Below are 72089 nucleotides of genomic sequence, written 5' to 3'. Positions count from 1 at the left end.
CTGAATTTATGGAAAACAGATCAATTAGTTACCATCATAGCTGTGACTCCAAATGATATGTCATACTCAAAAAAATCTATTATGATAAATCATGAATTATAATTAGATTTTTTTTCCAGTTTCTATTTGAGCAGCTATTTTCCTAGTGCAAGAATGCATATGTTCAATACAAACATTTAACCATGAGCAAATACATACATAGTCCTGTGTAACAACCCATGCATGACTGATGTATAAATAAACTGCAGTTTTAACTTTTAAACCACCTAATAACTGCAGTAGTTTAGAACTTAGTGTCCAAGCCATGTAACAATTACACAGGTCAACAAAAAAAAAAAATTTTCTGGTGTCCAAAATATTTTAATGAATTTTGGGTATTTTTGGGGTGCTGATTCTGAATATGCTATCAGTTTTGCCAGATTGGCTCAAGTTTTTGACATTTTTGGTATCTTATTTATAGCACTTGTTGGTAAATGCGACGCATCATCTCATTAATTTCTTTGGATTAGTACTTGAACTGAGCAGTTCTCAATATAGTTTTGTGTTAATTAGTGTTCTAAAAGTTTGTTCATAGCTTGATTTTTGCACTAACTTTATGTTGTTGTCTGTTTTCCAGTGAAAAGCATGAACTCATCAAGAAGAAGTTGTCTTAACGATCCAGACTCATTCTGTTACATTTGTGGTGAATACACACTGCCAAAACATAGAAGAAACATAACAGACTTCGTAAAAAAAAGTGTATTTTGCCTATTTTGGGGTTATGCTTGGGGACCAAGACAAGTTTTGGGCACCACACATAGTGTGCAAAGCATGTATCGAATTATTGCGAAAATGGAGCAAAGGACAAAGAAAAAGCTTCAAATTTGGTGTTCCAATGGTGTGGAGAGAGCCAAAAAATCATCATGATGACTGTTATTTCTGTGCAGTGCAAGTGCAAGGATTCAATAAGCATAAGAAACGAAAATGGGAGTAACATGGAATCTGCAAGAAGGCCTGTCCTTCATTGTGAAGATGTGCCTGTACCTGTGTTTACCATAAATAACAGTCATCATGATGATTTTTTGGCTCTCTCCACACCATTGGAACACCAAATTTGAAGCTTTTTCTTTGTCCTTTGCTACATTTTCGTAATAATTCGATACATGCTTTGCACACTATGTGTGGTGCCCAAAACTTGTCTTGGTCCCCAAGCATAACCCCAAAATAGGCAAAATACACTTTTTTTACGAAGTCTGTTATGTTTCTTCTATGTTTTGGCAGTGTGTATTCTCCACAAATGTAACAGAATGAGTCTGGATCGTTAAGACAACTTCTTCTTGATGAGTTCATGCTTTTCACTGGAAAACAGACAGCAACATAAAGTTAGTGCAAAAATCAAGCTATGAACAAACTTTTAGAACACTAATTAACACAAAACTATATTGAGAACTGCTCAGTTCAAGTACTAATCCAAAGAAATTAATGAGATGATGCGTCGCATTTACCAACAAGTGCTATAAATAAGATACCAAAAATCTCAAAAACTTGAGCCAATCTGGCAAAACTGATGACATATTCAGAATCAGCACCCCAAAAATACCCTAAATTCGATGAAATATCTTTGGCACCAAAAATGCTGTTGACCAGTGTTATTGATTTAATGCTTAAAATGTTTTTCAACAGATTAGCGATGAGTCTTGGACTAGTCAGAATCCTTTCGGGGCAAATATTTGAAGTGTCAGCTGAAAATTCAATATAACCATTTCTCAAAAGCAAGACGTATAAGCAAGAGTCCCTCAAGCACTGCCTTACATCATACTTATATTTATTAAATCTTACATCTTCTCTGATAATTTGTGGCAATACTTAAAAAGCACAAACATTTAGTACCCAAAGAGTGCACAAGTATATAAAATAGGCCACACTGGGTATCTGGCTGAGTGAATTAGTACACCACCAACGCAGTTCCTCACTTATCCTGTCAAATTATGAATACGTCCCTCATCATCAATAATTCAGAGTTACAATTTGGTTGTCAAAGAAATCAAGTTCCTGATACACAACTTATGATCAGGTGACTGACTTTGGTTGTGTGAGTATGTGCCTGACCCTTTAGATTTAGTGAAATTTAATTAACCATTTGAAATCCATAATGATGGTTGAAAATGTATAAGCATTAGGTTCTAGTGAACAGAATTTAAACATTATAGAGAAAATAGAGGCATATACTTTTTGAGCTATTGGATATGCACTTTAAGAATCATTCAACAATGTAGTCTTTACTATATATGACGGTAAGAAGTTTAATGGTGGTGTTTCTAGAGTATTGGTCTCCATGTGTTATGGAAAGCATTGCTTGCCACAACTGGAGGGGTGCCGCCTCCCATAACATACTTACCCCGGCATACTTAAATGAAGTGTCTGAAAATAAAATGTATTTTAATCCTAAATCTCTATTTAATATCACAATCTATTTTTTTCTAATATACTTTTGATTAAAAAGTCCCACCACTCCATCTAACAGCTTTGTTTTTATTACTTCTTATGTAATGATGCTTTGTATGAGAATCCCAGTGCATGCTAGGATACGCAAACAAGCCATCATCTGGGAGCAGAGGCTGCGGTCACTGACACAACCTCTGCCCCACCCTGAAACAAATCAGTGACATCCATTTCAGGGACTGGGATAGTCCCTGCTCCACTGGGCATGCGTCAGCCATCAATTTCAACAGAGGCTCAGTAGGATCATGTCACTGTTTGCTATACTTCTTAGTGCACAGTGACAGTGTGCTCCCTAACCAGCTCTGATGAGAAGTGATGAGAGAGTGCATGGTCAGTGTGCATGGTAATAAGAGAACATGCAAGTAAAACCATTGCTGCCTCCAAAAGTGACTTAACTTGCGGAGACAGTGTTGGTCTCTGCTCGCTTAAACAAACCATCATCACACAGGAAGAAGTAAAAAATAAAGCAGTTAGAGTAGTGAGGGAATGATAGGGACTTTTTAGTTACAGTATATTAGAAAAAAGATTAGACTAAGGGTACTGTCACACAGTGCCATTTTGATCGCTACGACGGCACGATCCGTGACGTCGCAGCGATCATATGATTATCGCTCCAGCGTCGTAGACTGCGGTCACACGTTGCAATCACGGCGCTGGAGCGATGCCGAAGTCCCCGGGTAACCAGGGTAAACATCGGGTTACTAAGCGCAGGGCCGCGCTTAGTAACCCGATGTTTACCCTGGTTACCAGCGTAAAAGTAAAAAAAACAAACAGTACATACTCACATTCCGGTGTCTGTCCCCGGCGTTCTGCTTCTCTCCACTGTGTAAGCACCATAGCCGGAAAGCACAGCGGTGACGTCAGACGTCACCGCTGTGCTCGCTTTCTGGCTGGCCGGCGCTCACAGTGCAGAGAAGCTGAGACGCCGGAGGACAGACACCGGAATGTGAGTATGTACTGTTTGTTTTTTTTACTTTTACGCTGGTAACCAGGGTAAACATCGGGTTACTAAGCGCGGCCCTGCGCTTAGTTACCCGATGTTTACCCTGGTTACAAGCGAACACATCGCTGGATCGCTGTCACACACAACGATCCAGCGATGTCAGCAGGAGATCCAGCGACGAAAGAAAGTTCCAAACGATCTGCTACGACGTACGATTCTCAGCAGGATCCCTGATCGCTGCTGCGTGTCAGACACTGCGATATCGTAACGATATCGCTAGAACGTCACGAATCGTACCATCGTAGCGATCAAAATGGCACTGTGTGACAGTACCCTTAGATATTAAATAGATAGGCATTTAGGATTAAAATATTTTTTTCTTTTTGACCGCCCCTTTAACAGTATATCCAATTGTTCAATAAATGTTTGATTAAGAGCCCAAAATATCACATATTGTGTTGTGTTAAAAAATATTAAGTTTCAGCAATAAAAACAGAGGTGGTTCTGTCCATATAGCCATCAGGAAATGTTATTACTTGGAGAGTATGGCTACATAGATTGTTAATTGCCAATTCATAGTTAAAGATCCGAAAAGATCATTAGACATGGTATATCTCTGTAAGGTTCACTGACACATTTGTACATATTAGTTGCATCATCTTTCTTTCTACTTAGGCTATTATCAGAGTTGCTCCATTCACCATTTTGAAGGGCTGTAGATATTTCCATTTTTCTGGCACAAATCAATTAATAAAACAGTAACTTGGATTTTGGTGTTAAAGATGTGTATTATCCCCAGGCTAAATTATTTTCCACATAATCTTTAGCTTTTTTTATTACTTTATAATAGGAAGATTTCACTAACAATTAAAATCACTAGGCAGTAGGTCAATGAAGAACCTGATCTTTGATCTCTAACTTTGCAAAGTTTGTTTAAAGTAAAACAAGAGCTGTGTCTCAAATGTAAAAGAATCCTGAAAATAATAAGATGAAACTTTTTTCTCTTCTGTGTTCTAGTCTAGACAGCTTGCAGCATTTTTTGGAGGTTTACAACAGCACATACAGTTTTGTTGTATGCCAGTCAGGTCTACGACTTGCTAACATTACAGAATAACAGCTACTAGTTACTGCACACAATACAAATATGAAGAATAACTTCACAAAAGTCACTAAAACATTGGCATTATCAACATCTTTTGTTCAGTGAAACCAGCAGCATTGTACGTTGTGTCGAGAAGTCATATATCATATTCAGTATTTTCAATCATATCGGTTAGATGATTTTGTTGTTGTTTTATTCATTTTGCTGAATCTGCTCAATCTGACACAAATATATTGCATGTGTTCAGGACTGCGGTAATGTATTCAAAGAACTATTTACCCTGAATCCTTAAAAGTGTTGTTTTTTTTCCTACAACTAAAATGCCTTTAAACTCACATCTAAAAGGAGACGGAATGGTGCTCGGAAAGTGGCAGATCAAGGTATAACTATAGACAGTTCTGCAGCTTTCTCAGAATTCTGATGTGTGGGAATTCACTAAATGCAGAAAGAAAGCCAAGCAGAAAGTATATCTCTTTATATGTGTCACCTGCATCGCTTGAAAATAATCCCACATTGCCATACCCGGTAATTTTATGTGTACTCACTATATTATTACTCTGTATGCACAGTACTTAGAAAAAACTTGAATTAAAGATTTTTTTTTTGTTTTAAAAATATAAAATATTTACTGAAACTGGTAAATTAAATATTTACCAGGGAAATACACACAATTAGTCAATCATACCATCATTATAATTTAATTATTTTGCATGGGGGTGTAGTTTATACACTATTACAATTTTCTAATAATATGACATTATGAAAATGCCTTAACAAAATTGCAAAATCTCCGTTAGGTAACGGGAAATATGCTCTAGTAAAAAGAGGTTAATTTTGAAACATTAGACAGGATTTTCTTGAAGATTTTACAAAGTATAATAACAACTACAATAGGCAGGTTACCAGATATATTTGTCATTAGTACAGTATATGCAAAATATTCATGATACTGAGGCAACATGCAATACAAAGTAGGGTTTTAGATTGAATAGGACTTTTTAACCATCAGCCAATTAAAGCATCATATACATACTCAAGGTTCATGAAGCATAAATACTAGAGATGAGCTGATTAATTCCCGGAACCCCAGTCCAGCATCTATATCAGTGGCACCAGGCCGCTAGACGAGAGGCTCGCAAATCTCTTATCTTCCGGAGTCCTCAGAGCTGCTATTGATTATCCGCGGCTGGCAAGACGTCATCTGTGCATCACATCACACAGTCTACATTGCACCAGCCCCCACAAATCAAATTCAGGAGACCACAGAAGCTAAGGTGTCACTGTCCTGAATACTGGGCTGGAGTCCTACAAATCGATCTTCTAGTCTCTAAAAAATTCCAAAAAAGCATACATAGATATCTTTGGGTACACACTGCAACCTCCATATGTCTCCAATTCTTTACAGGGGGCCTTTATAAGTTAAATATTTCATATAGCAATAAACAGAATGTCTACAGTTTCTGTATTTGTCACTAGAATTGATATGTTAAGTGAAGTCTTATAACAACCTAAACACAATGTAATCATTAGATATGAACATGGTTCTTATTGTTCACTAGTCTACATCAGATTTACGTGATCATTTTTAATTACTATAGTATCTGTTTATAGTACTGGAAAACTTATTGTACATGTAACCAGCATGTCCTCTAGGTACTGCTCTTAGGTCACATAGACACCTTTGTAGTGCATAAGAACCTGAACTTCTCCTGACTCAAATAGTAGCTTCTTTACTCCTCCACCTCTACCCTCTAACCAACTGTCACGTCTCCCGCATCCCCCTCTGGCTCTTCTCATACTTACCTGTCCCGGCGCGCCGCTGCTGCCACTTCTGCTGGGTCTTCTTCCGGCTCCCGGCATGCGCGTTCGTCTCTGCGCGCTCCCAGGCTGTCCGTGCACCGCCTGGTCTCCTCTCTTCTTCCTTCCTTGCTGGATCCTGGTTCTCAGCACCGGCGCGTTGCGCACTTCACCTTCCTGCTCTGTCGGCGCACACGCACTCCCTGAGGCTGGTCTTCGCTCTCTCCGCTCCTCCCCTTCCTGATCCTGGAGGGATCCTGACCCGGCAGTGCTGCGCAACTCCTGCTATATCAGGTTGCCTCTCCCCCTTCTCTTTGCCTGATTGTCATTTGTCCTCATTTGACCCAGGTCCCGCCATACCTTGCTCTGTCCTGTGCGTCCGCCATACCTTGCTCTGTCCTGTGTGTCCGCCGTACCTTGCTCTGTCCTGTGCGTCCGCCATACCTTGCTCTGTCCTGTGCATCCGCCATACCTTGTTCTGTCCTGTGTGTTTGCCATACCTTGCTCTGTCTTGTGCATCTTTCATACCCTGCCTGTTCTGTGTTACCGCCATACCCTGTCTGCCCTGTGTCTCCATTATAGCCGGTTCAGCGTCTTCTCCGCTCCTACTTTCTGTCCCCGAGTATCAGCTTCCGTGGCAATAGTCTCCCTCGGGCCTGCCCCTAATGCTCCCTGTATTGGGGTGGTCCACCTGGTTATCTCACCCTTGGGAGGTTCGTTGTCGTGGTATTGTGGGTTCACTCTAGTAGGTTCGGAAGATCTGACAGCAACTTCTTAGTAATGCTGCTTTCACCCAAATGTGAAACAGAATAAGATAACAAGACACAGATTGACCACTGTTTCTCTTGACCTGAGCCAATTGCTACAAATATGCCTGTGAAGAAGCTGGTTCTGGTTGATAGACCTGACTATCAAGTGGAGTCTTCTGCTTCAAGTACGGACCCTGTTTCACGAATGTGTGAAAACCGATGAAGTGTCAACTTTGGTAGATTAAGACAAAACTGAACTACTGTATGTCTATGGTTCTTCCTGTATACAGTTAATTTATGCTCTGAGCTTTTCTTTGCCTTAACATTACCTTTATGGTAGATGTCCATCTTTTGATGACCTCAGAAGTCAAACTGAAGTTTCTGTAACAATGTGCTGCCTATAATGATGTCAGGTGGGTATAGACATCTTGCAATCACCATTTACCAACTACACTTTAACTGTGTTGAGAAACAAATTTAAAGGATCCAAACAACCTTGGGGTATAATTACACATGTCAAATTTGTTGCAGAAGTTTCTGTCATGGTCCAATTCATCTGAATGTGCTTACCACAAAATAATCTCATTTAGGTTTGTGGAACTGATTTGTAGTTTGGGAGTAAATATAATCAGATGGTTACATGTAACTTGAAATTGTGGAAATCCATGAACAGACTAAAAAAACTCCATTCAGTTGCATAGAACATATTTTCAGCTAAATCTACAGTGGCATGTAAAAGTTTGGGCACCCCTGGTCACAATTATTGTTATTGTGAACAGTTGAGCAAGTTGAAAATGCCATACAGTAATCTCTAAAAGGCCTACAGTTAAAGATGACACATTTCCTTCTTATTTTATGCAAAAAAATACATTTTAATCTTTTACATTTTAAAAATTACAAAAAGAAAAATGGGCCTATGCAAAGTATTTGGCACCCTGCATGGTTAGTACCTACTAGCACCCCCTTCTGAAAGTATCACAGCTTGTAAATGCTTTTTATAGCCAGGCAAGAATCTTTCAATGTGTCATCTTTAATGTTAGGCTCATTAGAGATCATTTCATCTTTTACCTGCTTAACTGTCACAATAACAGCAATTTTGACCTAGGTTGCCCAAATTTTTACATGACACTGTATCATATGTGTCAGAGTTTTCTTTTTCTTTGCTAATACTATATAATTAAAATAGATAAATGCACGCATAGTGTTAATTATAAAAGATATCAGAATGGAAAATATTTGAACACAAGAACTATGTGATAAGTGACTACTAGGACTGCTGCTAGGTAAATATCATTAGACCATCAACTGTAAGCAAGGAGAAGTTTCAGGAGTTTCACTGTATAATTTTATCAAAGATGAAATGTATCAAATACTATGTACTAAGAATTTTAGCAAATTAATTGGCATCATTAAGGCTGCGTTCACATGCTGTGTTCATGTTGCATTGTTTGCCGCAATTGAGACAAATAAAAACAGAATGAATGTATATATGTGAACACAACCAAAGCCACTGCGGATAGGCAATAAATGTATGTGATGGAACAAAGTTTTAACAGTTGTTTTATAATAATTTTAAATATACAGTGAAATTCAAAACTATTTTATGCTGGTCGAAAGGATTTAAAGTAGTAATACCCAGTTACCCAAATATTATTGCTCCAATTGTTTTATAAGACTAAATACATTGTAACATCATGTGACAAAAATGAAAACTCAGAGAGAAAAATAATAAACAAAGAAAGAATAATCCAATTTCCTGAACTGAGCTCATTAACCTTTGTTTTCAAGATTCATTAATTCACAAGGAACGTTTGACTATAACAAGCCATAATTTGGGAGAACAAAGATAATAAGTGTTAGTTTTTTTCTCCACCTACAAATAATTTGTAGTTAATGAGTTGTTATTTTTGTGTTTAATTAATTGTCTTAAAAGTTGACATTTTCTATTTTTTTGCTCACGTATGCATTAGAGATTCTTAAACTTTTTTTCACTTCTTGATGAAGTCTTGTGTTTACCAGCAGGAATAAAGAAAATATATACAGTGCCTTGCGAAAGTATTCAGCCCCCTGGAGCTTTTCAACCTTTTCCCACATATCATGTTTCAAACATAAAGATACCAAATGTAAATTTTTGGTGAAGAATCAACAACAAGTGGAACACAATTGTGAAGTTGAATGAAAATTATTGGTTATTTAAAATTTTTGTGGAAATTAAAAAACTGAAAAGTGGGGCGTGCAATATTATTCAGCCCCTTTAACTTAATACTTTGTTGTGCCACCTTTTGCTGTGATTACAGCTGCAAGTCACTTGGAGTATGTCTCTATCAGTTTTCTACATCGAGAGACTGAAATTCTTGCCCATTCTTCCTTGACAAACAGCTCGAGCTCAGTGAGGTTTGATGGAGATCGTTTGTGAACAGCAGTTTTCAGCTCTTTCCACAGATTCTCAATTGGATTGAGGTCTGCACTTCGACTTGGCCATTCTAACACCTGGATACGTTTATTTGTGAGCCATTCCATTGTTGATTTTGCTTTCTGCTTGGGATCATTGTCTTGTTGGAAGACAAATCTCTGTCCCAGTCCCAGAATGGTCCTGTATTTGGCTCCATCCATCTTCCCATCAATTTTAATCATTTTCCCTGTCCCTGCGGAAGAAAAGCAGGCTCAAACCATGATGCTGCCACCACCATGTTTGACAGTAGGGATGGTGTGTTCAGGGTGATGAGCTGGTTGCCTTTACGCCAAACATATCGTTTGGCATTGTTGCCAAAAAGTTCGATTTTGGTTTCATCTGACCAGAGCACCTTCTTCCACATGTTTGGTGTGTCTCCCAGGTGGCTTGTTGCAAACTTTAAACAACACTTTTTATGGCTTTCTGGCAAACTCTTTTATAAAGGCCAGATTTGTGCAGTGTACGACTGATTGTTGTCCTATGGACACACTGTCCCACCTCAGCTGTAGATCTCTGCAGTTCATCCAGAGTGATCATGGGCCTCTTGGCTGCATCTCTGATCAGTCTTCTCCTTGTTTGAGATGAAAGTTTAGAGGGACGGCCGGGTCTTGGTAGATTTTCAGTGGTATGATACTCCTTTCATTTCAATATGATTGCTTGCACAGTGCTGTTATGATCTGGTGGCCTAGGAGCAGCATGAGACGTACTCTGGAGAAGGTGGTACCTGTACTGACCGCAGACCCTGAACTTAACACCACAACTAGAAGTAGCTGTGGAATGTACCTAACACTCCCTAGACATCTCGACACAGCCGGAGGACTAATTATTCCTAAAGATAGAAAAGGGAAAACTATCTTGCCTCAGAGAAAATCCCCAAAGGATAGACAGCCCCCCACAAATATTGACTGTGAGAGGAGAGGGAAATAACATACGCAGACTGAAAACAGGATTTAGCAAAGGAGGCTGTTGTGAATTTGGTTTTTGGGCTCCCCCGGTGGTCACTGGTGGTACTGGACTTGTGTGCTTCACTTTCTCTGTTCACCTATTTCCATCAGGATATGGGAGTATCCTATTTAGCCTTGCTGCTCAGTTATTCTAGTGCCGGCCATCAATGTAACCAGAGCCTTTCTGTTGCATGTTCCTGCTTCTAGACTACTATCAGCTAAGTTGGACTCTTAGTCCTAAGTTTGTTTGCATTTTTGTTCCAGTTCACAGTTATGTTATGTTTCTGTAGCTGGAAGCTCTTGTGGGCCAAAATTACCACTCCGGTGTCATGAGTTGACACATGAGTCTTAAAGTAATTTCGGGATGGTATTTTAATAGGGTTTTCAGCTGACCGTGAAGTTCCCTATTGTATCTTCTTACTATCTAGTAAGCGGACCTCGCTTTGCTGAACCTACCTTCATACTGCGTATGTCTTTTCCTCTGAACTCACCGTCAATATATGTGGGGGTTTCTGTCTCCTTTTTGGGGGAATTTCCCTAGAGGTAAGCCAGGTCTGTTTTTTCCTCTATTAGGGTTAGTTAGTTCTCCGGCTGGCGCTGGGCGTCTAGGGATAAAACGTAGGTACGTCACCCGGCCACTGTTAGTTGTGTGGTAGGTTTAGCTCACGGTCAGCTCGAGATTCCATCACCCAAGAGCTAGTCTGTTATTTAAGTTCTCTGACGTTCCCTTGCCATTGGGAACCATGACAGTATGGCCGGCCAAGGGTTAAAACCGTTGGCAGAAGAAAGGAGAGAAAAAGAAGTCTGCAGATTTTTTTTTTTTTTTTTTTTTTTTCTTCTGAGCTTGCTCTATAGTTGACTCAGTTGCATTTCTGCTCTAATTGCAGCCTTTGCCTCTCTCTCTCCTTCTAATCCTTGAATGGCTCTGATCTCACCTGATTAAAATGGATCCTCAGAGTTTGGCTACAGGTTTGAATAATCTTGCTACGAAGGTTCAAAATTTACAGGATTTTGTTATTCATGCTCCTATATCTGAACCTAGAATTCCTATACCAGAATTTTTCTCCGGGGATAGATCTCGTTTCCTGAATTTCAAAAATAATTGTAAATTATTTCTTTCCCTGAGATCTCGCTCCGCTGGAGATCCCGCACAGCAGGTTAGGATAGTAATTTCCTTGCTGCGGGGTGACCCTCAAGACTGGGCATTTGCATTGGCACCCGGGGATCCTGCGTTGCTCAATGTGGATGCGTTTTTTCTGGCTTTGGGGTTGCTTTATGAGGAACCTAATTTAGAGATTCAGGCTGAAAAAACCTTGATGGCCCTATCTCAAGGGCAAGATGAAGCTGAAATATACTGCCAAAAATTTCGTAAATGGTCTGTGCTTACTCAGTGGAATGAGTGCGCCCTGGCGGCGAATTTCAGAGAGGGTCTCTCTGATGCCATTAAAGATGTTATGGTGGGGTTCCCTGCACCTACAGGTCTGAATGAGTCCATGACAATGGTGTCACGATATGGTATGAAATATCATAAGTTAGTTTTCTTGCTAGCATGCGGGGGCTAAACCCCCCCCCCCTCTCTCTGGTTCTCTTTCCTTTCCTGTGTTTCTATCTGTCTGTGTAGAAGAGCTTGCCTTGTGGGGGGAGTTTTATTGACGAAAGGTATTTACGACTAGCATAGCTGCAAGAGAAATTTGTGTTAGCAGGAACTGTTAGAGAAACTTCTAGAACGCATAGAAGGTCTTTGTTCTGTTTTTGGAAGATATTATGCAAACCGTTTAAGTTACGAACACCAAAATATATCGTCATAATCACACTCGGAGGATCTACGCATCACTCTAATCACAGGCTTGTAGCTCCATCTGGTACAGAGGTAGGGATTTCTCTGTCAGTGTGCGTGACAAATAGGACATATTTGATCTCATCGGAATGCCCACGATACTATGAGATGAACGATGGGTATGGTGCGATTATTTTATGTTCGGTGGCGAAGTTACGGGCATCAGATATATTTAATGCCCAGTTAGTGAAACCGAAGAGGTAGGAGGAGTTGGAAAACCAAGCCCTTTCTGTGAGGTCACAGACTGTAGGTTTTAAGTGCTGGCAGGCATCCAAGAGAGGAGAGTTGGGAGTTTTTACCTGAAGCGACCAGACTGCGAGTGCCAATGCACTGGGATAGATGGAAAGCTCTCCTAGCCTAGCCTGCAATGCAATGATCTGAGAATATGTGAGTGTTACCGTTTCTTCCTTTAATCCTTTTATTTTCATAATTACCTTGTACATATTTGCAATTGTCTCATTTGTAACATCTTTGTAAAATATTTTATAAACACTGCCTAAAAATCATTTATGGGGTATCATAGTTATTACTAGTTCGTTCTCCATGCTCTAAAAACGTACCCTGTCTTTGAAGGGAATTTACGCTACTGTTTTGGGTTAGCAGCCGAACCCGTTTAATCGGCGCTGGTGGCAGCTTACCGTGTGCCGGCTTTTTGGGGGGGTCACTGTAGCGACTGCGGCTTGATAATTATTGTTCCTGCCTGAGTGGGAGTAGTTATCGCATCGCTGCAGTGTTCCCAATAGCCAGTACATAGCAGGCAGCGTTTCTGGCGACTAATTACCCCAGGTGCAGTACCTAATCTGACCTGAGAGTAAGGGGGGCGCCAGAGAGCTGCAAGTGTTAAGTGGAACTGTAAGCGGGATAGACACAAATCCCTGCAGTTCATGGTATATTGAAGAGCAGTGGGATACCTAGAATAAGCCCCTGCTGTAAACTAAGAGGTCAATAGCCTCGTGTGTGTTTTTTTCATCACATTGTGGCAGTGGAGGGATAACTAGGATAAGCCCCCTGCACATGTGATAGCCGTCTGTTGGTTTAAAGTCACCCCAATCCGTGACATATTGTGGGCAGCGGCTAAGGGATCTTGACAGTCACGGTGTGAATCGTGACAAATTGGTGGCAAGGCGGTGGGATATTAGAGCATTAGTGATTTGGTTTGAGCAATCATTCCTCTCACTAAAAACTTGCAGAAAGTTCTTGCGAGAACTCTGCGCAAATAAGTTTGGAGAACGAACTCAGTGTTTATTAGTTGTGAGACAATTGTGTACTGGTAATTATCCCCTCCCTTTTTCTTCGTTTTTCTATCCTATCTTTTATTTGGCAACCATGGTTGTGCTGGGAGAAACCTTTTATAAGAAGCAGTCCAAGGACACTCTTATGGCGTTGTGCATGTCACAGCAGATTGACTGTACAAACAAAACCAAGGCTCAAATGGTCGCTGAACTGGTGCAATGTGAAGCAGACCAAGCCAGGCCACAGAGCCCAGAGGCCGCAGAAGCCGGCACAAGCGAACATGGTGCTGCAGCAGAGGTCCAACCACTGAATACGGGCCCTACTGGCAACCAGGGGGGTGCAGACCTCCTCCTGCAGCTGGCTCTGCAACAATGCCCCGCAGATGACCTGGACCGACGTCTGCAGCTGATCCAGCAATACCAAGAGAGAGCCGAGCGAGAGGCTGAGAGAGCCGAGCGAGAGGCCCAGGCCCAGCGATCCGAGCGAGAGGCCCAAGCGCAGCGGGAGTACCAGCTGCAGATGGCCCAACTGCAAATGCAGGGGTCGTCCCAGAGCCATGAATCCAGCAGCGCTCAGACACCAAAGCCCCGGCCCGACCACTTTCCTGTTATGGAAAAGGATGGGGACTTGGACACGTTTCTGCGGGCCTTTGAGAAGGCCTGCAGACAGTACCAGCTGCCTACACAAGAATGGGCACGGTACCTGACACCAGGGCTGAGAGGAAAAGCTCTGGAGGCGTTTGCTGTCCTCCCTCAAGAACAAGATGGTGACTATGAGGCCATAAAGCAGGCTCTGATAGCCAAGTACCAGCTTACACCCGAGGTGTACCGTAAAAAGTTTCGGACCCTCCTACGTGGCCCACACGACAGTTACAGTGATGTGGTGCATAGACTGGGGACCCACTTTGACCAGTGGACCCAAGGACTGTCAGTGACCACCTTTGCACAGCTGCGAGACCTGATGATCAAAGACCAGTTCTTCCGTCTTTGCCCAACTGAAGTGCGACAGTTCGTGATGGACAGAGAACCCAACGATGTGACGAAAGCAGCGCAGATTGCCGATGCCTATGAGGCCAACCGTAGATCGGAAGTGCGGAAGCCAGTCACCACCAGCTGGAGAGGGGGTAAGCCTGCAGCCAACGCCGGTACCCCTGCCAGCCAACACACCAGAGGTCCTGTCCCCGTGGCCAACAGCACCAGGCCTACCACCGAACTTCGCCAGTGTTACCACTGCAGGCAGACTGGACACCTCAGTCACCAATGTCAAGCCAAGCAGAAGAACCCCTCATCCCAGGCCCCAGGGCCTAATGCAGCCGTTCTTTTGGTGGGTGGTGTGGTTGGGAGGGTGTGTGACAACGTACAGCCCGTCACTGTGGGAGGTCGTGTTGCTACCGGCCTCAAGGACACCGGGGCTGAACGAACCCTCATCCGACCCGAACTGGCGGCCCCTGAAGAAATCATTCCGGGGAAAACCCTAACTGTCACTGGGATTGGGGGCATCAGCTGTCCCTTACCGATGGCCCGGGTTTTTATTGATTGGGGTGCCGGGAGCGGGGTGAAGGAAGTGGGGCTGTCTGATAATTTGCCCACTGATGTTTTGTTGGGGACTGATTTGGGGAGGTTGGTTGCATACTTCGTGGATGACCCTCCTCCCCAATCTACTAATGAGGGTAAAGTTAACCCTGGGGATGATGATGATGATGATGATGATGGGAAATCGCATGTGTTACCTGACCATGCTTTATCTTGTAGTGATGCATCTGCTAACCATTTTTTCCCTAGGATTGATGGTGAAAATGTTGTACCTGTGCCAACTGTATCTGATAATGATGTTTCTGTAAAAGTTGATGTGTCCATAGGTACAGGAGTGCTCAGCCACGTTGCTCTGCGGAGTGAGACGGCTGAGGAACCCCTAGCAGGGGCAAGTGTCGGTGCTACAAGAAATGGGGAGATACATGGGAACCGTGAGACAGGTGACGCCATGAAATTGACCAGTGCCACCGAGGAAGGTAACTGGCCCATAAGTAGCAATGCTCCTGAGGTAACGGGGGTGGATGGGGAGGTAGAGCCCATAGCAGCGTCGGCTGTTGGGTCTGTAGAAATCCCCGGGGAGACAGCCTACGTAGCTGCTGTCACCCGCAGTCAGAGTGCCCGGAACACAGATACCTGTCTGCCTTCCGGACCCTCCTCAGTCATCAGTATGACTGAACCAGAGGTGGACCCAGTGCAGGTCCCAGAGGGCTCCCGTGGGGAAGGGACCCTGACGTCGCTTCTGGCTTCCCCTAGCCAGGAGTTTCAGGCCGCTCTGCACACAGATGCGAGCCTAGAGAGTTTGAGACAACTCGCCGAGACGCGCTTCTCCGAGACTGATAAAGAGAAGGTGTTCTGGGAAGGAGGAAGGTTGTACCGGGAGACAGTACCCGGAGAATCACAAAAGGAGTGGTTGAGGGAAAGACAGCTGGTCGTCCCGCAGCAATTCCGGGGTGAGTTGTTGCGGATTGCCCATGAGATCCCGCTAGCTGGACACTTGGGGATCAGCAAAACTAAGGCCCGGCTGTCTCAACACTTCTATTGGCCTAAGATGGGGACAGATGTGTCAAACTACTGCCGCTCTTGTGTCACCTGCCAAAGAGTGGGGAAGGCGGGGCCTGCTCTTAAGGCTCCCCTGATCCCTTTGCCAGTGATAGAGGAGCCTTTCCAGAGGATTGCGGTGGACATTGTGGGCCCGCTGGCCGTCACCAGCAGCTCTGGAAAGCAATATATTCTTACTGTGGTAGACTACGCTACCCGGTACCCAGAGGCAGTAGCTCTGTCGTCAATTAGGGCAGATAAGGTGGCGGATGCCCTGTTGGCCATCTTTTCACGTGTAGGATTTCCCAGGGAAATGCTTACTGATCGAGGGACCCAATTTATGTCTCACCTAATGGAGGCTCTCTGTAAGAAAATGCAGGTGAAGCACCTGGTATCGAGTGCGTATCACCCACAGACCAATGGCTTGTGTGAACGCTTCAATGGTACCCTCAAACAGATGCTACGCATGCTGGTTGAGACACAAGGGCGCGACTGGGAGCGGTACCTCCCACACCTGCTATTCGCTTACAGAGAGGTTCCGCAGGCCTCGACGGGGTTCTCACCCTTCGAGCTCCTGTACGGCAGGCGAGTCCGGGGACCCCTTGTGTTGGTAAGATAATCCTGGGAAGAGGAGCCGAACCCTTCCGAAGTGTCCATAGTGGAGTATGTCATGCGCTTCCGTGACAAGATGCAGACCTTGACGCAGTTGGTGCATGACAACATGACGCAGGCTCAGGCTGATCAGAAGCACTGGTACGACCAGAACGCCCCGGAGCGGACCTACCACGTGGGTCAAAAGGTGTGGGTGCTGGTTCCGGTACCAACGGATAAGCTTCAGGCAGCCTGGGACGGCCCGTACGTTGTCCACCAACAGCTCAACCCGGTCACCTACGTGGTCACCCTTGACCACACTCGGGGTAGGCGAAAGGCCTTTCACGTCAACATGATGAAGGCTCATCACGAACGTGAACCTTTCATCCTACCGGTCTGCAGCGCACCCGAGGACGGGGAGGAAGACGCCCTCCTGGACATGCTGGCCCAAGCCAAGGCCCGTGGGTCCATTGAGGACGTGGAGGTAAGCGCCTCGCTAGATGAACCACAGCGGTTGCAGTTGCAAACCACACTGGAACCCTTCCGGGTCGTGTTCTCCAACCGGCCTGGAAGGACTGAGTTAGCGGTCCATGAGGTGGACACCGGGAACCACGCCCCACTACGGCGAACACCCTATCGAATCTCTGACCAGGTGCAGCAGATTATGCGCCAGGAGATCGATGAGATGTTACAGTTGGGGGTGATTCGACGGTCAAAGAGCGCGTGGGCCTCACCTGTAGTTCTCGTGCCAAAGAAGGACCGGACCACCCGGTTCTGCGTGGACTACAGGGGGCTCAACGCCATTACAGCCTCTGACGCGCACCCAATGCCGCGCATCGAGGAACTGCTTGAGAAGTTAGCTGGCGCAGAATACCTGACAATAATGGATCTGAGTCGCGGATACTGGCAGATTCCCCTGAGCCCCGAGGCGCAGGAGAAGTCCGCCTTTATCACACCCTTTGGACTGTACGAGTCCACGGTCATGCCCTTCGGCATGAAGAATGCCCCTGCCACTTTCCAGCGGATGGTCAATCTCCTGCTTCAGGGACTGGAGAAGTACGCTGTGGCGTACTTAGATGACATTGCCATCTTCAGTCCCTCCTGGGATGAACACCTGCAGCATCTCGAAGAGGTGCTCGGGCGAATTCACCGAGCAGGACTTGACTATCAAGCCGGGAAAGTGCCAGATGGGCATGAGGGAGGTTCACTACCTGGGGCACCGGGTAGATGGAAACACCCTAAAGCCAGAGCCTGACAAAGTGGGCGTGATCGTGAACTGGCCCACTCCCAGGAACAAGAAACAGGTGATGTCCTTCCTGGGCACTGCAGGGTACTATAGGCGCTTCGTGCAGCACTATAGTAGCCTGGCAAAACCTTTGACGGACCTCACCAGGAAGAAGCTACCCCACATCGTCAACTGGACAGATGGCTGTGAGGGGGCCTTCCAGGCGTTGAAAACAGCACTGTGCAACGCCCCTGTGTTGAAAGCCGTCGACAGCAGTCGACCGTTCTTGGTACAGACCGACGCCAGGGAGTTTGGCCTTGGTGCTGTGCTCAGCCAGGTTGACTCGGAGGACCAAGAGCACCCCGTGCTGTACCTGAGCCGGAAACTTTTGCCGAGGGAAGTGGCCTACTCCACCATCGAGAAGGAGTGCCTGGCCATAGTCTGGGCCCTGCAGCGCTTGCAGCCCTACTTGTACGGTCGCACCTTCACCGTGGTGACCGACCACAACCCTCTGCGCTGGCTAAGCACCATGTGTGGAACCAATGGCAGGTTGCTACGCTGGAGCCTTGCCCTTCAGCAATTTGACTTCACCGTTAAACACAAAGCGGGCAAAGAGCATGGTAATGCAGATGGACTCTCCCGCCAGGGTGAACCCACGGAGGTGCGCATGGAGGCATACCGAGAGGTCCTGCCGCCGTAGCGCACGCCAAAAGGGGGAGGTGTCACGATATGGTATGAAATATCATAAGTTAGTTTTCTTGCTAGCATGCGGGGGCTAAACCCCCCCCCCTCTCTCTGGTTCTCTTTCCTTTCCTGTGTTTCTATCTGTCTGTGTAGAAGAGCTTGCCTTGTGGGGGGAGTTTTATTGACGAAAGGTATTTACGACTAGCATAGCTGCAAGAGAAATTTGTGTTAGCAGGAACTGTTAGAGAAACTTCTAGAACGCATAGAAGGTCTTTGTTCTGTTTTTGGAAGATATTATGCAAACCGTTTAAGTTACGAACACCAAAATATATCGTCATAATCACACTCGGAGGATCTACGCATCACTCTAATCACAGGCTTGTAGCTCCATCTGGTACAGAGGTAGGGATTTCTCTGTCAGTGTGCGTGACAAATAGGACATATTTGATCTCATCGGAATGCCCACGATACTATGAGATGAACGATGGGTATGGTGCGATTATTTTATGTTCGGTGGCGAAGTTACGGGCATCAGATATATTTAATGCCCAGTTAGTGAAACCGAAGAGGTAGGAGGAGTTGGAAAACCAAGCCCTTTCTGTGAGGTCACAGACTGTAGGTTTTAAGTGCTGGCAGGCATCCAAGAGAGGAGAGTTGGGAGTTTTTACCTGAAGCGACCAGACTGCGAGTGCCAATGCACTGGGATATATGGAAAGCTCTCCTAGCCTAGCCTGCAATGCAATGATCTGAGAATATGTGAGTGTTACCGTTTCTTCCTTTAATCCTTTTATTTTCATAATTACCTTGTACATATTTGCAATTGTCTCATTTGTAACATCTTTGTAAAATATTTTATAAACACTGCCTAAAAATCATTTATGGGGTATCATAGTTATTACTAGTTCGTTCTCCATGCTCTAAAAACGTACCCTGTCTTTGAAGGGAATTTACGCTACTGTTTTGGGTTAGCAGCCGAACCCGTTTAATCGGCGCTGGTGGCAGCTTACCGTGTGCCGGCTTTTTGGGGGGGTCACTGTAGCGACTGCGGCTTGATAATTATTGTTCCTGCCTGAGTGGGAGTAGTTATCGCATCGCTGCAGTGTTCCCAATAGCCAGTACATAGCAGGCAGCGTTTCTGGCGACTAATTACCCCAGGTGCAGTACCTAATCTGACCTGAGAGTAAGGGGGGCGCCAGAGAGCTGCAAGTGTTAAGTGGAACTGTAAGCGGGATAGACACAAATCCCTGCAGTTCATGGTATATTGAAGAGCAGTGGGATACCTAGAATAAGCCCCTGCTGTAAACTAAGAGGTCAATAGCCTCGTGTGTGTTTTTTTCATCACATTGTGGCAGTGGAGGGATAACTAGGATAAGCCCCCTGCACATGTGATAGCCGTCTGTTGGTTTAAAGTCACCCCAATCCGTGACATATTGTGGGCAGCGGCTAAGGGATCTTGACAGTCACGGTGTGAATCGTGACAAATGGCTATTCAGATTGATCGGCGTTTGCGGGAGCGCAAACCTGTGCACCATTTGGCGGTGTCTTCTGAGAAGGCTCCAGAAAATATGCAATGTGATAGAATTCTGTCCAGAAGCGAACGGCAGAATTTTAGGCGAAAAAATGGGTTGTGCTTCTATTGTGGTGATTCAACTCATGTTATATCAGCATGCTCTAAACGTACAAAAAAGGTTGATAAGGCTATTTCAATTGGCACTTTACAGTCTAAGTTTATTCTGTCTGTGACCTTGATTTGTTCATTATCGTCAATTACCGCGGATGCCTATGTCGACTCTGGCGCCGCTTTGAGTCTTATGGATTGGTCCTTTGCCAGGCGCTGTGGGTTTGATCTAGAGCCTCTGGAAGTTCCTATACCTCTGAAGGGTATTGACTCTACACCATTGGCTAGTAATAAACCACAATACTGGACACAAGTGACTATGCGTATGAATCCAGACCATCAGGAGACGATTCGCTTCCTTGTGTTGTACAATCTACATGATGTTTTGGTGCTCGGATTGCCATGGTTACAATCTCATAACCCAGTTCTTGACTGGAAAGCAATGTCTGTGTTAAGCTGGGGATGTCAGGGGGCTCATGGGGACGTACCTTTGGTTTCCATTTTGTCATCTATTCCCTCTGAGATTCCGGAATTTTTATCTGATTATCGTGATGTTTTTGAGGAGCCTAAGCTTGGCTCACTACCTCCTCACAGAGATTGCGATTGTACCATAGATCTGATTCCGGGCAGTAAATTTCCAAAGGGTCGTTTATTTAATCTATCTGTACCTGAACATGCTGCTATGCGAGAATATATTAAGGAGTCCCTGGAAAAGGGACATATTCGTCCTTCTTCATCTCCCTTAGGAGCCGGTTTTTTCTTTGTATCTAAAAAAGATGGCTCTTTGAGGCCGTGTATTGATTATCGACTCTTGAATAAAATTACAGTCAGATATCAGTATCCTCTGCCACTGCTGACTGATTTGTTTGCTCGAATAAAAGGGGCTAAGTGGTTCTCTAAGATTGATCTCCGTGGGGCGTATAATTTGGTGCGAATTAAGCAGGAGGATGAGTGGAAAACCGCATTTAATACGCCCGAGGGCCATTTTGAGTATTTAGTAATGCCTTTTGGTCTTTCAAATGCCCCTTCAGTCTTTCAGTCCTTTATGCATGACATTTTCTGGGAATATTTGGATAAATTCATGATCGTGTATCTGGATGATATTTTGATTTTTTCGGGTGACTGGGATTCTCATGTCCAACAGGTCAGGAGGGTTTTGCAGGCTAATTCCTTGTGTGTGAAGGGTTCTAAGTGTATTTTTGGGGTTCAAAAGATTTCTTTTTTGGGGTACATTTTTTCCCCCTCTTCCATTGAGATGGATCCTGTCAAGGTTCGGGCTATTTGTGATTGGACGCAACCTTCTTCGCTTAAGAGCCTTCAGAAATTTTTGGGCTTTGCTAATTTTTATCGTCGATTTATAACTGGTTTTTCTGATGTTGCTAAACCTTTGACTGATTTGACCAAAAAGGGTGCTGATGTTGCTGATTGGTCCCCTGCTGCTGTGGAGGCCTTTCGGGAGCTTAAGCGCTGCTTTACTTCCGCCCCTGTGTTGCGTCAGCCTGATGTTACTCTTCCTTTTCAGGTTGAGGTCGATGCTTCCGAGATCGGAGCTGGGGCGGTCTTGTCGCAGAAAAGTTCCGATTGCTCCGTGATGAGACCTTGTGCGTTCTTTTCTCAAAAATTTTCGCCCGCCGAGCGAAATTATGATATTGGTAATCGGGAGCTTTTGGCTATGAAGTGGGCTTTTGAGGAGTGGCGTCATTGGCTTGAGGGGGCTAGACATCAGGTGGTGGTATTGACCGATCACAAGAATTTGATTTATCTTGAGTCTGCCAGGCGCCTGAATCCTAGACAGGCGCGCTGGTCGTTGTTTTTCTCTCGGTTTAATTTTGTGGTCTCATACTTACCAGGTTCTAAAAATGTGAAGGCGGATGCCCTTTCTAGGAGTTTTGAGCCTGATTTCCCTGGTGATTCTGAACCTACAGGTATCCTTAAGGATGGGGTGATATTATCTGCTGTTTCCCCAGACCTGCGACGGGCTTTGCAGGAGTTTCAGGCGGATAGACCTGATCGTTGCCCGCCTGGTAGACTGTTTGTTCCTGATGATTGGACCAGTAGAGTCATCTCGGAGGTTCATTCTTCTGCGTTGGCAGCTCATCCCGGGATCTTTGGTACCAGGGATTTGGTGGCTAGGTCCTTCTGGTGGCCTTCTCTGTCTCGAGATGTACGAGTTTTTGTGCAGTCTTGTGATGTTTGTGCTCGGGCCAAACCTTGTTGTTCTCGGGCTAGCGGATTGTTGTTATCTTTGCCTATTCCAAAGAGGCCTTGGACTCACATCGCTATGGATTTTATTTCTGATCTCCCTGTTTCTCAGAAAATGTCTGTCATCTGGGTGGTGTGTGACCGTTTTTCAAAGATGGTTCATTTGGTTCCCTTGCCTAAGTTGCCGTCCTCTTCTGAGTTGGTTCCTCTGTTTTTTCAAAATGTGGTTTGCTTGCATGGTATTCCGGAGAATATCGTTTCTGACAGGGGGACCCAGTTCGTGTCTAGATTTTGGCGGGCGTTCTGTGCTAGGATGGGCATTGATTTGTCTTTTTCGTCTGCGTTCAATCCTCAGACTAATGGCCAGACTGAGCGAACTAATCAGACCTTGGAGACTTATTTGAGGTGTTTTGTGTCTGCGGATCAGGATGACTGGGTTGCCTTTTTGCCGTTGGCGGAGTTTGCCCTCAATAATCGGGCTAGTTCTGCCACTTTGGTTTCTCCTTTCTTTTGCAATTCGGGGTTCCATCCTCGTTTTTCTTCCGGTCAGGTGGAGTCTTCGGATTGTCCTGGAGTGGATACTGTGGTGGATAGGTTGCATCGGATTTGGGGACAGGTGGTGGACAATTTGGAGTTGTCCCAGGAGAAGACTCGGCATTTTGCTAACCGCCGTCGTCGTGTTGGTCCTCGTCTTCGTGTTGGGGACTTGGTGTGGTTGTCTTCTCGTTTTGTCCCTATGAGGGTTTCTTCTCCTAAGTTTAAGCCTCGGTTCATCGGCCCGTATAAGATTTTGGAGATTCTTAACCCTGTGTCCTTTCGATTGGACCTCCCGGCATCTTTTTCTATCCATAATGTCTTCCATCGGTCATTATTGCGCAGGTATGAGGTACCGGTTGTGCCTTCCGTTGAGCCTCCCGCTCCGGTGTTGGTTGAGGGTGAATTGGAGTACGTTGTGGAGAAGATCTTGGACTCCCGTGTTTCCAGACGGAAACTTCAGTATCTGGTCAAGTGGAAGGGCTACGGTCAGGAGGATAATTCTTGGGTGACAGCCTCTGATGTTCATGCCTCTGATTTGGTCCGTGCCTTTCATAGGGCTCATCCTGATCGCCCTGGTGGTTCTTGTGAGGGTTCGGTGCCCCCTCCTTGAGGGGGGGGTACTGTTGTGAATTTGGTTTTTGGGCTCCCCCGGTGGTCACTGGTGGTACTGGACTTGTGTGCTTCACTTTCTCTGTTCACCTGTTTCCATCAGGATATGGGAGTATCCTATTTAGCCTTGCTGCTCAGTTATTCTAGTGCCGGCCATCAATGTAACCAGAGCCTTTCTGTTGCATGTTCCTGCTTCTAGACTACTATCAGCTAAGTTGGACCCTTAGTCCTAAGTTTGTTTGCATTTTTGTTCCAGTTCACAGTTATGTTATGTTTCTGTAGCTGGAAGCTCTTGTGGGCCAAAATTACCACTCCGGTGTCATGAGTTGACACATGAGTCTTAAAGTAATTTCGGGATGGTATTTTAATAGGGTTTTCAGCTGACCGTGAAGTTCCCTATTGTATCTTCTTACTATCTAGTAAGCGGACCTCGCTTTGCTGAACCTACCTTCATACTGCGTATGTCTTTTCCTCTGAACTCACCGTCAATATATGTGGGGGGCTTCTGTCTCCTTTTTGGGGGAATTTCCCTAGAGGTAAGCCAGGTCTGTTTTTTCCTCTATTAGGGTTAGTTAGTTCTCCGGCTGGCGCTGGGCGTCTAGGGATAAAACGTAGGTACGTCACCCGGCCACTGTTAGTTGTGTGGTAGGTTTAGCTCACGGTCAGCTCGAGATTCCATCACCCAAGAGCTAGTCTGTTATTTAAGTTCTCTGACGTTCCCTTGCCATTGGGAACCATGACAGGAGGCCACTCTAGCTAAATAGCAAGGATAGGACAGAGTACTATGCGGTCAGTATTAAAACACTAGAAAATATCCACCACAGAAAATACAAAAATCTCCTCATCTAACTAAAGACATGGCGGGTATATCTGCATCTCCAGAGATACCAGCTTGGCTGAGCAAATCCTTATACAGACCAAGCTGGACAAGACAAAACATGGAAAAGCACTGAACGATCAGGCCCACAGCATGTGGACTGCAAAAAACAAAGCCAGAACTTATCTTTGATGAAATGAACAGCAAAGCAAGAGAGACCAGGCAGGGAAGTGAATCCTCCAGGAAACAATGGACAACTGGCACTGACTAAAGGGTAAAGCAAGACTAAATAGCCCAGTCAGAATTGCAATAAGTGGACACACCTGATGAATGCGGCAATCCAAAGACAGCAGCGCTACCACTTGTAACCACCGGAGGGAGCCCAAGAGCAGAATTCATAACAGTACCCCCCCTTGAGGAGGGGTCACAGAACCCTCACCAGAGCCCCCAGGCCGATCAGGACGAGCCAAATGAAAGGCACGAACCAAATCGTCAGCATGAACATCGGACGCAACAACCCAAGAATTATCCTCCTGGCCATAACCCTTCCATTTGACAAGATACTGACAAGATACTGAAGCTTCCGCCTCGAAAAACGAGAATCCAAAAAAAAATCCCAAGAGCAGAATTCACAACACAGTGCTCCTTGGGATGTTTAAAGTTTTGGAAATAATTTTTATCCAAATCCAGCTTTAAACTTCTCCACAATGGTATCATGGACTTGCCTGTTTTGTTTCTTGGTCTTCATGATGCTCTCTGTGCTTCAAACATAACCCTGTGGCTATCACAGAGCATTTGCATTTATACAGAGACTTGATTACACACAGGTGGATTATATTTATCACCATTAGGCATTTAGGACAACATTGCATCATTCAGAGATCCATAATGAACTTCTGGAGTGAGTTTGCTGCACTGAAAGTAAAGGCACCGAATAATATTGCACGCCCCACTTTTCAGTTTTTGAATTTCCACAAAAATTTAAAATAACCAATACATTTCGTTCAACTTCACAATTGTGTTCCACTTGTTGTTGATTCTTCACCAAAAATTTACATTTGGTATTTTTATGTTTGAAGCATGATATGTTGTAAAAGTTTGAAAAGTTCCAGGGGGCTGAATACTTTCGCAAGGCACTGTAACTCCATTCCATACTTCTAAATGGGATTGTTTCTACACCATATACATGTAAGTATACAATTAGAGGTGAATTCATCAAACACTTTACATTCGTTTTTTGGAATATACAAGTCTTAAATGTTTATACAAATTGAAATTGCACAAAATGTGACTTATATTTTTAACACCAGCCTTTTGTAAAAAAAAAAAAAATAAGTAAAGTGGGCATGGTTTCGTATGAGATAGTGGAGCCTAGCATGGCTCTATGAATTATAACGTACACCAGAAAGTGGTGTAAATTATGGCAGAAATGTACGCTAGCAAATTTCTAATTCTACAGTTGTGGCCTAAATGTATTATGTTACTAAGTTATGAATTACAAAAAATTGTAAAGGCATTCCTTGCCATGAAAATAAACTTAACAAGGCTAAGACTACGACAAGCCACTGATCTCACCCTATCATGCTGATTGAATTATAATAGCAGACTGGTTGCTTTAAAAGGGGGGTTGTGCTTGAAATCATTGTCTTTTTCTGCTAACCATGATTACCTCTAAGCAAACCTATGAAGTCTTCATTGATTTAAATCAAAAAGGCTTTACAGGCAAGGACATCACTGCTTTTAAGATTGTCCCTGAATCAACCACTTAGGTAGGTTGACACACAATTTAGCAAAATAATATCTTAACATCTTCCTCTCCCATTGATCCAGGAGCAATTTGATGCTAAACAATGCTTTTTCCATCATGATGGAGCATCATGTCTCAAGGAAAATGTGATAACTAAGTGGCTCGGTAACAAAAACATGGATAATTTGGGCCCATGGCCAGGACACTCTCCAGATCTCAATCCCATTGAGAACCTATGGCCATGCTCAAAAGGCGGGTGGACAATCAAAAACACAGAAATTGTGATAAACTCCAAGCACTTAATTGGAAAGAATGAGTTTCCATCAGTCAGGATTTGGCTTTAGAATTAACATCCAATATGCTTGGCAAATTGTTGAAGTGTTTAAAATAATGGGTCAAAACTGTAAATATTAAGTCTTTGTATAAACATGATGTACTAATTGTCAATAAAAGTAACCAAAGAAACATCTTACTAAAATATCTAAAGATTCTGAATCAGCAAAGTCTGTGAAAATCAAAATTGTTTAACTCTCAAAACTTTTGGCCCAAACAATAGTGCACAACAGCCTTAAAAGATAAACCTACGTAATATAGGAGTATGCACCTTTTGAATCTTACTTTGCATCTTACTCCACTAAACTTGCCTGTAAGACTGGTGTATGAAATCTCAATCTTGAAAAATCTGTAAGGTTGAGAATCCACATCTAAGTAAAGGAAGAGCAGGCTAAGGGTTGTAATTAATATCGGGATCATGTCAGCGTAATAGTTAACACTCCAATCATGTCCACCATTCACCTGATTGATGAAGACATCAATCAACTGAACAGTGGGCATGATTGGAGAACAGTTTGTGTAACATATAATACAAACAGTCGTCGTTGAGGGGGGACGCCAAATTATAATTCTTTTTAGGGTGCCAACCTCCACGGTCAGGCAGTGGTCATATCGGGTTTAACCAGGGACCCTTAGGTTACTTGTCTGTGAGTATCAGTCTATCTATATATATAATTGTCTAAGGGTTTTTCCGTCCGTCTGTCTGTCTGTCCTGGAAATCCTGCATCTCTGATTGGTCGAGGCCTGGGCCTCGACCAATCAGCGATGGGCACAGCATGGCTACGATGATGTCTCAAAGGTTGCCTCGACCAATCAGCGACGGGCACAGTCTGCCGCAAATTTGCCTCGACCAATCAGCGACGGGCACAGTATCGACGTAGATGTCATAATGGTTGCCATGGCGACGATGATGTCATAAAGGTTGCCTCGACCAATCAGCGATGGGCACAGTCTGCCGCGAATTCTGGAATCATCATTGTCCATATACTACGGGGACATGCATATTCTAGAATACCCGATGCATAAAGGTACCTTCACACGAAACGACATCGCTAGCGATCCGTGACGTTGCAGCGTCCTCGCTAGCGATATCGTTTCGTTTGACGCGCAGCAGCGATCAGGATCCTGCTGTGATGTCGCTGGTCGCTGAATAAAGTCCAGAACTTTATTTGGTCGTCCGATCGCTGTGTATCGTTGTGTTTGAAAGCAAAAGCAACGATACCAGCGATGTTTTACACTGGTAACCAGGGTAAACATCGGGTTACCAAGCGCAGGGCCGCGCTTAGTAACCCGATGTTTACCCTGGTTACCAGCGTAAAAGTAAAAGAAAAACAAACAGTACATGCTCACCTGCGCATCCCCCAGCCTCTGCTTCCTGACACTTACTGAGCGCCGGCCCTAAACTGAAAGTGAAAGCACAGCGGTGACGTCACCGCTGTGCTGTTAGGGCCGGAGCTCAGTCAGTGTCAGGAAGCGGAGGCTGGGGGAAGCGCAGGTGAGCATGTACTGTATGTTTTTTTTACTTTTACGCTGGTAACCAGGGTAAACATCGGGTTACTAAGCGCGGCCCTGCGCTTAGCAACCCGATGTTTACCCTGGTTACCCAGGGGCCTCGGCATCGTTGGTCGCTGGAGAGCGGTTTGTGTGACAGCTCCCCAGCGATCAAACAACGACGCTGCAGCGATCGGCATCGTTGTCGCTATCGCTGCAGCGTCGCTTCGTGTGAAGGTACCTTTAGAATCGGGCCACAATCTAGTGTATTTATACTTATCTTGTTTTTTATCACGTTTTTGTCTATCACACTGGGTGGTGTTTTTTTAATGAATATTCAATGAACTCTATACTATTTAAGGGATTATATGTTACACTAATTTATTTTCTCTACTCCTAAGATGCTTTCTTTTTGCATGATTTGAGAACAGCCATCACTGCTCAGTGCTACTCCCCGCCCTGTATATTGAAACAGAGTGATGCGCTCTATGATTATAATGTTGTTTTCTCCTTTCACCAACATAGACACGGATTCTTTACTGTAAGAGCAGTGAGACTATTGATCACACTGCTGTGGAAATCACTAAAAAGTTGAAAAGGGGTAAAAAATACTTATGTTTACTATAATTAATTTACAAGTACAGATTACCAGTTTGCTGGAAATGGGTTGTAAATCCAGATATTTTTTTCTGACTATCAATAGACATTTCTGATTGACATCACAGGTCTGCAAAGGTAAAATTGTTTGAAAAGTAAGGGGCTGATTTTTATATACTTTCAATCTCTGAACTCTGTAAAAATATTGAAAAAAATCCATCAAGTACAGTTTTTCACAAACACTGACTCCACATGCTTTTTCTTGCACCATACATTGACATGTCGCGGCTTTGAGGTGGACTCATCTCTGATGCCCACCTCAAAGCGGGGGATACTGCCAGCTGACATACTATTCCGTTGGCTGGCAGAAAAGGGTTAATGACAAAAAAGTCTGGGCATGTCAAAGGAAGATGGATAGATGTCCATCAGTTGTCTGTTGATATATGCTGACATGGTTAATCACCATGTCAGGAGATAGCCACAGTGCAAGGACAAAAGGATCGAAGAGATACTTTGTTATAGCAGCAGCCACTGCCAGCAGGGGTAAGATTGTAGCCAAGACCCCAGAGAAACTCCGACTCTGGGGGGGGGGGCTACAAACTTATTTCTCAGTGCTGTTAAAAGGTGGTGTTGAAACATAGATACCCTTAATTGCCGCTGTTAAAAGGCGTATCGGCGGTCGTTAAGGGGTTGTAGTTTTAAATGGCCGCATTTATTTTACCATACAATGTATTTCAAAACAGGCAAAAAATTCCAAATTTGGTGAAATTGTAAAAAAAAAGAACAGAATTCCGTAATTGTTTTTTGGTATTGTTTCATGAAGTTTATTCTGAAGCAAAAATGAACTGGCAACTTAATTCTCCAGGTCAGTACAATTGCAGCAATACCAAATTTGTTCCAATTTTTATTATAATTGTGGCGAAAAAAATTCTCAAGTTTATAATATAATGTTTTATTTTATTATTTAAAACATTTTTTTCTTATTTTTAGCCCACTTAGGGGACTTGCACCTGCGACCATTCCATCAATTATACTACTTACCAAAATAATACGGTATTGGAGTGTATAATGGTATTGCAGTTCTCCAAAGGAGCTAAGCTTCTGACTACGCTTCATAGGAGGACAAGGTGACATTTGGCAGGATTACGGATGACATAGTACCAGTATGAGACCCCGATCACCTCGCTAGGGGCCGATGGGAGCCGATGTTAGAGATTGACAGCAGCATTAAAGTGGTTACACCAGAGCAATCAAAGCATGCTCTGTTTCACTGTAGCTACAGGCAGATGCCATCATTATAACAGTTCCTGAGTCTTTACTTAATGATCTATGAAGAAGTTGTACATCTTAGGTCATTAATCAGATAATACATACAAGTGTTTTTAATAAAAATGAGTAGCTGATTGAATCAACTATGCTGACCTACATTTTTACATGTATGTATGCACAGTATCATCCTTACCAACATTCAAGCAGAAGCAATCTTCTGTGACAATTAAAAGCTACATTTGTGCTGCACAGATTCACTTTATAAATATGTACAGAGAACAGCAATCTGATGCCAAAAGAGTACATTTGCTTGCTGACATTCTCCAAGGCTTAAGACGGTCACTTTGTTAAAGTAAACTGCATCAAATCCAGAAAAATATAAGTTATATGGAGTCACAAAAGAGTCTCCTGCTCCGCCATAGGAGCTCATTCTGATTCAGCATAAAACAGAGCCATAGTAAAGCTGTCTGAATGAAGCCTTATCAGTGGTATGAGCTGTTATACGAAACTGGGCTGGAAAATGTTCCAGGCACTTAATAGGTGAAATAAATTAACCAAAATGCCAAAAAAAATTATTGTCAGTCAGGAAAAAATAAAAAATAAAATGATCATGTGCTTCATAAATACAGTGCACATTCTTGAACCATAGGAAGATAAGTTGACAGAGTAAGGACCATCCCAATTGGGCACACCTTGTCTTGGTGGGAAGGTGAAATACTCTTTTTTTATTAAAAAAATGCTAACTATATACCTGTATTGTTTACATGTTTACTATTTACTTACTGTAGGGTTTCTGTGTATTGTTTTTATTCTAGATTACTTATGTCTGGCCACAGTGTGAATGTATACCTACATTTTACACTTATGCTAAGTCTAGAGTCATACTAAATCTATAAAAAATCGGTCTGATTCTGAATGCCAAGAGTCGCACAAGTGGAACAAATGGATTATCATCTTCTCTGCGGAAAGGTGAGGAATATTGTTGTTTCCTTTTTTTAATTCTTTTGCAGAAGACAATGGTATCAGTGGAATGGGCGATGTTGTAAGTATGGTTTAATTAAGATTTATTAAAAGAGTCTGGGTGTGTATGTTTTTATACGACATGACTATGGGGTTGGTAAGTGGGGTGTCTTATTGACGCCTCTCTATTACTTACCTCGGGGCTTGATGTCACCAGACAATACAAAGGTGACATCAACTTCACCAACTATCACCCCACTTGCCTCCGCTACAGGGCAAGTGGGAAGATGTGCCACAACTGGCACATCTTAAAGATGCACCTTTTCTGGGGTGGCTGTGAGCTGGTGTTTTTAGCCTTGGTGGGCAGTAACCATGACCACTTTCTAGGCTTATAAAATCAGCCCACAGCTGTCTGCATAGCCTAGCCGGACCATACATCATTTTTTTAGGGTCCCCCATTTTGATAGCCAGTAAAGGCTAAGTATACAGTTGTGTGCTGATATTAAGAGCCTGGGAAGCTCCATGGGTATAACACCCTTTCCAGGCTATAAACATCAGCCCCCAGCTGTTAGCTTTCCCTCTGCTGGTTAAGAAAATTATGAGGAAGTCCACTCCATTTTTTTCAGAAAAATAATATTTTATTAATTAAATACATGTTCAGTAAGCTACACACACTGTACTAATTGTATATGTCACTGGCATCGGTATATCTATCTATTTTATGCGTATGTACTGTATGTAATCCTTTCATTTTATCCTGTTGGCTCCTGCTGTGATTTTACATTGTGTGAATTGGTGTGGGTGTCACTGACATCCATACATTTACATCTTTCTCGCACCCCTAGGCTTGCATTGGTGAGTCTCGGACGAGTCTCGGTGCCAATCATAGCATGCTGCGATTTCATATGCCTGTCCAATACACCTGAGAAAAAAAATGCTGATGTGAGCTGCCCCGTAGATTATCACTGGGAGTGCTATGCAATGTTTTCTCACATTTGTCCGTATTCTACGTTAGTGTGACTACAGCCTAACAGGTGTGCTGGCCCATGATTTCAGTTTTGCTTCATATTCTTGTATTCAGTGCATTTGGACATGTGGCCGACTCCTTTAACCCTTTCGCGACATGCGCCGTACATGTACTGCGCATGTCGGGTCCCCTGCTTTGATGTGCGCTCCGGCGGTGAGCGCTCATCAAAGTCGCAACATGTCAGCTGTTTTGTACAGCTGACATGTGCGCGCAATAGCTATTTCACCCGCCGATTTCACCCACCGCTATTGCGCGCACATGTCAGCTGTACAAAACAGCTGACATGTCGCGACTTTGATGTGCGCTCACCGCCGGAGTGCACATCAAAGCAGGGGACCCGACATGCGCAGTACATGTACGGCGCATGTCGCGAAAGGGTTAAAGGAGTCGGCCACATGTCCAAATGCACTGAATACAAGAATATGAAGCAAAACTGAAATCATGGGCCAGCACACCTGTTAGGCTGTAGTCACACTAACGTAGAATACGGACAAATGTTATGTGAGAAAACATTGCATAGCACTCCCAGTGATAATCTACGGGGCAGCTCACATCAGCATTTTTTTTCTCAGGTGTATTGGACAGGCATATAAAATCGCAGCATGCTATGATTGGCACCGAGACTCGCTATTCACCCGCCGCTATTAACCTGTTAAATGCCGCTGTCAAATGCAGACAGCGGCATTTAACTACCGCATCCGGCCGGGCGGCCGGAAATGACGTCATCGCCGACCCCCGTCACATGATCGGGGGTCGGCGATGCATCAGGAAGGTAACCATAGAGGTCCTTGAGACCTCTATGGTTACTGATCGCCGGTAGCTGTGAGCGCCCCCTGTGGTCGGCGCTCACAGCACACCTGCATTTCTGCTGCATAGCAGCGATCTGATGATCGCTGTTATGTAGCAGAGCCAATCGGGCTGTGCCTGCTTCTAGCCTCCCTTGGAGGCTATTGAAGCATGGCAAAAGTGAAAAAAAAAGTTTTTAAAAATGTGAAAAAAATATTAAAAATATAAAAGTTTAAATCACCCCCCTTTTGCCCCATCCTAAATAAAACAATAAAAAAAAAAACAAACCTACACATATTTGGTATCACCGCGTTCAGAATCGCCCGATCTATCAATTAAAAAAAAGTATTAACCTGATCGCTAAACAGCGTAGCGAGAAAAAAATCAGAAACACCAGAATTACGTTTTTTTGGTCGCCGCGACATTGCGTTAAAATGCAATAACGGGCGATCAAAAGAACGCATCTGCACTGAAATGGTATCACTAAAAACATCAGTTCGGCACGCAAAAAATAAGCCTTCATCCGACCCCAGATCACGAAAATTGGAGACGCTACGGGTATCGGAAAATGGCACTTTTTTTTTTTTTTTTTTTTTTAAGCAAAGTTTGGAATTTTTTTTCACCACTTGGATAAAAAATAACCTAGACATGTTAGGTGTTAGGTGTCTATGAACTCGTAATGACCTAGAGAATCATAATGGCAGGTTAGTTTTAGCATTTAGTGAACCTAGCAAAAAAGCCAAACAAAAAACAAGTGTGGGATTGCACTTTTTTTGCAATTTCACCACACTTGGAATTTTTTTCCCGTTTTCTAGTACACGACATGGTAAAACCAATGATGTCGTTTAAAAGTACAACTCGTCCCGCAAAAAATAAGCCCTCACATGGCCATATTGATGGAAAAATAAAAAAGTTATGGCTCTGGGAAGGAGGGGAGCGAAAAACGAAAACACAAAAACTAAAAAGGGCCGCGGCATGAAGGGGTTAACTTTGAATGATTATTTATTTGACTTTCTACAGGCAGCCATAAATCTATCCGGCATGAGTCCAGCTCTGCCTCTGTGTAGTTTGAGGTCTGCTGGCACATAATGAGGTGAGTTACTAGAGAAGGAACCATCTTGATTTGGGTACACCTTATCCCAGTTAGATGGTTTTTACACTTTTTTAATAAAAAACTACCTAAGTAACCAATGTTATTACATGTTACTAATTACTGTAGAGTTTCTGTGCATTGCTTTTATTATAGGTTGTAACTTTATAGATTTAGTGTACATTTTGCTATAAATTAGGCCACACACCCAAATTATAAACTGTCAGAAAGGAAAACAGGAAAAATATAATTATCATATTCTTGTATTGTCATTTACCATTACATTCTAACCTACTTAACCCTTTTCTGCCATTGGACGTACTATTCCGTCCATGTGGGGTTTGCCCTACTTCCCAAGGACGGAATAGTACGTCCAGCGCAATCAGCCGCTCTCTCAGGGGGAGCGCGGCCGATCGCAGCTGGGTGTCAGCTGACTATCGCAGCTGACATCCGGCACTATGTGCCAGGAGCGGTCACAGACCGCCCCCAGCACATTAACCCCCGGCACACTGCGATCAAGCATGATTGCGGTGTTCCGGCGGTACAGGGAAGCAGGGGGCTCCCTGCGTTCTTCCCTGAGACGATCGGTACAAGGCGATATACTCACCTTGTACCGAGCGTCTCCTCTCTGCAAGCCCCAGATCCAAAATGGCTGCAGGGCTGCATCCGGGTCCTGCAGGGAGGTGGCTTCACAGTGCCTGCTCAGAGCAGGCGCCGGGAAGCCTCCAGCAGTGTGCGTCAGATCGCTAATCTGACACAGGGCAGAGCAAAGTGTCAGATCAGCGATCTGTCACTTTACTGAGATGCCCCCCTGGGGCAAAGTAAAGAAGTAAAAAAAAAAAAAATTACATATGTAAAAAAAAAAAAAATCCTAAATAAATAATATTAATAAAAAATATTGTTCCAATAAATACATTCCTTTATCTAAATTAAAAAAAACAATAAAAGTACACATATTTAGTATTGCCGCGTCCGTAACGACCCGACCTATAAAACTGTCCCACTAGTGAACCCCATCAGTGAACACCGTAAAAAAAAATGAGGCAAAAAACAATGCTTTATTATCATACGGAAAAAAAAGTGGAATAGCACGCGATCAAAAAGACAGAAATAAATAAACATGGTACCGCTGAAAACATCATCTTGTCCCACAAAAAACGAGCCACCATACAGCATCAACAGCGAAAAAATAAAAAAGTTATAGTCCTCAGAATAAAGCGATGCAAAAATAATTATTTTTTCTATAAAATAGTTTTTATCGTATAAAAGCGCCAAAACATAAAAAAATATATAAATGAGGTATCGCTGCAATCGTACTGACCGGAAGAATAAAACTGCTTTATCTATTTTACGAAACGTGGAATGGTATAAACGCCCCCCCCCAAAAAAGAAATTCATGAATAGCTGTTTTTTGTCATTCTGCCTCACAAAAATCAGAATAAAAAGCGATCAAAAAATGTCACGTGCCCGAAAATGTTACCAATAAAAATGTCAATTTGTCCAGCAAAAAACAAGACCTCACATGACTCTGTGGACCAAAATATGGAAAAATTAAAGCTCTCAAAATGTGGTAAAAAAAAAAAACTATTTTTGCAATAAAAAGCGTCTTTTAGTGTGTGACGGCTGCCAATCAAAAATCCGCTAGAAAACCCACTATAAATAGTAAATCAAACCCCCCCTTCATCACCCCCTTAGTTAGGGAAAAATTATAAAAATGTATTTATTTCCATTTTCCCATTATGGTTAGGGCTAGGGTTAGGGTTAGGGCTAGGTTTAGGGTTAGGGCTAGGGTTAGAACTAGGGTTAGGGTTAGGGCTAGCGTTAGGGTTAGGGCTAGGGCTAGGGTTAGGGTTAGGGTTGGGGCTAGGGTTAGGGCTAGGGTTGGGGCTACAGTTAGGGCTACAGTTAGGGTTGGGGCTAAAATTAGGGTTAGGGTTGGAGCTAAAGTTAGGGTTGGGGCTAAAGTTAGGGCTAGGGTTTGGATTACATTTACAGTTGGGAATACGTTTGGGATTAGGGTTAGGGGTGTGTCAGGGTTAGGGGTGTGGTTAGGGTTACCATTGAGATTAGGGTTAGGGGTGTGTTTGGATTAGGGTTTCAGTTATAATTGGGGGGTTTCCACTGTTTAGGCACATCAGGGGCCCTCCGATCTCAATTCCAGCCAATTCTGCGTTGAAAAAGTAAAACAGTGCTCCTTCCCTTCCGAGCTCTCCCGTGCACCTAAACAGTAGTTTACCCCAACATATGGGATATCAGCGTACTCAGGACACATTGGACAACAACTTTTGGGGTCCAATTTCTCCTGTTACTCATGGGAAAATACAAAACTGGGGGCTAAAAAATAATTTTTGTGGATTTTTTTTTCCACGGCTCTGCGTTATAAACTTTTGTGAAACACTTGGGGGTTCAAAGTTCTCACAACACATCTAGATAAGTTCCTTGGGGGGTCTAGTTTCCAATATGGGGTAACTTATGGGGGATTTCTTCTGTTTAGTTACATCAGGGGCTCTGCAAATGCAACGTGATGACTGCAGACCAATTCATCTAAGTCTGCATTCCAAATGGCGCTCCTTCCCTTCCGAGCTCTGCCAGGCGCCCAAACGGTGGTTCCCCCCCACATATTGGGTATCAGCGTACTCAGGACAAATTGGGCAACAGCTTTTGGGGTTCAACTCACACTGTTACCCTTGGAAAAATACAAAACTGGGGGCTAAAATATAATTTTTGTGAAAGAAAAAGGATTTTTTATTTTCACGGCTCTGCGTTATAAACTGTAGTGAAACACTTGGGGGTTCAAAGTTCTCACAACACATCTAGATAAGTTCCTTGGGGTGTCTAGTTTCCAATATGGGGTCACTTGTGGGGGGTTTCTATGGTTTAGGTACATTAGGGGCTCTGCAAATGCAAAGCGACGCCTGCAGACCATTTCATCTAAGGTCTGCATTCCAAATGGCGCTCCTTCCCTTCCGAGTTCTCCCATGCACCCAAACCATGGTTCCCCCCACATATGGGGTATCAGCATACTCAGGACAAATTGAACAACAACTTTTGGGGTCCAATTTCTACTGTTACCCTTGGAAAAATACAAAACTGGGGGCTAAAAATTAATTTTTGTGGGAAAAAAAGAATTTTTATTTTCACAGCTCTGCGTTATAAACTGTAGTGAAACACTTGGGGGTTCAAATCTCTCACAACACATCTAGATGAGTCTCTTAGGAGGTCTACTTTCCAAAATGGCGTCACTTGTGGGGGGTTTCAATGTTTAGGCACATCAGGGGCTCTCCAAACGCAACATGGCGTCCCATCTCAATTCCAGTCAATTTTGCATTGAAAAGTCAAACAGCGCTCCTTCCCTTCCGAGCTCTCCCTTGCACCCAAACAGTGGTTTACCCCCACATATGGGGTATCAGCGTACTCAGGACGAATTGTACAACAACTTTTGGAGTCCAATTTCTTCTCTTACCCTTGGTAAAATAAAAAATTGGGGGCAAAAAGATCATTTTTGTGAAAAAATATGATTTTTTATTTTTACGGCTCTGCATTATAAACTTCTGTGAATCACTTAATGGGTCAAAGTGGTCACCACACATCTAGATAAGTTCCTTAGGGGGTCTACTTTCCAAAATGGTATTACTTGTGGGGGTTTCAATGTTTAGGCACATCAAGGGCCTCCAAATGCAACATGGCGTCCCATCTCAATTCCAGTCAATTTTGCATTGAAAAGTCAAATGGCGCTCCTTCGCTTCCGAGCTCTGCCATGCGCCCAAACAGTGGTTTACCACCACATATGGGGTATCGGCGTACTCAGGACAAATTGTTCAACAACATTTGGGGTCCATTTTCTCCTGTTACCCTTGGTAAAATAAAACAAATTGGAGATGAAGTAAATTTTTGTGTAAAAAGTTAAATGTTCATTTTTATTTAAACATTCCAAAAATTCCTGTGAAACACCTGAAGGGTTAATAAACTTCTTGAATGTGGTTTTGTGCACCTTGAGGGGTGCAGGTTTTAGAATGGTGTCACGCTTGGGTATTTTCTATCATATAGACCCCTTAAAATGACTTCAAATGAGATGTGGTCCTTAAAAAAAATGGTGTTGTAAAAATGAGAAATTGCTGGTCAACTTTTAACCCTTATAACTCCCTAACAAAAAAAAATGTTGGTTTCAAATTTGTGCTGATGTAAAGTAGACATGTGGAAAATGTTACTTATTAAGTATTTTGTGTGACATATCTCTGCAAAATTTTCAAAATTTTCACCAAATTTCCATTTTTTCACAAAGAAACGCAGGTAATATCAAATAAATTTTACCACTATCATGAAGTACAATATGTCACGAGTAGTGTTGAGCGATACCGTCCGATACTTGAAAGTATCGGTATCGGAAAGTATCGGCCGATACCGGCAAAGTATCGGATCCAATCCGATACCGATACCCGATACCAATACAAGTCAATGGGACTCAGGTATCGGACGGTATTCCTGATGGTTCCCAGGGTCTGAAGGAGAGGAAACTCTCCTTCAGGCCCTGGCAACCATATAAATGTGTAAAAGAAAGAATTAAAATAAAAAATATCGCTATACTCACCTGTCCGACGCAGCCGGGACCTCAGCGAGGGAACCGGCAGCGTTGTTTGTTTAAAATTCGCGCTATTACTTGGTTACGTGAATTCCCGGCTTGTGATTGGTCAGGTCGGCCATGTTGCCGGGACGCGGACCAATCACAGCAAGCCGTGACGAAATTACGTCACGGCTTGCTGTGATTGGTCCGCGTCCCGGCAATATGGCCGCCCTGACCAATCACAAGCCGTGACGTCACGGGAGGCTGGACACGCGCTCATTTTAAAATGGGCGCGTGTCCAGCCTCCCGTGACGTCACGGCTTGTGATTGGTTGCGCCGCGGTCAACCAATCACAAGCCGGGAGGCTGGACGCGCTCATTTTAAAATGGGCGCGTGTCCAGCCTCCCGTGACGTCACGGCTTGTGATTGGTTGCGCCGCGGTCAACCAATCACAAGCCGGGAGGCTGGACGCGCTCATTTTAAAATGGGCGCGTGTCCAGCCTCCCGTGACGTCACGGCTTGTGATTGGTTGCGCCGCGGTCAACCAATCACAAGCCGGGAGGCTGGACGCGCTCATTTTAAAATGGGCGCGTGTCCAGCCTCCCGTGACGTCACGGCTTGTGATTGGTCAGGGCGGCCATATTGCCGGGACGCGGACCAATCACAGCAAGCCGTGACGTAATTTCGTCACGGCTTGCTGTGATTGGTCCGCGTCCCGGCAACGTGGCCGACCTGACCAATCACAAGCCGGGAATTCACGTAACCAAGTAATAGCGCGAATTTTAAACAAACAACGCTGCCGGTTCCCTCGCTGAAGTCCCGGCTGCGTCGGAGAGGTGAGTATAGCAATATTTTTTATTTTAATTCTCTCTTTTACACATTTTAACATTAATGTTGTTGCGATACCCGATACCCGATACCACAAGAGTATCGGAATCCCGGTATCGGAATTCCGATACAGCAAGTATCGGCCGATACCCGATACTTGCAGCATCGGAATGCTCAACACTAGTCACGAGAAAACAGTGTCAGAATCACCAGGATCCATTGAAGCGTTCCAGAGTTATAACCTCATAAAGGGACAGTGATCAGAATTGTAAAAATTGGCCCGGTCATTAACGTGCAAACCACCCTTGGGGGTAAAGGGGTTAAATTGATGTTTCGATTTTAGTGTGTGGTTTTCCCATAACTCCCAGGCATCACGTCTGTTGTATGGGGTTAATGTTTAGTTTTCTTCTTAGATTGAATCACTTGTACAATCACGTCATCTGAACCTCAAAATATTGGCAGAATCTGCCCTTCTCTTAGGCCACGTGTACATGTTGAGTATTTGATGAGTTTTTTACCTCAGTATTTATAACCCCAAACCAGGAGTGGAACAGTCAGAGAAAAGTATAATAGAAACACGTCACCACTTCTGTATTTATCACCCACTACTGGTTTTGGCTCACAAATACTGAGGTAAATAACTCTCCAAATACTCAATGTGTGCATGTTGCCTTACTCTGGTAATGGGCAAACTGCTCTAATTCATTATATTCTTGATTACTGTAATTCACAACTATCAGTCTTCCCTTTTCCTAGTCTGAAAGCAGGAGCCAGGCACATCTTTTTGTCTAAGGGTACACTCACACTGCAGTATATTCTCTCATGTGAGAGAATCAGGCCAATTATGCTAATGAAACTCTGAGCCGAGTGTCGCCTGGATATGATCCAATTCTCTCACTTGAGAGAATTGCAGCACAGGTGCAGAAAAGATGGAGAACTTTACTTCTCCTTCTTCTCCATTGTCCCTGTGCAGATATCAGAAGCTATCATTTGTAATCCGAGTGCAGTCCGATGTTTCACATGCAATCATAGATTTGTATTTGTGTGCATTGTCCGATCATCGCAGGCACTCATAGCATGCTTCAATTATTTTCTAATGTTGAATCAGCATGAGAACAAAATCACTCATATGCACTAGCCGACAGCATCACATTGGGCCAAGTGCTATCCAATGAAACATCAGACAGCATTCGGCCGTGTAATTACACCGTGTGAGCAAACCCTCACTGAAATGCCAATACTTCTCACCAGCACCAATCACTGCACTGTTTGCCTATTCAATTTAGAATTAAATTTAAATGCATCATTCTCACCTGAAAGCTCTCCAGTGCTGCACATCTCTATATGGTTTTATTGATCTCTTAAGTTTGGCTAATTTAGTAGAACTGAATTTTTCCAAAATCTGTATTCTCCAGAGTGTGGATGTTATGTAATTCTCTCAGGGTAAATTCAACAAAATGGACAGCTAGCAAGCCTCTGTTTTCTTGAAACCTCAAACCATCGAGGGCCTTCAAAAGGTTAAAAAAAAGTTGAAAAAACTAATACGTACTTCTCTGGCTCTCTACTTATCGCTCTATTTATTACATTTTGTAATCACTGCAGACCCCAGTGAAAAAGAAGGAATATTCAATTTGTGGGAAAAAAATTGCTACAAATTTAATTTCCCATTCAACCTATAAATATGATGCACAACTAGAATATGTAAGTTACACATTTTATTAATCAGATCATTAAACCATGACAAAATAAATAAATAAAGAAAAGAGAGGGAAAGCACAGGCGAACCTGTGGCCTGCATATTATGTTAGTTTCTTCTTTCCCTTCTTATTTTGCTTGACTGTTTCCATACCAATTTTTTTTATTATGCCTTCTTCTGCAACATTTAGGGCATTGGATACTTTATAAGTGTGTAAGGGGTGTGCTGGAGGCTAGCTTGTATTCTGCATCCCTCTGCATACCTGCTTTGTGAAACCAGGCACGTTGTACATGAATGTGTTAAACAATGTACTGATGTTCATGCATTGCATATGTTTCATGATTAGGGATAGAGATAGAGAAATTTAGTATTTAGGTAAGGTTTAGTGTTTGAAGAGGTAAAATGGGACTTAGAATAGGGGGGCACTATAGAGTAAGAGTTTAGAGTAAGTTCAGATAAGAAATAGTTAAGCCAATAGGTGTTAGGGCTAGCGGAACGCACCAAATGAATATATAGATTTTATTATGATAGATGCATTCGCAGCCCGGGGTCCACCGTGCAGGAGAACCTGCTGCTAGCAAATAGCAGAACTAAATGGCAGTGTTAGCTAACTCTGTTACTTCACAGAGCAGCCGTGAACTCAAAGCACTGCGCCCTGTTAGACTCCACAGAGGCACAGGCTAACTGCCTACACAAGAGCAGTCAGTGGTCATGCATGCATACGAAACTCCTCGCCAGAGGTGCCAGCATTCTAGGGGCTTATTTCGGCCAGGTCCCTGAATACCCAAGCATACAAACTCCTTGCCAGAGGTGCCAGCATTCTAGGGGCTTATTTCAGCCGGGTCCCTGAACACACTCATACAAGTCCACACTGGCGCAAAGTACATAAATAAAGAGCAATACTAACGCATGGCCGTGCGGCCATGCGAGCCTTAAATAGTTGCAGCACATACAGGACCTTCCAGAAAGGACCAATGAGAGGCTGCCACAGAGCGTGAGCACCTACAGGACCTTAGCTGCAGTGTCTGATCATGTGACCCTCGATCTCCACTGAGAGATCTTACTCTGGGCATGCTCAGAATGAGAAAAGCAGGACTTAGTCCCAGAAGCGTCTGCTCGCTGCTGCCCAGCACTGACTTCAATGGCAGAAGCAGGAAAAGCAGCAGTAACTCTCTGTACAGAGTCAGACTGAGCGAGACGCTGGGACCGACGTCTCCGCTGAGCAGACTCCACTGCGGCAGGAGAAGAATGGGAGACCGCAGCAGAGATGGCCTGAGATTCCCCCTGTGCAGAGATGGGAACTCGAACCCTAACATTAGGATGCTAGTTAGTGGGAGGAGCTAGAGCAGTGTGAGGAGAATTGTTCTAGAAGGTTAGTTAGTTGAGGTATAGGGAGGAGACCAGTGAGGTTGTAGACCGGAGCTGTGTCAATACCGAGGCACGTCAATCCAGGCCTTATGGGTGGACAGACATTGGAGCACGAGTGAATCTGGGCAGCATGAGATACATAGCAGCTAGGCTTATGGGAAACTTCCATAATGTCTGAGACCTATGGTCTGACAAGGATTGGCAGCGGCATCCTTTACTTTTGCCCAGGATGGGGACAATGGACGGGGAGCACCAGGAGCAAGCCAGCCATTCTGGCTACTCAGAAGCTGCGGTACCGGGAGATATGGTATGGGAACACAAGTCGTCAGGAAGGACCAGGGACAGCTCAGGGAAAAGAGTGTCAGTAACATGTGAGGATTGCTGTTCGGTGTCTGCTTCTAAACTGGACGAGCTAAGTAAAGTTTTGTTGAAAATGAATCTGGACTTTGAGAATCTTTGTGTGTTGCTGAAGAAAGCTGGTACTCTGCAGTCTGAGGAAAAATCTGACCCACAGGTGGGTGAAATGCACAACAAACACAGCACACCAGAGAAAGGACATTGTGTTAATGCTGCGGGGCGCAGGGGTGCCTTGGAATATGACTTCCACCTTGGCCCCCTTTACAAGTATTTATCACTTTCCACTTTAGATTAAAAATTTTAAAAAAATATTACAATTATTTTTGTGGTTACTTTTGGTCACCTTATTTCAAGAGTAATATGCCCTTTGTGAACATGGGAGTCTCTGACGTATATGTTTTCCACGTTCTAGCCAGTTCAGGATGAATATTTCATAGTTGTTGCACTATTTGCACGTGATTATTTATTTATTCATCTATTCTGACGTCTCAGTGGATTTTACTTTTATATACTATTGGTATTTAACCCCTTTCTGTCATTAGACGTACTATTCCGTCCATGTGGGGTGGGCCCTACTTCCCAAGGACGGAATAGTACGTCATACGCGATCGGCCGCGCTCACGGGGGGAGCGCGGCCGATCGCGGCCGGGTGTCAGCTGCATATCGCAGCTGACATCCGGCACTATGTGCCAGGAGCGGTCACGGACCGCCCCCGGCACATTAACCCCCGGCACACCGCGATCAAACATGATCGCGATGTGCCGGCGGTGCAGGGAAGCATCGCGCAGGGAGGGGGCTCCCTGCGGGCTTCCCTGAGCCCCCCGCAGCAACGCGATGTGATCGCGTTGCTGCGAGGGTCTTACCTCCCTCCCTGCCTGCTCCAGACCCGGATCCAAGATGGCCGCGGATCCGGGTCCTGCAGGGAGGGAGGTGGCTTCACAGAAGCCTGCTCAGAGCAGGCACTGTGAAGCAGCCTGCACTTCTCGCAGATCGGTGATCTGTCAGAGTGCTATTCAAACTGACAGATCACCGATCTGTATTGTCCCCCCCTGGGGCAAAGTAAAAAAGTAAAAAAAATTTTTTCCAAATGTGTAAAAAAAAAAAAAAAATATTCCAAAATAATGAAAAAAAAAAAAATATTATTCCCATAAATACATTTCTTTATCTAAATAAAATAAAAAAAACAATAAAAGTACACATATTTAGTATCGCCGCGTCCGTAACGACCCGACCTATAAAACTGGCCCACTAGTTAACCCCTTCAGTAAATGCCGTAAGAAAAAAAAAAAAAAACGAGGCAAAAAACAACGCTTTATTATCATACCGCCGAACAAAAAGTGGAATAACACGCGATCAAAAAGACTGATATAAATAACCATGGTACCGCTGAAAACGTCATCTTGTCCCGCAAAAAACGAGCCACCATACAGCATCATCAGCAAAAAAATAAAAAAGTTATAGTCCTGAGAATAAAGCAATACCAAAATAATTATTTTTTCTATAAAATAGTTTTTATCGCATAAAAGCGCCAAAACATAAAAAAAATGATATAAATGAGATATCGCTGTAATCGTACTGACCCGACGAATAAAACTGCTTTATCAATTTTACCAAACGCGGAACGGTATAAACGCCTCCCCAAAAAGAAATTCATGAATAGCTGGCTTTTGATCACTCTGCCTCACAAAAATCGGAATAAAAAGCGATCAAAAAATGTCACGTGTCCGAAAATGTTACCAATAAAAACGTCAACGCATCCCGCAAAAAAAACAAGATCTCACATGACTCTGTGGACTCAAATATGGAAAAATTACAGCTCTCAAAATGTGGTAACGCAAAAAATATTTTTTGCAATGAAAAGCGTCTTTCAGTGTGTGACGGCTGCCAATCATAAAAATCCACTAAAAAACCCGCTATAAAAGTAAATCAAACCCCCCTTCATCACCCCCTTAGTTAGGGAAAAATAAAAAAATTAAAAAATGTATTTATTTCCATTTTCCCATTAGGGTTAGGGTTAGGGCTAGAGTTAGGACTAGAGTTAGGGCTAGGGTTATTGCTAGGGTTAGGGCTAGCGTTGGGGCTACAGTTAGGGTTGGGTCTGAAGATAGGGTTAGGGTTTGGATTACATTTACGGTTGGGAATAGGGTTGGGTGTGTCTGGGTTAGAGGAGTGGTTAGGGTTACTGTTGGGATTAGGGTAAGGGGTGTGTTTGGATTAGGGTTTCAGTTATAATTGGGGGGTTTCCACTGTTTAGGCACATCAGGGGCTTTCCAAACGGGATATGGCATCCGATCTGAATTCCAGCCAATTCTGCGTTGAAAAAGGAAAACAGTGCTCCTTCCCTTCCGAGCTCTCCCGTGTGCCCAAACAGGGGTTTACCCCAACATATGGGGTATCAGCGTACTCAGGACAAATTGGACATCATCTTTTGGGGTCCAATTTCTCCTGCTACCCTTGGGAAAATACAAAACTGGGGGCCAAAAAATAAGTTTTGTGGGAAAAAAAAGATTTTTTATTTTCACGGCTCTGCGTTGTAAACTGTAGTGAAACACTTGGGGGTTCAAAGTTCTCACAACACATCTAGATAAGTTCCTTGGGGGGTCTAATTTCCGATATGGGGTCACTTGTGGGGGGTTTGTACTGTTTGCGTACATCAGGGGCTCTGCAAATGCAACGTGACGCCTGCAGACCAATCCATTTAAGTCTGCATTCCAAATGGCGCTCCTTCCCTTCCGAGCTCTGTCATGCGCCCAAACAGTGGTTCCCCCCACATTTGGGGTATCAGCATACTCAGGACAAATTAGACAACAACTTTTTGGGTCCAATTTATCCTGATACCCTTGTGAAAATACAAAACTGGGGGCTAAAATAATCATTTTTGTGAAAAAAAAAAAAAATTTTATTTCCACGGCTCTGCGTTATAAACTGTAGTGAAACACTTGGGGGTTCAAAGTTCTCACAACACATCTAGATAAGTTCCTTGGGGGGTCTAGTTTCCAATATGGGGTCACTTGTGGGGGGTTTGTACTGTTTGGGTACATCAGGGGCTCTGCAAATGCAACGTGACGCCTGCAGACCAATCCATTTAAGTCTGCATTCCAAATGGCGCTCCTTCCCTTCCGAGCTCTGTCATGCGCCCAAACAGTGGTTCCCCCCCACATATCGGGTATCAGCATACTCAGGACAAATTGGACAACAAATTTTGGGGTCCAATTTATCCTGTTACCCTTGTGAAAATACAAAACTGGGGGCTAAAAAATCATTTTTGTGAAAAAAAAAAGAATTTATTTTCACGGCTCTGCGTTATAAACTGTAGTGAAACACTTGGGGGTTCAAAGCTCTCAAAACACATCTAGATAAGTTCCTTAGGGGGTCTACTTTCCAAAATGGTGTCACTTGTGGGGGTTTTTAATGTTTAGGCACATCAGGGGCTCTGCAAACGCAACATGGCATCCCATCTTAATTCCAGTCAATTTTGCATTGAAAAGTAAAATAGTGCTCCTTCCCTTCCGAGCTCTGCTATGCGCCCAAACAGTGGTTTACCCCCACATATGGGGTATCGTCGTACTCAGGACAAATTGCACAACAACTTTTGTGCTCTAATTTCTTCTCTTACCCTTGGGGAAATAAAAAAATGGGGGCGAAAAGATCATTTTTGTGAAAAAATATGATTTTTTATTTTTACGGCTCTGCATTATAAACTTCTGTGAAGCACTTGTTGGGTCAAAGTGCTCACCACACATCTAGATAAGTTCCTTAGGGGGTCTACTTTCCAAAATGGTGTCACTTGTGGGGGGTTTCAATGTTTAGGCACATCAGGAGCTCTCCAAACGCAACATGACGTCCCATCTCAATTCCAGTCAATTTTGCATTGAAAAGTCAAATGGCGCTCGTTCCCTTCCGAGCTCTGCCCTGCGCCCAAACAATGGTTTACACCCACATATGGGGTATCAGCGTACTCAGGACAAATTGCACAACAATTTTTGGGGTCCAATTTCTTCTCTTACCCTTGGGAAAATAAAAAATTGGGGGCGAAAAGATCATTTTTGTGAAAAAATATGATTTTTTATTTTTACGGCTCTGCATTATAAACTTCTGTGAAGCACTTGTTGGGTCAAAGTGCTCAACACACATCTAGATAAGTTCCTTAGGGGGTCTACTTTCCAAAATGGTGTCACTTGTGGGGGGTTTCAATGTTTAGGCACATCAGGAGCTCTCCAAACGCAACATGGCGTCCCATCTCAATTCCAGTCAATTTTGCATTGAAAAGTCAAATGGCGCTCGTTCCCTTCCGAGCTCTGCCCTGCGCCCAAACAATGGTTTACACCCACATATGGGGTATCAGCGTACTCAGGACAAATTGCACAACAATTTTTGGGGTCCAATTTCTTCTCTTACCCTTGGGAAAATAAAAAATTGGGGGCGAAAAGATCATTTTTGTGAAAAAATATGATTTTTTATTTTTACGGCTCTGCATTATAAACTTCTGTGAAGCACTTGTTGGGTCAAAGTGCTCACCACACATCTAGATAAGTTCCTTAGGGGGTCTACTTTCCAAAATGGTGTCACTTGTGGGGGGTTTCAATGTTTAGGCACATCAGGGGCTCTCCAAATGCAACATGGCGTCCCATCTCAATTCCAGTCAATTTTGCATTGAAAAGTCAAATGGCGCTCCTTCCCTTCCGAGCTCTGCCCTGCGCCCAAACAATGGTTTACACCCACATATGGGGTATCAGCGTACTCAGGACAAATTGCACAACAATTTTTGGGGTCCAATTTCTTCTCTTACCCTTGGGAAAATAAAAAATTGGGGGCGAAAAAATCATTTTTGTGAAAAAATATGATTTTTTATTTTTACCGCTCTGCATTATAAACTTCTGTGAAGCACTTGTTGGGTCAAAGTGCTCACCACACATCTAGATAAGTTCCTTAGGGGGTCTACTTTCCAAAATGGTGTCACTTGTGGGGGGGTTTCAATGTTTAGGCACATCAGGGGCTCTCCAAATGCAACATGGCGTCCCATCTCAATTCCAGTCAATTTTGCATTGAAAAGTAAAATGGCGCTCCTTTCCTTCCGAGCTCTGCCATGCGCCCAAACAGTGGATTACCCCCACATATGGGGTATCAGCATACTCAGGACAAATTGTACAACAAATTTTGGGGTCTATTTTCTCCTGTTACCCTTGGTAAAATAAAACAAATTGGATCTGAAATAAATTTTGTGTGAAAAAAAGTTAAATGTTCATTTTTATTTAAACATTCCAAAAATTCCTGTGAAATACCTGAAGGGTTAATAAACTTCTTGAAAGTGGTTTTGAGTACCTTGAGGGGTGCAGTTTTTAGAATGGTGTCACACTTGGGTATTTTCTATCATATAGACCCCTCAAAATGACTTCAAATGAGATGTGGTCCCTAAAAAAAAATGGTGTTGTAAAAATGAGAAATTGCTGGTCAACTTTTAACCCTTATAACTCCGTCACAAAAAAAAATTTTGGTTCCAAAATTGTGCTGATGTAAAGTAGACATGTGGGAAATGTTACTTATTAAGTATTTTGCGTGACATATGTCTGTGATTTAAGGGCATAAAAATTAAATTTGGAAAATTGCGAAATTTTCAAAATTTTCGCCAAATATTCGTTTTTTTCACAAATAAACGCAATTTATATCGAAGAAATTTTACCACTATCATGAAGTACAATATGTCGCGAGAAAACAGTGTCAGAATCGCCAAGATCCGTTGAAGCGTTCCAGAGTTATAACCTCATAAAGGGACAGTGGTCAGAATTGTAAAAATTGGTCTGGTCATTAACGTGCAAACCACCCTTGGGGGTGAAGGGGTTAATATTGCATACATATTTTATACAGCCCCACCTTTTCCTGTGTTTTATCTTGTTGAGTGTTTTTCCTTATTTATTTGTTTTGCCATGGTTTTGTGATCTGATTAATAAAATTTTTAATTTACATATCCTAGTTGTGCATCATAATTATAGGTTGAATAATCCGAGTGGATTCACAACAATTGTTACTTTCCCCTTTCCTTTTTTTTTTATTAATATAAAATTGAATTTCCCAGCAAAAATCCGCACAATTTGGTGAATTCAAATCTCGTCAGATTCTCTGAACCTCTCCTCTCCAAGACTTTTCTTGTGCTGCATCAGCTCTCTGAAATGTGCTACCATGGACAATCCAATAATTCACAATGTCCATAATAGACCTTAAGTAGCAGCATCATCCACACTACTTGTACACTAATGAACTTAAATTCTATGCGTACAGATACTAGCTAGTGACTGTGTCATTCAGACTTATGCTTCATTCAGACGTCCATGTTGCACTTATGTGTTCTATCCATTTTTTTCATGGATACAACACGTACCCATTATAATCTATGGTGTTATTCACAGGTCCATGCTTTTGATGGACCGTGGGTCCATGCAAAACTCAGAGACATATCCATTTTTTTCCAGCTGCACAGAGGAAAAGAGCCAATACAAGTCGATGGGTCCGTGAAAAAAACGTACAGCACACGGATGACATCTGTGAAAACCACTGACAGCACACTTCTGGTAAAAACTGACACACTGGTGACCCACCAAAGACACAATGATGGAGAAAACTAAAGCACAGACGACACACTGATGCTGAACACTGATGACACCGGTCACCATTGTTTCATGTACGTGTTTGAACACTGACATGTGAAAAAGGCCTTATATGTATTACTGTATCCTATATAAAAAAAAAATTTCTGCACTTAAAAACAGGCACTTTTTCTTTTTTTACTAATTTTCAATTGGTAATTACTGTGTTGCTATACAATGTCTGGTTTTCTTGTAACCTGTCTCATTTGAATTGTAGGTGCTGGAATGTCTGGGATACTGTGGCTTTATATAAATACAGATTATTTGCTGTTATTATCGTCCATACTCATATACTGAATGACATATGTCTGCAGATTACAGAAGAAATGTTTGGGCACATGCATTGTCACTACCATTTTGCAGAACACATTTTTGCAAATATTAAAAGTTCATGTAGCAAATATTGTGATTAGTTAAACAGAGTAATTGGACATAGCAGTACAATAAATAATATTATGATTTGTATCTGTATTCCCAGTGGTGCCATCCTAGCTCAGTAAATGGTTCCATGTCACTTGCTGCATCACAATCCCAAAGCCATGAAACTCTGTGGCAGCTAATCCTCTGAGCCTGCTAATAAGCTTAGGAGCACGTTCATTGAAGACTGACGCGTTAGTCACAAACAGGGAGAAAATATCTACTGGGGGAAGTTGAATTGGTTTTAATCATCTGCTAATCACCAGTAATGAGACCTACTCTGGGGAAGAATAGAAAAACAGATAGTCAGAGCAAGGTTTTGTTCCTGACTGCAGAGAAATCGGGAATGAGAGGGCAGCTGTTATTAGAACAGAAAAGATGCAAAGAATAGAAGGATTTGGCCCGAGCAGATGAAGCTTCTTCTGTGGCCCAGTGTTTTGTTAGCTGAGTGTTTCTTTTATATACCCTCACTTATTTTACTACGACTGGTTTTATTTTTCTTGCACTCCTATTCAGCACAGTTATTCTCCATTATGATACCGCGGTCATTTTTCAATAGTGTCCATTACCTAAGAATTCCTTGAATAGCTACAGGGTAAGGCTAATATGTACAGTAGGGCAGATACTTCCACTGTGATTTTATGCACCCTGATTATCACACTTTGCAATCTTCATGGATCATATTGCAATATCTTCAATTATTGTTAGAAAATTTCCCTAGAGAAGTGAATTGCTTGAAATTGCGTGCTCAGGACAAATTGGATAACAACTTTTGGGGTCCAATTTCTTGTGAAAATAAAAAAAAATGGGGTGGAAAGATTATTTTTGTGAAAAAATATAATTATTCTTCTGTGAAGCACTTGCGGGTTCAAAGTGCTCGCCAAACATCTAGATAAGTTCCTTAGGAGGTCTAGTTTCCAAAATGGTGTCACTTATGGGGGGTTTCCTGTTGTGAATTCCGTTCTCGGACTCCCTCCTGTGGTCATGAATGGTACTTTGGTTAGTTCTGCTCTTGGACTCCCTCTGGTGGCTTCGAGCGGGACTGCTGGTCACTGAGGTTGGCTTTATCAGCTGCTCTCGTTTATTGCTATGCTGGCTTCCCTATTTAACTCCACTCAGATCGTTACTTCATGCCAGCTGTCAATGTTTCAGTATTGGTTCAGATCTCTCTTGGACTTCTCTGAGGACCTGTCTACTCCAGCAGAAGCTAAGTCTTTGCTAGTTCATTTGTTGTTTCTGCTTCCTGAATATATTTCTTAGTACTGCTGATTTCTAGTCCAGCTTGCTATCATGATATTCCCTTGTTAGCTGGAAGCTCTGGGGGTGCAGAGTGGCACCTCCACACCGTGAGTCGGTGTGGGGAGTCTTTTTGCTTACTCTGCGTGGTTTTTTGTAGTCTTTTGTGCTGACCGCATAGTTCACTTTTCTATCCTCTGACTATTTAGTGAAATCTGGCCTCCTTTGCTAAAACCTGTTTCATTCCTGTGTTTGTGACTTTCCTCTTAACTCACAGTCAATATATGTGGGGGTCTGCCTTTACCTTTGGGGAATTTCTCTGAGGCAAGGTAAGGCTTCTATTTCTATCTTTAGGTGTAGTTAGCTCTTAGGCTGTGAAGAGGCGTCTAGGGAGAGTCAGGTACGCTCCACGGCTATTTCTAGTGTGTGTGATAGCAGTAGGGTTTGCGGTCAGCAGAGTTCCCACTTCCCCAGAGTTAGTTCCGATTTTGAGTTTACTCATCAGGTCATTCCGGGTGCTCCTAACCACCAGGTCCATAACAGTACAGCTGGCCAAAAAGTGTTAATGCATCTCAAAAGAGGGATAAGAGAAGTTCTGAACCCATTTTTTTTCTTTGCAGTGTGTTTTGTCTCTCTTTTCCCCTTAACCTCTGGGTGGTTCAGGACTCAGGTGTAGATATGGATATTCAAGGTCTGTCCTCTTGTGTGGATCATCTCACTGCAAGGGTACAAAGCATTCAAGATTATGTAGTTCAGAATCCGATGTTAGAGCCTAGAATTCCAATTCCTGATTTGTTTTCTGGGGATAGATCTAAGTTTCTGAACTTCAAAAATAATTGTAAACTGTTTCTTGCTTTGAAACCCCGCTCCTCTGGTGACCCCATTCAGCAAGTAAAAATTATTATTTCTTTGTTGCGTGGCGACCCTCAAGACTGGGCATTCTCCCTTGCGCCAGGAGATCCTGCATTGCTTAATGTAGATGCATTTTTTCTGGCGCTTGGATTGCTTTATGACGAACCGAATTCAGTGGATCAGGCAGAGAAAATCTTGCTAGCTTTGTGTCAGGGTCAGGATGAAGCAGAGATATATTGTCAGAAGTTTAGAAAATGGTCTGTGCTTACTCAATGGAATGAGTGTGCCCTGGCAGCAATTTTTAGAAAGGGTCTTTCTGAAGCCCTTAAGGATGTTATGGTGGGATTCCCCATGCCTGCTGGTCTGAACGAATCAATGTCCTTGGCCATCCAAATTGATCGGCGTTTGCACGAGCGCAAAATTGTGCACCATTTGGCGGTGTCCTCTGAGCAGAGGCCTGAGCCTATGCAATGTGATAGAACTTTGACCAGAATTGAACGGCAAGAACACAGACGTCAGAATAGGCTGTGTTTTTACTGTGGTGACCCCACTCATGCTATCTCTGATTGTCCTAAGCGCACTAAGCGGTTCGCTAGGTCTGTCACCATTGGTACTGTTCAGCCTAAATTTCTTTTGGCTGTTACTCTGATTTGCTCTTTGTCATCCTACTCGGTTATGGCATTTGTGGATTCAGGCGCTGCCCTGAATTTGATGGACTTGGAGTTTGCCAGGTGCTGTGGTTTTTTCTTGGAGCCTTTGCAGTATCCTATTCCATTAAGGGGAATTGATGCCACGCCGTTGGCCAAGAATAAACCTCAGTACTGGACTCAGTTGACCATGTGCATGGCTCCTGCACATCAGGAAGAGATTCGCTTTTTGGTGTTGCATAATTTGCATGATGTGGTTGTGTTGGGTTTGCCATGGCTACAGGTTCATAATCCATAATATTAAGGAAACCGAAAACATAATAAGTCAAACCCGGGAGAAAGAGACACAAGTGTGATAAATAGTAATAACCCGGGCGCTTAATTCATTGCTCCAACAACACTATATAAAAGGAGAAACAGGAGCCTAGAGTACAAATGTACAAAAATACTTTATTTATAAGATACAAATATGGGACATAAGACTAAGCAAACAAATGAGGATATCACGACAACAAAATGGAGGGGAACAACAAGAAAGGACAACTCTACCCATCCGCCTCCCAGCCCTAGATGTAACCAGTGTGGATAGGTATGAATAAAAGATGACAAATAGTAGGTGCCAATATAGCACGTGGTGCTAGGAAGATGGAAAGCACAAGACACGTATTGTAAAAGGTTGCTGGGTGGCTGTACATAGCACACAGTCTCAGGGCCAGTGCCCAGTATATTTAAATATAGACCCGCCACACAGCAACAGTAGAAAAGGGTACTATGCTTACCGCGATGAAGGGAGGAAGACAGGAGAGGGTCCCACCGGTGGAGGAGCCCCGACACACGTTTCGCAGCGCTCAAACGCTGCTTTATCCCCTTGATAAAGCAGCGTTTGAGCGCTGCAAAACGTGCGTCGGGGCTCCTCCACCGGTGGGACCCTCTCCTGTCTTCCTCCCTTCACCGCGGTAAGCATAGTACCCTTTTCTACTGTTGCTGTGTGGCGGGTCTATATTTAAATATACTGGGCACTGGCCCTGAGACTGTGTGCTATGTACAGCCACCCAGCAGCCTTTTACAATATGTGTCTTGTGCTTTCCATCTTCCTAGCACCACGTGCTATATTAGCACCTACTATTTGTCATCTTTTATTCATACCTATCCACACTGGTTACATCTAGGGCTGGGAGGCGGACGGGTAGAGTTGTCCTTTCTTGTTGTTCCCCTCCATTTTGTTGTCGTGATATCCTCATTTGTTTGCTTAGTCTTATGTCCCATATTTGTATCTTATAAATAAAGTATTTTTGTACATTTGTACTCTAGGCTCCTGTTTCTCCTTTTATATAAGGTTCATAATCCAGTATTTGATTGGAAATCAATGTCTGTGTCTAGTTGGGGTTGTCAAGGGGTACATGGCGATGTTCCGTTGGTGTCAATTTCTACTTCCACTCCTTCTGAAGTTCCTGAGTTTGTCGGATTACCAGGATGTATTTGATGAGCCCAAATCCAGTGTCCTACCCCCTCGTAGGGATTGTGATTGTGCTATAAATTTGATTCCTGGTAGTAAGTTTCCTTAGGGCCGACTTTTCAATTTATCTGTGCCAGAGCACGCCGCTATGCGGAGTTATATAAAGGAGTCCTTGGAGAAAGGGCATATTCGCCCATCTTCATCACCGTTGGGAGCAGGGTTCTTTTTTGTGGCCAAGAAGGATGGTTCTCTGAGACCCTGTATAGATTACCGCCTTCTCAATAAAATCACGGTCAAATTTCAGTACCCTTTGCCTCTGCTGTCTGATTTGTTTGCTCAGATTAAGGGGGCTAGTTGGTTCACCAAGATAGATCTTCGAGGGGCGTATAACCTTGTGCGTATTAAACAGGGCGATGAATGGAAAACAGCATTTAATATGCCCGAGGGCCATTTTGAGTACCTGGTAATGCCATTCGGGCTTTCAAATGCTCCATCTGTGTTTCAGTCCTTTATGCATGACATCATCCGAAAGTATCTGGATAGATTCATGATTGTATATTTGGATGATATTTTGGTCTTTTCGGATGATTGGGAGTCTCATGTGAAACAGGTCAGAATGGTATTCCAGGTCCTTCGTGCTAATTCCTTGTTTGTGAAGGGGTCTAAATGTCTCTTCGGAGTTCAAAAGGTTTCCTTTTTGGGCTTTATTTTTTCCCCTTCTACTATCGAGATGGATCCTGTTAAAGTTCAGGCCATTTATGATTGGACTCAACCTACATCTGTGAAGAGCCTCCAGAAATTCCTGGGCTTTGCTAATTTTTACCGTCGCTTCATCGCTAATTTTTCTAGTGTGGTTAAACCTTTGACTGATTTGACAAAGAAAGGTGCTGATGTGGTGAATTGGTCCTCTGTGGCCGTTGAGGCTTTTCAGGAGCTGAAACGTCGTTTTTCTTCGGCCCCTGTGTTGCGTCAGCCAGATGTTTCGCTCCCTTTTCAGGTCGAGGTTGATGCTTCTGAGATTGGAGCAGGGGCTGTTTTGTCTCAAAGAAGTTCTGATGGCTCTGTGATGAAGCCATGTGCCTTCTTTTCTAGAAAGTTTTTGCCTGCTGAGCGTAATTATGATGTTAGCAATCGGGGGCTGCTAGCTATGAAGTGGGCATTCGAGGAGTGGCGACATTGGCTGGAGGGAGCCAAGCACCGCCCTTTCTAGGAGTTTTGTGCCGGATTCGCCGGGAGTCCCTGAGCCGGCTGGTATTCTCAAAGAGGGGGTAATTCTGTCTGCCATCTCCCCTGATTTGCGGCGGGTGCTGCAGGAGTTTCAGGCTGATAGACCTGACCGTTGTCCAGCGGAGAAATTGTTTGTCCCTGATAGATGGACTAGCAGAGTTATTTCTGAGGTTCGTTGCTCGTTGTTGGCCGGTCATCCTGGGATTTTTGGTACCAGAGATTTGGTGGCTAGGTCCTTTTGGTGGCCTTCCTTGTCACGGGATGTGCGTTCTTTTGTGCAGTCCTGTGGGACTTGTGCTCGGGCTAAGCCCTGCTGTTCTCATGCCAGTGGGTTGCTTTTGCCCTTGCCAGTCCCGAAAAGGCCTTGGATGCATGTTTCCATGGATTTTATTTCAGATCTTCCTGTCTCTCAAAGGATGTCTGTCATCTGGGTGGTTTGTGATCGCTTTTCTAAGATGGTCCATTTGGTACCCTTGCCTAAATTACCTTCCTCCTCTGATTTGGTGCCATTATTTTTTCAACATGTGGTTCGTTTGCATGGCATTCCGGAGAACATTGTGTCGGACAGAGGTTCCCAGTTTGTCTCTAGGTTTTGGCGGTCCTTTTGTGCTAAGATGGGCATTGATTTGTCTTTTTCTTCGGCTTTCCATCCTCAAACAAATGGCCAAACCGAACGAACCAACCAGACTTTGGAAACCTATCTGAGATGCTTTGTTTCTGCTGATCAGGATGATTGGGTGACCTTCTTGCCATTGGCTGAGTTCGCCCTTAATAATCGGGCTAGTTCGGCTACTTTGGTTTCGCCTTTTTTTTGCAATTCTGGTTTTCATCCTCATTTTTCTTTGGGGCAGGTTGAGCCTTCTGACTGTCCTGGTGTGGATTCTGTGGTGGACAGGTTGCAGCAAATTTGGATTCACGTAGTGGACAATCTGACGTTGCCCCAGGAGAAGGCTCAACGTTTCGCTAACCGCCGTCGTTGTGTTGGTCCCCGACTTCGTGTTGGGGATTTGGTTTGGTTGTCTTCTCGTTATGTTCCTATGAAGGTTTCTTCTCCTAAGTTTAAGCCTCGTTTCATTGGTCCTTATAAGATTTCTGAAATTCTCAACCCTGTGTCATTTCGTTTGGTCCTTCCAGCTTCTTTTGCTATCCATAATGTGTTCCATAGGTCGTTGTTGTGGAGGTACGTGGCACCTATGGTTCCCTCCGTTGATCCTCCTGCTCCGGTGTTGGTTGAGGGGGAGTTGGAGTATGTGGTGGAAAAAATTTTGGATTCTCGTATTTCGAGACGGAAGCTTTAGTACCTGGTTAAGTCGAAGGGCTATGGTCAGGAGGATAATTCCTGGGTTGTTGCCTCCGATGTCCATGCTGCCGATTTAGTTTGTGCCTTTCATTTGGCTCGTCCTGATCGGCCTGGGGGCCCTGGTGAGGGTTCGGTGACCCCTCCTCAAGGGGGGGGTACTGTTGTGAATTCCGTTCTCGGACTCCCTCCTGTGGTCATGAATGGTACTTTGGTTAGTTCTGCTCTTGGACTCCCTCTGGTGGCTTCGAGCGGGACTGCTGGTCACTGAGGTTGGCTTTATCAGCTGCTCTCGTTTATTGCTATGCTGGCTTCCCTATTTAACTCCACTCAGATCGTTACTTCATGCCAGCTGTCAATGTTTCAGTGTTGGTTCAGATCTCTCTTGGACTTCTCTGAGGACCTGTCTACTCCAGCAGAAGCTAAGTCTTTGCTAGTTCATTTGTTGTTTCTGCTTCCTGAATATATTTCTTAGTACTGCTGATTTCTAGTCCAGCTTGCTATCATGAAATTCCCTTGCTAGCTGGAAGCTCTGGGGGTGCAGAGTGGCACCTCCACACTGTGAGTCGGTGTGGGGAGTCTTTTTGCTTACTCTGCGTGTTTTTTTGTAGTCTTTTGTGCTGACCGCATAGTTCACTTTTCTATTCTCTGAGTATTTAGTGAAATCTGGCCTCCTTTGCTAAAACCTGTTTCATTCCTGTGTTTGTGACTTTCCTCTTAACTCACAGTCAATATATGTGGGGGTCTGCCTTTACCTTTGGGGAATTTCTCTGAGGCAAGGTAAGGCTTCTATTTCTATCTTTAGGTGTAGTTAGCTCTTAGGCTGTGAAGAGGCGTCTAGGGAGAGTCAGGTACGCTCCACGGCTATTTCTAGTGTGTGTGATAGGAGTAGGGTTTGCGGTCAGCAGAGTTCCCACTTCCCCAGAGCTAGTTCCGATTTTGAGTTTACTCATCAGGTCATTCCAGGTGCTCCTAACCACCAGGTCCATAACAGTTTCCACTGTTTAAGCACATCAGGGACTTTCCAAGCGCAACATGGTGTCTGACCTCAATTCCAGCCAATTTTGCATTGAAAAATCAAACGTCACTCCTTCCCTTCTGAGCTCTGCCATGCGCCCAAACAGTGGTTTACCCTCACATATGAGGTATCAGCGTACTCTGGAAAATTTGCACAACAACTTTTCATGTCCAATTTTTCCTGTTACCCTTGGGAAAATAAAGAATTTGGGGCAAAAAAAATATTTTTGTGAAAAAATATGATTTTTATTTTTACGGCTCTATGTTATAAACTTCTGTGAAGCACTTGGGGGTTCAAAGTACTCACCACAAATCTAGATAAGTTCCTTAGGGGGTCTACTTTCCAAAATGGTGTCACTTGTGGGGGGTTTCCACTGTTTAAGCACATCAGGGAATTTTCAAACGCAACATGGTGTCTGATCTCAATTCCAGGCAATTTTGCATTGAAAAGTCAAATGGCGCTCCTTCCCTTCTGAGCTCTGCCATGCTCCCAAACAGTGGTTTATCTGCATATACATGGGGTATCAGCATTCTCTGGAAAAATTGTACAACTTTTGGGGTCCAATTTCTCCTGTTACACTTGGTAAAACAAAAAAAATGGATCTGAAGTAAATTTTGTGTGAAAAAAGAGTTAAATGTTCATTTTTTTAAACATTCCAAAAATTCCTGTGAAGCACCTGAAGGGTTAATAAACTTCTTGAAAGCGGTTTTGAGCACCTTCTGGGGTGCAGTTTTTAGAATGGTGTCATTTTTAGGTATTTTCTATCATATAGACCCCTCAAAGTGACTTCAAATGTCATGTGGTCCCTAAAAATCATGGTCGTGTAAAAATGAGAAATCTCTGTTTAACTTTTAACCCTTATAACTTCTTAACAAAAAAAATTTTTGTTGCAAAATTGTGCTGATGTAAAGTAAACATGTGGGAAATGTTACTTATTATTTTATGTGACATATCTCTGTGATTAAAGGGCATGAAAATTCAAAGTTGGAAAATTGCGAAATTTTCAAATTTTTTGTCAAATTTTCATTTTTTCACAAATAAACGCAAGTCATGTCAAAGAAAATTACCACTATCATGAAGTACAATATGTCTCGAGAAAACATTGTCAGAATCACCGGGATCCATGGAAGCATTCCAGAGTTATTACCTCATAAAGGGACAGTGGTCAGAATTGTAAAATTGGCCTGGTCATTAACATGCAAACCACCCTTGGGGATAATGTGGTTAAAGTGAGTGTAGGGCCAAATGCACATGTTATTTTTTTTCTCATACACTAAAAAAGCATTTTCTTCAGTGTGCTGGATCAGATTTTTATTCAAAATCAGTCTTTGTGTCTGTCAAAAATTCTCATAGGTTTATCATGTATCACTTAGCAAGCAGTCAGTAAATTTCAGATTAATTGATTCACTGTTTTATTCACTTTAAGGGTCACTGAGGATCCACAAAACAAATCAAATTAGATATGCCTTAGATTTGTATATAGTTATGAGTGGTCATAAAAAAAAACTGTGACAGTGAATAGACATTTAAAATGTAATGTATGAGTGTGCTGTCAGTAAAAAACATTGACAACATATAAACTGTATGTGAAAATCTGATGTGAATGAGCACTTTAGGATATTCTAATAGAGGTTTTTCTTACTAAGATTTTGAAGTGTATTCAATCTAAAATTGGCATCAAGAACACTTTATATACTCTTTAAATAATCTTCACATCAGTTCAAAAGGGAAATTCACATTGTCGTTCATGCAGTATGCTTTTTTTCAAAAGGTTTTGGAAATTTCACATTTTCTGATGAAGATTCTGCACAGAATTTGCAACATACTTGAAATTGAAGTCAACAGGCTGCAAAAAATGCATAAAAATGTGAAAACATCATAAAAAAAACATAAAAAAACAAGTCAGCAATTAAAACCTTGTCAAAAAGCAATGATGGATTCTGACATGGAGTTCTCTTAAAAACCGTGTTGGATTTTCAGACAAAAAAAAAACTTCACATGAACACGCCCTTGAAAAAATAATTTTTTCACCTTTTACTTCTCTCATCAATTTGAAAAGCTGGAATAAAGAGGAGGTGTGGAGGTATGCAGCATATTTTGGGTTTGAGCTTTGTTTGTAGCACTTGAAAATACAAAAAGTGAGACTCATATATTATATAGAGTCCCTACAAACAGAGTGATTTATTTCAAGTGTTTATTTCTCTTAATGGTGATGATTATGGCTTACAGCCAATGAAAACCCAAAAGTCATTATTTTAGTAAATTATAATAATTAAAAAAAACACCTGCAAAGGTTTCCTAAGCGTTTAACCCCTTAAGGACCGCCGATACACTTTTTAATGGAGGCAGTTAAGGGTACTTATTCCTTAGTTCCGCTTTTTAATGGCACTGAGAAAATAGTGTATAGCGCCCCCCAGCGTCAGAAATTCTACAGGGTCTCGGCTACCGGGGGTAACTGAGACCCCATAGAACATGATTCTGGTTGGTTTTTAATGACCCCAGTGTTGCGATCACCGTTATTCACGAAATAACAGTGACTGCAAAAAAAGTCCGATTTCCCATTTCATTTCTCTCCCCTCTGATGTGATCTAGCACATCAAAGGAGAGAGAGATGGGGTCCCCCGAGCACACAGATATCTCTGGTATCTCTGGACCCTCCTGCCTTCCCTCGATCCTGTCCACCATCCACTGGCATCTTCATCTGGGAAGAAGATGGTGGGCACATGCACAGTGCACCCGTCGAGATCTGCCGGCCAGCACCCAGCAAAATAGGAAATTTTTCCTATTGGTTCATTTTGATCACTTTAATAGACCCTAAAATAGTAAATGAAACCCCTTTATCACCCCCTTAGTTAGGTAAAAATAGTAAAATAAAAAAATTATATATTTCCATTTTTCCATTAAGGTTAGGGTTGCGCTAGGGTTAGGGTTGGAACTAGAGATAGGGTTAGGGTTGGGCTACAGTTAGGGTTGGGACTAGAGCTAGGGTTGGGGCTAGAGCTAGGGTAGGGTTATGGTTGGAGCTAGGGTTATGGTTGGGTTAAGTTTGTGTTGAGGTTAGGGTTGTGGTTATGGTTTGGATTACGGTTTGGGTTGGGATTAGGGTTAGAGGTGTGTTAAGGTTGTAGTTAGGGTTGTGGTTAGATTTGGGATTAGGGATAGGGGTGCATTGGGGTTAGAGTTGGAGTAAGAATTGGGGGGGGTTCCACTGTTTAGGTACATAAGGGAGTCTCCAAACCCAACATGGGATTCACCATTGATTACAGACAATTTTGTGTTCAAAAAGTCAAACGGTGCTCCATCCCTTCTGAGCTCTGCCATGTGCCCAAACAATGGCTTTCCTCCACATACAGGGTATTAGCATACTCAGGAGAAATTTCACAACCAATTTTGTTATTCATTTTCTCTTGATACCCTTGTGAAAATAAATTAATTTGGTTCCAAAGGAAATTTTTAGTGAAAAAATAAAATGTTTAATAAAGTTCTTCAATGTGATTTTGCACACCTTGAAGGGTGCAATTTTTAGAATGATGTAACTTTGGGGTATTTTCTGTTATATTGACCACTGAAACTCACTTCAAATGAGAGGTGGTCCCTTAAAAAATGGTTTTGTAAATTTTATTGGAAAAATGAGAAATCACTGGTCAACTTTTAACAAAAAAATTATGTTTCCAAAATTGTGCTGATGTAAAGTTAACATATGAGAAATGTTATTTATTAACTATTTTGTGTGACTCCACTCTCTGATTTAAGGGTACAAAAATTAAAAGTTTGAAAATTGCAAAATTTTCTAAATTTTTGCCATATGACTGTTTTTTCATAAATAAATGCAAGATATATTGAGGAAATTTTACCACTAACATGAATTACAATATGTCATGAAAAAAACCATCTCAGAATTAATGAAATACGTTGAAGCTTTCCAAAGCTATAACTTCATAAAGTGACAGTGGTCAGAATTGTTAAAATTGGCTTGGTCATTAAGTACCAAATTCACTATGTCACTAAGGGGTTAAAAAGGTCCCTTAGTTTATTTTAGTAGGTTCCACAATCATGGGGGAAGACTGCTGACTTGACAGATGTCCAGAAGGCACTCCTTGACACATTCCACAAGGAGGGTAAGCCACAAAAAGTCATTTCAAAAGAAGCTGGCTGTTCACAGAGTGCTGTATCCAAGCATATTAATGGAAATTTGAGTGGAAGGAAAAACTGTGGTAAAAAAAGGTGCACAAGCAACCGGAATAAATACAGCCTTGAAAGGATTGTTAAGAAAAGGCCATTAAAAAATTTGGGGAAATTCACAAGGAGTGGACTGCTGCTGGAGTCATTGCTTCAAGAGTCAGCACACACAGAATCTGGAGGAAGAGTGGAGAGGCACACAATCCAAGCTGCTTGAGGTCTAGTGTGAAGTTTCCACAATCAGTGATGATTTGAGGAGCCATGTCATCTGCTGGTGTAGGTCCACTGTGTTTTATCAAGACCAAAGTCAGCACAGCTGTCTACCAGTAAACTTTAGAGCACTTCATGCTTCCCTCTGAGATTTTTGGAAATGGAAATTTCACTCTCCAGCAGGTCTTAGCACCTTTCTGCACTGCCAAAAGTACCAATACCTGGTTTAAAAACAACAGCATCACTGTGCTTGATGGGCCAACCTGACCTTAACTCCATAGAGAATCTATGGAGTATTGTCAAGAGGAAGATGATAGACACCAGACCCAACAATTCAGATGAGCTGAAAGCTGCTATCAAATCAACCTGGGCTTCCATAATACCTCAGCAGTTCCACAGACTGATCGCCTTCATGCCATGCTGCATTGATGCAGTAATTGATGCAAAAGGAGCCCTGACCAAGTATTGGACCAAATTTCAGTAGGCCAACATTTGCGATTTTAAAATCATTTTTCAAGTTGGTATCTAAACTCTAAAGTATTTTAATTTACTGAGACTTTTGGGGTTTTTTGCAAGCCATAATCATCAATATTAGCAGAAATAAACACTGGAAATAGATCACTCTGTAATGACTCCAGTGATCTATTTCAAGTGTTTATTTCATATGAGCTGCACTTTTTGTATTGAAGAACTGAAATAAATTAACTTTTTGACTTTTTAACTCTAAATTTTGTAAGAAACGCATTGGGAGTAAAAAACACTGCAAAAATAGTGTGTAAAAATGGACATGTCACTTTCCACGCTTGAACTAGCAACAGGGAAAACCTTCAAAATGCTGTTAACATAACTATGTAAAAAAACAAAACATTTTACTCAAGGAGACCAGAAAGTTAAATGACTAGAGATGAGCGAATGTTTTTAAATTCAAATTCACCAGCTTCAATTAATTGTTTTAAAAATATTTAATTAAAATCTCAATACTACAAAACCACTAATTGCCTAAAGATTATATAAGGCATTGACATCTCCTAGGAATGTATTGAATCACTGTGGAGCTCTTTAATGCAATCACGGCCTTATCAATGTCCAAGTAACCTCAACATATCTGTCTCGGAGAAAAGAATGAGACAATAAAAGCTAAATCACATGATATATTCAGTGCACATGTAAAGGCCTATTACAAAAAAAGTGTACAAAAAATAGAAAATTGCATGGATAATTTTATTTTGTCTTATTTAAGAAAAAGAACCCTTTAAAAAAGGGGAAAGAAATGTAAAAAAAAAACCCACTTAAGACTTGTCCATCTTCCAAGCTAGAAAGCACACTTTCTGTAACAAACAAGCTTTGGTTTCAGAATTTCTATACACTTGATGCATTAGGACACATGGGTATGAAACTATAATCCTTACTTGCAATGTTTCAAGAAGTTAAACGCAAAATGTGCTATTAAGGTGCTGTACTGTAGTGTGTTATGGATCAATCAATTCACAGTCATCCAGATTTTGCAGGTCCTTCACTCCCCCTTCACCTGGATCTTTGTATTATTATTCACAGCCTTAGACTACCACTCCAATGTTCAATGTTCTTGGCTCTGATGTACACCACAATCAGATTTAGGCCTTCTGTCCCTATCTATAATAATAAGCTGTCTGTTCTGACCTCCTATCGCTAAGGCTGCTTTCACACATCCGTCGGTACGGGGCCGTCGCAAACCGTCAGCCCGACGTACCGACGGACATTGTGCTAATGTAGCACAACGTAGGCAGCGGATGCAGTTGTAAGATGCATCCGCTGCCCATTATGAGTTCCAGGGAGGAGGGGCGGAGTTCCCACCGTGCATGCGCGGTTGGAACTGGTGGATTCGACGGACGAAAAAACATTTTATTGAACGTTTTTCCATCACGACGGACCGCAAAAACATGACGCATATATATATATATATATATATATATATATATATATATAAACAAACATAGTAGACAAAAGGAAGACATATAACTGCAGGATTAGATGCAACCGTTTTTGTTTGTAGTCTGTTACCATGGATACCTTTTTGTTAAAAATCGAGCTGTAGAAAAAAATGTTTTTTTTTCCATTAAGACCTGTTGTGAAATTGTTTTATCTTTTGTTTTTGTGGTATTGATATAATAAATAAAAAATTGTGGATTGAGAAAATGATTCTAACTTTATAATCCAGATTCTTCGACACGGGGGCAAGGGGCAAGAAGAAATGAAATGTATAACTAAAATCACACTCAGAGTTTTGCTAGATTTTTCGTAGGATTTTTGTTGGTATTTTTTTATCATCAATGCTGCAATCAGATTACTTTAATATTGGCTTCATAGCTAACATGGTTCAGGAAAGTGGGTTTTCATGATGTTTGTCACAGAGTTCTAATGGCATTTTTGCTTTCCCAATGCATTAGACAAAAAAGAGGTCCTAATACACAGTATATTCAAATTGTCATGTAGTGGTACTCAGACTCAAAGACTATGCACTAAATGCGAAGCCTGCCAAAAATTACAAGCAGGGTCATCAATACACCCTTAAAAGCACCAACTGTAGTGCCTCATTCAAATATTGTGAACTAAATGTAGTTGTGGTACTCCTACACTCATAAAGGCTCTGCACTCCATAGAAAGCCAGAAAAAAAATTATAAAGAGAGTCATCAATACACCCTTGAAGGCACCAAGTGGAGTACCTTATAGAAAAAATTAACAAAATGTAGGTGTGGTACTTCTACACTCATAAAGGCTTTGCACATAGTGCAAAGCCAGAAATAAATTAAAAAGAGGGTCATCCATATAACCTTGAAGGCACCAAGTGAATTGCCTCATAAACAAATTAACAAAGTGTAGATCATGTACTCTTACATTTGTAAAAGCTTTGCACAAAGCCAGGAAAAATTATATGAAAAGTCATCCCTATACCCTTGAAGGCAACAACTGGAGGGACTCATTCAAATATTGAACATTAAAACTTTATGTGCTGCTGTCATCTGGTGATGTGGTAAAGTGGGGGCTAATCCAGGCTTTGTTCACTTTTATCAGTGAGTCTGTCAGCATTTTCTGTTGACAGGTGAAAGGACCTGTCTGTTATGACTACCCGGCAGCACTAAAAACTCACTGAGACAAGATGCTAGCGGCAGGGCCCCTCCAAGGCATAGAGGGACAGCTCATGCCAGATGTCCAGCTTTGAGACCCAATAGTTGAAAGTTGCATGGGTTTTAGGGAGTACACTGGTTTGGATGGCCATGTATTGCTTGACCACCTTTAGAAACTTTTCCCTCCTTGTCAAAAACACCCAGTCATCAGGAAATGAATGCTGGGAGGGTGTCATGAAATGACAGTGTACCCCTGCCTCTGCTATGTGGCTCTCACCTCTCCTCCTTGGTTGGGCAAAGAAGCCTAACCCCTGCCACTAACATTGTTTGATGGGAATTTTTTCAACATATTTTTCTATTTTTCACAACAGCCTTCTGGTATAGCACCATTTTAGAAAACGTCTCTGCCTCAGGAAGGAGAGATGCAAAGTTCTTCTTATAGCATGGATCTAGCAGGGTGAGCAACCACTGCTCTTTGTTGGCCAAGATAAATATAACGCGAGTGTCATGGGAAAGGCAGCAATTCATATAAAGTTGGCCATATGTGCAAAAGCTCCCTATAGCCAACATTTATCTGTCTCCACCATGACAACAAACCTCCATGCTCTCATTCTCCTCCCTCTTTTCCTTCTCCTCCTTAGCCAATTCATGTAGATGAGTCAGAAAGAAGGTTGTGTGGGGACTATCCTTTGTTGCTGTTGCTATTGCAGCCAACTAATGTTCCTCATCGTCCTTTTCCTCAGCCTCCACCTACTCATTGTTACCCAATCTGTGCTGAGCAGATGAGCTGAGGCTGGGATGGGTAGTATATCCCTGTTTCATGTTTTCCTCCATCTCTGCCTGGTCTGCATGACTGTTTAAGAAGGCACAGAACACCATCTTTTGGAGTCCTCAAAGTCTTGGAGAATTGCACAAATGTTAGACATTCATGTCACTCTTCAGTTTTTATGTGCAAAGGCTGACCAGAATACCGATGGGCGTGTTGGAGCTGTGTATGGATGACAAATTCAATCAAGAACATTTTTAACACTTTTTTGGAGAGTTATATACCACTGAAATTTAACAGAAAGCATGTAATACTCTATGGATGACTAACTGAATCTAGAAAATATTTTCAATGCTTTTTTAGATCACTTTATAGCATTGAATGTAAAACACAGCATGTAAGACTCTATGGATGACTAATGAAATCCAGATAGATTTTTGAATGCTTTTTTGGAGTGTTATATACCACCGTGAAGTAGCACAAAGCACGTAATATTCTATTGATGACAAAAAAATGTGGTCACATATAGCAGCTATATATGTGGCCCTGCCTAGATGCTGCATTCTGTCAAACTCCCTGCTCCTGCATCTGTCCCTAGGCTAAATGCAGAATATATCTGATACAAACAGCAAAGTACAAGATTAGCTCTTAGTAGTACTGTTAAGGTACCTTCACACGAAACGACTTTGTAACGATATCGCTAGCGATCCGTGACGTTGCAGCGTCCTCGCTAGCGATATCGTTTAGTTTGACACGCAGCAGCGATCAGGATCCTGCTGTGATGTCGCTGGTCGCTGAATAAAGTCCAGAACTTTATTTGGTCGTCCGATCGCCGTGTATCGTTGTGTTTGAAAGCAAAAGCAACGATACCAGCGATGTTTTACACTGGTAACCAGGGTAAACATCGGGTTACTAAGCGCAGGGCCGAGCTTAGTAACCCGATGTTTACCCTGGTTACCAGCGTAAAAGTAAAAAAAACAAACAGTACATGCTCACCTGCGCGTCCCCCAGCGTCTTCTTCCTGACACTTACTGAGTGCCGGCCCTAAAGTGAAAGTGAAAGCACAGCGGTGACGTCACCGCTGTGCTGTTAGGGCCGGAGCTCAGTCAGTGTCAGGAAGCGGACGCCGGGGGACGCGCAGGTGAGCATGTACTGTTTTTTTTTTTTACTTTTACGCTGGTAACCAGGGTAAACATCGGGTTACTAAGCACGGCCCTGCGCTTAGCAACCCGATGTTTACCCTGGTTACCCGGGGACCTCGGCATCGTTGGTCGCTGGAGAGCGGTCTGTGTGACAGCTCCCCAGCGATCAAACAGCGACGCTGCAGCGATCGGCATCGTTGTCGCTATCGCTGCAGCGTCGCTTCGTGTGAAGGTACCTTTAGTCTGACAGTTCTGCATCAGCACCAATAGCAACACTAGAGGACTGATTAGTTAAACTGTACGCACACAGGCCTGGATAACTGCTCTCTCCCTTATATCAAAACTGTCCCTGAGCTGTGCAATGGCACCAGTGAGCTGAGTGCAGTGGCGCCAGTCCTTTTAGAACCTCTGATAAGGTAATGCAGCCAGCTAATCACAGTAATGCCACTATCAATGTGGCTATGGAATTGCAGTGATTGCCAGGCAATCCCTGCATGCTTATTGGCAATGTAACAAGTGCCAAACATGCGTGGTGGGGATTTGAGCTTGATATCCGATCACCAGCCAATGCTCATCTAGTGTCGAGCACATCCGAGCACCCAGATACCCGGGTGATATCCGAGTGTCATTGAGCATGTTCGTTCATTCCTATTTGCCAGCCCATATTGGGTGCTGCACATTTCAGTAAATATTGCACAACAAATTATTGGGTGCATTTTCAGCTATGACCCCTCATAGAAATTATGCATTTGCTTCTAAAAAAGTATTTTAGTGGAAAAAATGTAATTTTTTCTTTTCACATGTAAGTGTTATAAAGTTTCATGAATCAGTGATATCTTGACTTGATATCAATACCATGCATCATACTTAATATTTTCCTTATACACGTTCACAGCTTATAGCTCCCTTTTCCAGTTCCACGACTCACGGAGCACCAGTCCGGTTCTGTTCAGACCGCCACAGTTGTCACTTCCCACATGACATGTGATGTATTTTATCTCGAACAGAATTTATCACATTTTTGTATATATTTAATGTGCATCATGTTACTTTCTTTTTTTCTAAAAATCTTTATGTTATTTTGTATGTATATTTCAGTAATTCAAAGATGTTCCTGATGAAGGTCTTGTGATTAGACCGAAAACGTTTAAACCTTTGAACTGGATGCACAAAATAAACAAAATGTTCATCTTCATCTTGCATAAGAATTTTTGAGTGCCAAGTAGGGTTGAGCGACTTTTATTTTTATAGGATCGGGTCGGGTTATACAAAACCCGACTTTCTCAAAAGTCGGGTCGAGTGAAATCAGCCGATCCTATAAAAAAGTCGGGGTCGGCCGAAACACAAAACCCAATGAAGTGCAATGGGATACTATGGTTCCCAGGGTCTGAAGGAGAGGAAACTCTCCTTCAGGCCCTGGGATCCATATTAATGTGTAAAATAAAGAATCAAAATAAAAAATATTGATATACTCACCCTCGGACGCGCCCTGGTACTAACCGGCAGGCTTCCTTCCTAAGAATGAGCGCGTGAATGACCTGCGGTGACGTCGCGGCTTGTGATTGGTCGCGAGCGGTCACATGGACAAGCCGCGACGTCATCTAAGGTCCTTCACGCGCTCATTCTTAGGAAGGAAGGCTGCCGGAAAGAAGCAGGGCGCGTCCGAGGGTGAGTATATTCCTATTAGGTATATACTCACCCTCGGACTCACCCTGCTTCTTTCCGGCAGCCTTCCTTCCTAAGAATGAGCGCGTGAAGGATCTTAGATGACGTCGCGGCTTGTCCATGTGACCGCTCGCGACCAATCACAAGCCGCGACGTCACCGCAGGTCATTCACGCGCTCATTCTTAGGAAGGAAGCCTGCCGGTTAGTACCAGGGCGCGTCCGAGGTTGAATATATCAATATTTTTTATTTTGATTCTTTATTTAACACTTAAATATGGATTCCGATACCGATTCCCGATATCGCAAACATCGGAACTCGGTATCGGAATTCCGATACCAGATTCAGAAGATCGCCGACCTCATGGCTGACCCCACACAGGGGTTGGGTCGGGTTTCATGAAACCCGACTTTGCCAAAAGTCGGCGACTTCTGAAAATGGCCGACCCGTTTCGCTCAACCCTAGTGCCAAGTGATTTATTGCTATTAAGTACAATATGTCATGAAAAAGCATTCCCAGAATCACTGAGATAAGCAGAAGTGTTCTAGAATAATTACTACATGAAGTGACACTCGTTAAATTTAAAAAATATTGCCTGGCCCAGAAGGTAGAAATTGGTTTGTCACTAAAGGTTAAAACCTTGTACCGTGTATGGGAAAGATGAGTGGATAAGGGTGCTGAACCCTGGAGGGGGCCCCATCCCTCGATATTTACTATAAAAAAAATATGACTCGCACACCTTTAGAATAAAATTAATGTACAGGTGCACAAATACGCTATGTGGCCAATGTACAAAGTATACATTCACGATTTTTTGGAATTTTCAGGGCTTCTTATCAGGTTTTCACTGGTTAGTTTTAGACTGAGCATGGGTCATCACTCTATTGTCATTCACCATGGATGACCTCCATTCATAATATACATAGATGATGAGTAGGCACACTGCGACTAATGAATACATGAACTCCAATATTGCTATAAACGTTAAAAACGTAAAGTACTTAGCGTCTTTTTATGAAAGAGCTCAAAAACCACCCAACCATGTCAAGGTACACCTTTTTACATGGATGGTCTTACCTCTCCATGCATCAAACAAGGCCAAACCATTTATCTTTTTTGTAGTGCCCCATTATAAGTCTGGAAATGGATCCACAAGACATACTGAACATTGAAGATAGGTCATGGCTGAGTCTTCCATCATGTCAATGATCCGAAACACAAAGCCAGGGAAATTAAGGAGTGGCTCCTCAAGAAACATTTCAAGGTCCTGGAGTGCCCTAGCCAGGACCTTTCTAATGGATTCTAGTCTCCAGATTTGAATCCATTAGAAAATCTTTGGAGGGAGGTGAAACTCAATATTGCCCACCGATAGCACTGAAACATGAAAGATCTGGAGAAGATCTGTATGGAGGAGTGGGCGAAATTGTACAGTGTATGCAAACTTCGTCAAGAACTACAGGAAATGTCTGACCTCTGTAATTGCAAACAAAGGTTTCTGTACCAAATATTAAGTTCTGTTTTTCTATTGTATACAATACTTATTACACTACTCTGAATTAGACTAGAATTCCAGAATGCATTTGGCCACTCATCACTGCTACAATATTATCATCTGTACCATCTAACTCGAGCTGTTCTCCTCTTCCCACAGGTATGAACTGAAAGTCCCCAGCTCTCCCTAGCTCCTGAATGTCTCTATATATTTCATTGATTTTCTATGGTATAAACTGAACGTCCCCAGCTCTCCCTAGCTCCTGAATGTCTCTGTATATTGCATTGATTTTCTATGGTATGAACTGAACATCCCCAGCTTCGCTTAGTGTCACGGGAGACCTAGGTAGGAAAGAGCTAATAACCAGGGCCCCTGCGATTTCCCTCAGACTAGGGAAACCCTGACTGACCCTCTCCCAGAGTTTACACTGATGGTGTGCATGTCTGGGCCTCCACCCTCGCCCTATCTCCTGTTTCAACCCTAGGCTGAAACCACCACCCCCACCAGTGAAGAGACCACACTCCAATACCCACAGTTAACAAGGATACAAGGAAAAATAAGCACCATGCCACAGTCACTCAGGAATACACTATAAATGCAAAGGGCAAAACAAATACAAATATTGGAAGGAGAAAATAAGACAAAGGGAAATACACCACCAGCAACGATACTCCAACTACTTAGCTCACCACTCCAGACCGAGATAACAACGCACAAGACAGAAGCTATAATCGGTGACGCCCAATGTTCAGGAGAACTATTTAGAGGCAGTGGGCATGGCCCAGCTTCCAATCCGAGCACCAGGTAAATTAACCCCGGACCAGCTAGCTAAAATCTAGCCGACGCCAATGAGCGCATAGTGGACAAAAGCGGAATTACTGCTGTCTGTCGGAAGACCTGGTCTGAACAGCATCCGACATGACAGTACCCCGCCTTCTACGAGGGACCCCAGGGCCCTCACGGCTTATAGGACCCGGCTTGTCCAGATGGCGGCGGTGAAACAACCTGACCAGCCAATCCGCATGAACGTCCGAGGCTGGTACCAGGACCTCTCCTCAGGCCCATAACCACGCCAGTGTACCAAGTACTGTAAAGTGTGGCGCACTACACGAGAGTCAACCACCTTGGAGACTTCAAATTCCAAATTACCATCCACCAAGACTGGAGAAGGCATTGGTGTCGCGTCCACAAGACCCACAACCTTCTTTAACAACGATCTGTGGAACACGCTGTGTATTTTATACACCGTAGGAAGCTCCAACCGGTACGCTACTGGGTTAATGACAGCGGCGACCCTAAATGGACCAATAAACTGTGGACCCAATTTAAGGGATGGTATTTTGAGTCTTATGTTTTTTGTGGATAACCACACCCAGTCATCCACACTCAGGTCCTTACCTGGCACACGCCTACTGTCAGCCACACGTTTGTACCTAGCACCCACACTCAACAGGCGCTGTTTAGCTCTCCTCCACACGGATGATAATTGTGCTCCTAACTGAACTGGTCCTCCTCCGGGACGCCGGAAGAGCCCCCCTGACTCTAAGTACAAAATTGAGGATGAAGCCCGTAAACACAAAAAAATGGACACTCCCCGACACGACTCCTGGCGGTGATTATTGATGGCAAACTCAGCCAAAGGAAGGAACTTCGACCACTGGTTATCCGAAACAAAGCAGCGTAAGTACTGTTCCAAATTTTGGTTCATACGCTCGGTCTGACCATTTGACTGAGGATGAAACGCCAAAGAATGAGACAACTTGATCCCCAGCCATGAATAAAATGCTTTCCAAAATTTTGCCACAAACTGAGACCCCTTATCAGAAACGATGTCAGACGGAACCCCATGAAGTCTGACCACCTCATGCAGAAATACCTGAGCCAGAGTCTTAGCGTTAGGCAACGAAGGCAAAGACACAAAGTGCGACATTTTTGAGAACCGATCAACAATCACCAAGATGACCGTGTTCCCAGCTGAGGAGGGCAAGTCAGTGATAAAATCCATGGAGATTTCCGTCCATGGCTTACTAGGTACCTCGAGAGGAAGTAGAGTGCCCACAGGATGGGAGCGGGGCATCTTAGTCCTAGCGCACGTGGTGCAAGCTGACATGTATGAGACCACGTCCAGTCGGATCTTGGGCCACCAAAACCGACGTGACACCAACTCCAAGGTACCCCTAACCCCTGGATGGCCAGCCAGGACAGCATCATGATGCTCCGCCAAAACCTTTAAGTGGAG

At 43.1% G+C, this 72089-nt stretch overlaps 1 long non-coding RNA gene across 2 annotated transcripts; it reads left to right on the top strand.

Annotated features, from left to right (window-relative positions):
• Positions 1 to 27893: 27893 nt before the first annotated feature.
• LOC143818314 (uncharacterized) lies at positions 27894 to 49491 on the top strand. 2 transcript variants are annotated; one of them, XR_013224451.1, is made up of 5 exons: positions 27894 to 27966; positions 30644 to 30797; positions 33622 to 33694; positions 48969 to 49177; positions 49360 to 49491. It is a non-coding gene; the product is annotated as an uncharacterized LOC143818314 (long non-coding RNA). The 2 variants fall into 2 exon arrangements; XR_013224452.1 differs by lacking the exon at positions 27894 to 27966 and adding an exon at positions 28083 to 28199.
• Positions 49492 to 72089: the final 22598 nt, after the last annotated feature.

The sequence above is a fragment of the Ranitomeya variabilis genome, chromosome 3, assembly GCF_051348905.1.
Source record: "Ranitomeya variabilis isolate aRanVar5 chromosome 3, aRanVar5.hap1, whole genome shotgun sequence".
Taxonomy (NCBI): domain Eukaryota; kingdom Metazoa; phylum Chordata; class Amphibia; order Anura; family Dendrobatidae; genus Ranitomeya; species Ranitomeya variabilis.
This window is presented reverse-complemented; position numbering and strand designations above follow the sequence as displayed.